Here is a 72,089-nt window from a genome sequence, read left to right as displayed (position 1 = left end):
CTGATTGGATGAGGTCATCAGATCCGAAACTTATCATTTGAAACAATTAGATGGAATCCCACTCAGCGATCATGAAATTCAAACAATCTATGGATGTACTACCAATGAATGTAAATAAATATTTTTTAAAAAATTCTTTTTATCTAATCCATAAGTCTTGCAGATAATTAAAGACTTCACCTAAGCCACGAAGTCCTTCGAAGGCGTCTTATTTTCGAATGAGAATAGCCATGAAAAAGGCACTTTATTTTTGAATGAGAATAGTCATGAAATCTCTTGAAGGCATCTCATTTCTGAACAAGAATAGTCATGAGAAAGGTGCCTCATTCTCGAATGAGAATAGCCATGAAATCCTTAAAGGTGCCATATTTCTGAATGAAAATAGCCACGAGAAGGGCACCTTATTTCTGAATAAGAATAGTCATGAAGTCCCTTGAAGGTGCCTCATTTCTGAATGAAAATAGTCACAAGAAGGGCGCTTTGTTTCCATACAAGAATAGCCATGAAGTCTCTCAAAGGTGCCTGATTTTTGAATAAAACTAACGATGAGAAGGGTGCTTCATTTCTGAATGAGAATAGTTACAAGAAGGATGTCTCATTTCCGAGCAAGAGTTAACCTAAGAAATCTTCAATGGCTTCATGATCCTAAACAAGCTAAATATTGGGCGTCCAAAATGCAACAAAAGACTCTTGGGGTCTCAGAACCATGCCCAACTCGAAGGGAGGCCTAAGCTATTCGAGGAATGAGGTTTTCATTAATGCATTCCTAACATCAATTCGATGACTATCCTATCGAGATGGGGTCATAAAGTCAACCATAAATGCATAAGGCAATTTAAAATTAGATATAGAAATAGAAGACCTTGAAGTCAGAGTAAATAGGAATATAATAATATTTTATTAATTTTCAAAAATCAGGATAATGGATTACAATATCTATAAGCCAAATTGGCAGACAAAAATATAAATGATGGCTGACACTAGATCTCAAAAAAAGGATCGCCCCAAATTTGGGATGGTCCCTCATTGTCTCCATCCACTATGTTGACGACCACAGGAAGGTTTGAGTCATTGGGAGGCATCACCTCAAGGAGATTGGCATCAATCCCTAGAAAAAATTGCTTATTCAAAGACTTGCACATTCTGAAGCCAACCTGGTAGGCCATCAAGGATGCCTTTAGTACCTAATGGATGAGTCTAACCTGATTCACAGCAAGCTTTGCCTCCATCTGCTTGACTTTATCTTTAGTAAAGTTGGCCATCGTCTTGCTCACCGCCAGTCCCAATCGAAGCTCCGCTACAGTTGATCTCTTTCTGAAGATCGAACATTCCAGAGTGGCAATTCTCTTCTATACCATGTGGAACTCATTCCGAAGTTAAACAATCTTCTCAGTGGTGCCCCATCTCGCTTCTTCAGCTACCTTATTCAAATTCATAAGGTATTCTAGGATGGCAATCTTTTCTCAAGCCAAGCAAAGTTCATTATGGAATCATGTGGTTCTCTCAGCGGCACCCCATTTCGCTATCTTGATAGCTTTATTCGACCTTATGCAAGCTTCAGCTAATCGATTCTTCTTCGAGGCATACGTTTTGTCTGTTCGCCTAATGTTCTCTTTTAAGTGCTTCACTTTTGTAAAAGCCTCGGTGCGTCTTTTCTCTCTCTCCGAAGCCCTTCGACTTGCCTTAAAAGCTCTCTTTATAGCCCCACATGTCTCTTTTTTAAGAACCTCGATTTGGGCTCTGAAAGGGAAAGCCATGGCCCTTGGTAAGGGCTCAACATGATAACAAATGATCATACATCCACAAAGCCTACACTGGCTAGACTGCAAAGAGATGGACATGATAAATATCAGAAAAAAATCTCAAAAGTAAAGAAAAAATTTTTTTATTAAAAAAAATTACAAGACATGATAGGCGAAATAAGAAGATAAAAGATTACAAAATCGAAGCCTAAACAGAGGCATTAACAACCTCGGGCTGTGGAACTCCTGAGGAGTTCATGGAAACTTTCGTTGCTAGTCCGAGGCTTCTTTGACGACTATGGGCTCCGATTGAGATAACATCTCGACAATCATGGGCTCTGGCTGAGGCTGCCCCTCGATCACCAGCTTGGTCGAGGGCTGGTCTTCACCAGCCTCATCTTCATCCAAGAAGGATAAGTCCAGCTCGGAAAGCATGTGGCTATTTTTTGGCAGAGCATACATTATGAGATGAAGAAAGCCTCCTCAGTGAACTCGATCTTCTCCTTAGTAAATTCCTAAGAGGCAAAAAATGCCTCAACTTCCTGTTGACCGGCCTCGATGACCCAGCATTCCATTTTCTTCTCGACCTCAGCAACTTTCTCTTATGCTGCCTGATGCCTTTTTTTCTCCAGAAGTTTGGCTTCAGCCTTCTTCTATGTTGCCTCAGCCATTGCCCATGTCGCTTCAGTCGCTGCCTGAGTAGACTTATCTTTTTTTAGTACCTCTCTAAGGTTCTTCACTTCGGCTTCAGCTTTATCAACCTTTGTTCAAAGGGTTTTAATCTTAAAATGAGCATCGATGACCTCTAATCATGCCACCTTTATGGAGTTGAAAAATGATGATATAATAACGAATTAGTGGAAGTAAGCAAGTCAATTACTGAAAATATACAAAAGAAAAAAGTAGGGTCAAGAATCTTACTTGGATGATAGAATCAATGGCATCTCTTTGTTGGATGCCTAAACTTTGGCCCTCCAATCCTTCGGCATCTGTTGGAAGGAGCATACCTTAAAGCAAGTCACGTGCCATACAGTGGTCTTCCAAAGTGGAGCTTGTTGGTGAGATCGAAGAGGTCCTCAATCCCCAATCAATGGAGGGAGCAAGTGACGCCAAGCCGACCTTCTCGGCTCAAGAAGAAGGTGGAACTAAAGCCTAGGGGTTAGGAGACAAAGCTAGGGGTGGCGGGCAAGCCCCCGGTGCCCGAGCTTGGGTTGGGGAAGCTAGCACCACCCCGACCGAACCAGATGAAACCCCTTTGGTTGGCTATTTTGTTTGGATGATAGCAATCTGGTGCTACTTCTTTGGGTCGGTTGCACCAGAGGTCAAGGTCAAAGCCTCCCTCTTCTTCAAATTCAATTTCTTCAATTCATCAAGCTCTTCAAATCTCATTTCCATACCAAACTGAAGCAAGTTAAAAAAAAAAAAAGAAGAAAAGAGAAAAGAGGAAAGAAAGGCAGAAAAGAGAAATGAGTTAGTCAAGCCGATGCTCACCTTAGGGGTTTGTTGGCCTGAGACCAATATTGTAGAGTGTCTGTTCCAATAGCAGCTATGACAGTGATAGAATCTTGTACTCATGTAAGGCATTAAAGCACCATGTGTCCATATCCCTCAGTGCAAGAGCCCAAAGGGCAAACTCCTTAGGTCAGCCCCAACAAGCAAGTTTCCAATTCTCAATAGCAGAACAAGAAACATATAGAAAGTTTTTCTTTCAACCATGAATAGAAGAAGGAGCACCTCAGATCAAAGAAGAGATCCCCTTTTGGGGGAACATACCATCTGTTGGGTATAAAATACCCCCCAACCGAGGTTCGTGGCAGGAGCGACCACTCGAGGATTCTACCAGCGTCCGACTAGCAGGGCGACTTCGACCGCAGGTAAACTCCGTCCGGATTCCTACGGGAGCCGAACCCCATCCCCTACTTCAACTGCAGGTAGACTCCGTCTGGACTCCCACGGGAGCCGGACCTCATCCTCGACTTCAACAGCAGGGCGACTTCGACTGCAGGTAAACTCCGTCTGAACTCCCACGGGAGCCGAACCTCGTCCTCAACTTCGACTGCAGGTAGACTCCGTCCGGACTCCCACGGGAGCCGGACCTCGTCCTCAACTTCGACCGCAGATAGACTCCGTCCGGACTCCCACGGGAGTCGGACCTCGTCCTCGACTTCAACAGCAGGGCGACTTCGACCGCAGGTAAACTCCGTCCGGACTCCCACGGGAGCCGGACCTCATCCTCAACTTCGACTGCAGCTAGACTCCGTCCGGACTTGTCCTCAACTTCGACTGCAGGTAGACTCCGTCCGGACTCTCACGGGAGCCGGACCTCATCCTCGACTTCAACAGCAGGGCGACTTCGACCGCAGATAAACTCCGTCCGGACTCTCATGGGAGCTGGACCTCGTCCTCAACTTCGACTGCAGGTAGACTCCGTCCGGACTCCCACGGGAGCCAGACCTCGTCCCCAACTTCGACTGCAGGTAGACTCCATCCGGACTCCTACGAGAGCCGAACCCCATCTCCTACTTCAACAGCAGGTAGACTCCATCCAGACTCCCATGGGAGCCGGACCTCATCCTTGACTTCAACAGCAGGGCGACTTCGACCGCAGGTAAACTCCGTCCGGACTCCCACGGGAGCCGGACCTCGTCCTCTACTTCAACTGCAGGTAGACTCCGTCCGGACTCCGACGGGACCCGGACCTCATCCTCGACTTCAACAATAGGGCGACTTCGACCGCAGGTAAACTCCATCCAGACTCCCACGGGAGCCGGACCTCGTCCTCAACTTCGACTACAGGTAGACTCCGTCCGGACTCCCACGGGAGCCGGACCTCGTCCTCAACTTCGATCGCAGATAGACTCCGTCCGGACTCCCACGGGAGCCGGACCTCGTCCTCGACTTCAATAGCAGGGCGACTTCGACTGCAGGTAAACTCTGTCCGGACTCCCACGGGAGCCGGACCTCGTCCTCAACTTCGACTGCAGGTAGACTCCATCCAGACTCCCACGGGAGCCAGACCTCATCCTCAACTTTGACAGCAGGTGGACTCTGTCCGGACTCCTACGAGAGCCGGATCCCATCCCCTACTTCAACTGTAGGTAGGCTCCGTCTGGACTCCTACATGAGTCAGACTTCGTCCCTGACTTCAACTACAGCTAGACTTCGTTCGGGCTCCTATGGGAGCCGAACTACGAGCTTCTACGGCCAGCGGTCCTCGCTTGCCACCTTAACGCCCAAGGCACTCAACGGGATTTACAGCATCCGAGCTCCTCTCAAATGGGCAGCTAGTCACCTTTCTCCGCCAGACACCTCAACTGAACCTCGGCCAACACGCCTGGATACCCTGGCAGGCCGCAGTAACGGCCATGCCTCTGCTCCACCTCCTGCGGCAGATTCCGCGCGGCTCCATCACTCTCTGGCAGGCCGCAGTAATGGCAACGCCCCTGCTCCACCTCCTGCGGCAGATTCCGTGCGGTTCCATCACTCCCTGGCAGGCTGCAGTAACCGCCACGACTCTGCTCCACTTCCTGCGACAGATATCGTGCAGTCTCTCCACCCTCTGGCAAGTGGCGACAACGGACGCCGCTCCACTACCCACAACAGGCTCCACGTGGCAGGCCATAGTAATGGCCGCGATCCCGCTCCACTACTCCTCGTAACAGACCCCTCCTGGCTCCGAACGGTGCACTGACAGGCGGTTACAAATGTCGCCATCAATCCGTTGCCCCCTCCGCCTATAAAAGGGAGACCCCAGATACGTTATTTTTTAAGCTCTCATATCTTACCTAGAAACTCTGCTAAAATTTTCGTTCGAACACTCCATTCTTGTTGAGGCAGAGAACTGACTTGAGCGTCGGAGGGTCTTGCCGGAGCAACCTCACCTCCGGTTTAGACTTCTTTTGCAGGTCCTGGCGGTGACCGCAACTCCCTCGACTCCAGCTTATCCGACGCAGGTGGATTTTTGTACCAACAGGATAGGCGCTAGAGGAAGGGGGCTATGCCTTCACAGTACCCTTGTTCTTAAAGGAGCGCTCAACGGGACCATCTCCGGTCACCTTCCCCGACATCCTCTTCTCCTTCCTCTGCAAGATTTTCGCCCGATGCCGTCCCGCAGAGCGTCCACACGGCGATCTACGGCCTCCGCGGCCAGATCTCAGGCTCCGGCCTCACCTCCAGTTTTCCAGCCTTCTCTCCCTCCTCCGGCAATGCCGGTAGGTACGGAGCAATTCGACCTACTGGTGCAGCAGGTCAGAGGCCTCACTGAGGCTATGCAGGCCATGCAACAGCAGCGCAGCCGCAGGCATCAGCGCGACTGGAGAGAGCATCGCCAGAACCCCAGCGTCCGGTGGTAGGGCGGGCTACTTGGGCCAGCCACCCCGTCTTCCCCGAAAAGACGAATTCGAGGGTAGAAAGCCCTCAGTCGGATCACGATTCCACCCCCGGGAGATCCCTACCTCTATTCTGCCAGAGGACCCTCGAGACCCATAGTCGAGAGGATTCCTTGGACCGGAGGCTTCAGGAGATGAACCGGTGGATCGAAGAACTTCGCCACGCTCCCCCCGCTCATGGTGAGGACATTTGTACTGACCCTCCCTTTTCTCAAATGATCATGCAGGAACCGATTCCGCCAAACTTCAAGCTCCCCCAATTCGAAAGCTACGACGGGACATCGGATCCGGTTGACCACCTGGAGGCCTTCCGGACAATGATGCTGCTTCACGGTGCGCCCGACGCCATCTTGTGTCGGGCTTTCCCATCCACCCTAAAGGGAGCGACGAGAAACTGGTACTCGATGCTGAAGCCGGGTACCATTTTTTTCTTTGATCAGATGAGCCACCAGTTTGTGCTCATTTTGTTAGCAGCCGACGTCCCCGGAAGGGTTCAAAGTCCCTCATCAACATCAAGCAGAGGGAGGGGGAGTCCATTCGGGCCTACATCAACCGTTTAAATATCGCTGCGCTAGAGGTCCGGAATCTGGACCAGTCAGTAGCTATGGCCGTCATGAAAGGCGGCCTTCAGAAGAACGACCTTCTATTCTCCCTGGAAAAGAAGTACCCCAGGGATTTTGCTGATCTGTTGGCTCGGGCCGAAGGGTACGCCCGAGCGGAGGAAGCCTTCAAAATGAAGGATGAGGAGACCGCGAGAGAGCGGCAGGCGGGGGACTCGAGCAAGCCCGCAATCGAAAAAGGACCGAGGGAATCTCGGCCCTGATCCCGAACTCCTCTCGGGCACAAGCACGCCCGGACTCCTCCCCAGGCACGTAGGCAGGGAAGCCCGGAGCGCCGGATTCGACGGAGCTCTCCTCCAAGAAGATTCCGCAGCTACGCCCCCCTCAACGCATCGAAGGCCCAGGTACTGATGAAAATCAGAGAGCAGCTCCCAAGGCCCGAAAGGATGCGCACGCACCCCGGGAGGCGCAATCCTAATAAATTCTGTCTCTACCATCGTGACCACGGCCACGACACAGAGGAATGTATTCAGCTTCGAGACGAGATCGAGGAGCTCATCCACCGAGGCTGGCTCGATAGGTTTATTCGACACCGGCCTGAGGGTAGAGAGGACCGACCGAGGGCCCTGCCGCAGCCTGAGCCGCCAAGGAGGGAAGAGCAGTCCAGAGATCGGCCCCCAATTGGGATCATCAACTTCGTCTCTGGAGGACCTTGACAGGAGGTAGACCTTCCACGGCCCTAGGGTTTGAAAATTTGTAAATATATTGAACGCTTTAAATCAAGATTTCCTTCAAACATGCACATCTTTCCCTTTTTGCATGAACTTGAAATGACAGGGGATGACCCCTTCAGATAGCGAAAACGAACCCCAATATGGCGGTTAACCGCAAGGTCGAAGGCCCGGTTCTCCTTAGATCGGATGGGGGGAGAGGCCCTGCAACGTCCATATGTGCCCCCACGGCCCTGTTAGGGACAGGAGGAGAACCTCGCCCTAACTTGAGCGAGGTCGAAGGTCCGGTTCTCCTTAGATCGGATGGGGGGAGAGGCCCTGCAATGCCCATATGTGCCCCCACGGCCCCGTTAGGGACAGAAGGAGAACCTCACCCTAACTTGAGTAAGGTCGAAGGTCTGGTTCTCCTTAGATCAGATGGGGGGAGAGGTCCTGCAACGCCCATATGTGCCCCCACGGCCCTGTTAGGGACAGGAGGAGGACCTCGTCCTAACTTGAGCAAAGTCGAAGGCCCGGTTCTCCTTAGATCGGATGGAGGGAGAGGCCCTACAACGTCCATATGTGCCCCCACGATCCTGTTAGGGACAGGAGGAGGACCTCGCCCTAACTTGAGCAAAATCGAAGGCCCGGTTATTTGTAGACTGGATGGGGGGAGAGGCCATGCAGCACCCATATGCACCCCCACAACCATGTCAGGGACAGGAGGAGAATCTCGTCCTAACATGAGCAAGGTCGAAGGCTCGATTATTTGTAGACCAGATGGAGGGAGAGGCCATACAGTGCCCATGCGAGCCCCGCAGCCCGGTTAGGAACAGAAGGAGGACCTTGTCCTAACCCGAACCGAAACCGATCACATCAGAGATAGGGGAAGAACCTCGTCTCGACACCAATTGGGGTCCGGCCATTCGAGACCCGACAAAAAGAAAAAAAGAGAGAGGAAAATGTGAAGGAACAATGGCGGGCTACCCCAACGAAAAATGAAGGCCGAACTACACCAAAAGCACAAAGGACCTCGTCTCTATGAAGAGGAAGGTAGAGAAAGTAAGATCTATAGTCGCAGACAAAAGGCAAATCGACACGGCGGTGACTAGGAATCCCCAAGCGACGTCGACGCCGAACTAATCAAAAGCACAAGAAACTCGGCAACGACGACCTAATGCAAGTATGAACAAAGAACCTTCGAACAACATCTACAGCGCACGGGACAAAAATGAAAGAAGCTCGACGCACGGCAATTCGACATGATGTACGAGTAAGATAATAAAGACCTTTTCATTTCATTAGCAAAATGTGCATTACAGAGCTTGAAAGATCAAAAAAAGAAAAAAAGAAGAAGAGAGAAGAAGACAAAAATAAAAACAACGATGACAACGACAACAGCAATGGCGACGACAGACAGGCAAGCGGCAAAGGAAGGCACTTAGAGGGACGAAGGGCAAAAGGCGCTCTAAGGGGGCCCGGCTTCCTCCGACTTTGAACTCTCGGCTTCGGCCCTCATCAGAGAGTACCTTAAGCTCTCGACTTCTCTTTCCAACTCTCTCTCTCTCATTAATATCTCCATGTACCTCTGATGAAATCGCTGGCTTTCGTTCTTCGCTTCTCGATGCCTCTTCCTCAGGACCTCAAATTTTGCCTCCGCGTCCTTCACTGCCTGCTGCTCGTACACCAATTGGATCTTCAGTTGCTGTACTTCGACCTTCCCCTCCTTAAGGGCGACAGATAGCTCCTCTGCGGTTCTCCTCAGGGATTGGAGTTCGTCGGAATCCCGAGCGGTAGCAAACTGAGCCCCTTCAGCTAGCTGTCTTTGGAGGCGGGCAACCTCGTCAGTCGTCATCCTGAGCTGCCCCCTGTATTCGTCCACCTTCCTACACCAGCTGGTCTGGTACGCATCGTAGTTCGCCTCGGCATCCCAGAGCTGTTGCTGAAGGTCAGAGAGCTTCTTCGACCATTCCTGGTTGCAATCGGCCCGTGTCAAAAGCAGGGATGAGCTCCCTTCCAACTGACTGATCCTCTCCTGCGCAGCCGACAGCTCCACTCTGAGAGAGCTGATCTTGGCAGCTTGAGCCCAAGATCGGTCGCTGGCACGCTTCTTGTGTTCTTCGAGCTCCTTCTCAAAGTTTGCCTTCCGTCGATTGTACTCCATGATCCCTTTCACGTGGAGGTTCCGAAAGTGGGTGGTCTCCGCGGTGGCTTCAGAGTAGCTCTTCCTCAGCCTGTGAAGCTCGCCGTCCATCTCCTTCGACTTTTTTGTTAAATGATGGACTTCCTTCTTCAGACGTTGGATTGTGGACTTCAGTGGAATCCCTTGTGGCAGGGGGAGCGCTTCGACAGGACGCTTCCATCGGGAGATAAAGACGTCAAGGTGCATCTCATTGCATAAAACAAGACAAAAATGAGGGGAGCAGAGTGGAGAAGCCCTCCAAAAGGAGAGACCCAATTTTATTAATTGAATATTTCTTGAGGAAGGAGGAAAAAAAATTGCAATGAAAGAAAAATACAAGGTCAGAGGTCTTAGACCTCTGGGATAGGAGTTGGGGAGCTCGGTGTTCCCGGAGGAGGGGCGGCGGTAGCAGTAGCAGTGGGAGAGAGACCGGCTTCATCTTCAGACGCCTCGTCCAAGAAGCCGAGGTCGAGCTCAGGGAATTGCTTGGCCACATTCTCCTGGCAGAGCTCGAATCCCTTGACGAATGCCTCCTGGCCGAACTTGACGTTTAGGTCTCTCATCTCCGCAGAAGCTTTGAACTCCTCCACCGCTAGAACCCTGGCCTCTGAGACCAGGACCGGGATCTGCTCCGCCAAATTTGCGACCTCGGCCTCCATCTTCCTCGCCGTCTCCTCCAGGATCTGCTTTTCTTTCTCCAGGGCTTATTTTTCTCTCTCCAGGGCCTCATGGAGGGTGGCCATCTCGGCTGTCTTCTCTTTGAGGTGAGCAACTTCGGCCCGTCGACCCTCCTCCACCTGAATGGCGTCCCTCCTCGCCCGGTTCGTCTCTTCGATATTGGCAAGGAGCTGGTGCCCGATCTACAAGGGCGGCTGGGAGGTTAGAACGAAAGTGAAAGATTGATAAAATGAAGGAGCAAGGAGGGGGGAAGGTGAATCTGTTTACCTTGAGAAAGGACCCTAGGGAGTCCCAGACCCGCTGTTCGGGATCGATGTGATCAATCCTTCGGACGACTTTGGGCAGGATGCAGCCGTCGATCAATCGCTTGATTAAGTCCCTGTCATTAAAGGGATAGTCCCCCGACTCTTCTTCAGAACCGAGGGACTCTTCGATGGTGGCTCGGCGGTGACTCACCCTACGGACCATCGATTTCCTTCTCCTCCCCCTCTCAACCCCCGGTGCCTCCTCGGGGCGGACCCCAGAAGCGGGAGCCTCAGCAGGGGGACTCCTTGAAGAAGCCCGGGGAGCCGGAGGTTCGGCGTCTGAGGGGACGTCGACTGTGAGGGCCACCTGGGCAGGCATGGCCGAGCTCGTCTCTTCCGTTCTGACCTTCTTGACCGATCCAGAGGCTGCGGCGCCTTTCCTTTTGTGGGCCTTGAGGCTCCTGGTGAGCATCCGTGCTGCTTCGGCGTCCATTCCTGTAGATAAAAAAAGAGAGAGGAAAAGAGATCAGTAAAAAAAAAAGAGAGAAGAAAAAAAAAGGAAGAAAGAAGAAAAAAGAAGAAAAGAGAGAGGGAGAGGAAGAGAGGGAGAAAAGAAAAAGAAGAGAAAGATGGGATACTCGCAGGGTCCAGGGGGCTCAGGCCGACGTTGAACAAAAATTGCTCCCTCAGAAGATTGGGGAGAGAAGGAGTTGGGTAACTAAGAAGTTTTCGGATGGCCTAAAGGTCGTCCTCTCCCAAGCTAGGAGCCCTGCGGGCAGAGTCCCTTAAGGATCCCCAAGGGGGGAATCCTAGCCTAAAGGTCGGGCATCGGACGAAGAGGTACTTCCCCTTCCAGTTGTGGATTGAAGAGGGAGCACCTTTCAGCAACCCCTTCTTGCCAAACTGGTGGGAGAAATACCACCAGTCCTTCATCGAGGGGTGGTGCTTGAAGGTGTAGAAGTACCTAAACAAGGAAAGAGAGGGCTGAACTTCGACTACGTGGCAGAGGGAGAGGAACCCTATAAAAAATCTAAAGGAATTCGGCGCAACCGAAACTAAAGAAATGTCCAAAAAATGGAAAAGGGCAATGACGAAGGGCGGAAGCGGAAGTCGGAGTCTGGCACGGAAGGCCTCCTGATACAGGCAAAAATGGCCAGGCGGGGGAGTGCTAGCTCGGTCGGTGGGATCAGGAAGCTCCAGATCGTACTCCGGAGGAACTCCATACTGGATCCTTATCAGTAGAAGTTCATCCGGAGTCAGGGAACAGAGGATAGCCCCCGACGCAAAAATTGGAAGAGGCCCAGCCCTAGACATGGGTTCATCTACAGTGTAGGGATTCTGGGGGGCTGAGGAGGACGAACTCCTGGAGACAGAGATGCTGGAGGACATCTCGAATGAAAACCCTTAAGATCCTAGAGAAATCAGGCGGGACAAGAGGCGAAAAGTTTGCAGGGGACCAAGCCAGAGGGATGCGGTAGAGGAAAAATGAAGGAGAAAGGGCACCTAGATGGCGAGAACAGAAGTGAAGGTTTCGGGACTAACCTAGATCACTCCGATGGATGCAGAAGGGCGAGGACAGGGATGACTCGAAGAACACCTAGGGCCAAGGAGGACGCCAAAGAGGGTCAGGGTTCTCGAAGAGGAAGCAGACACCAACAGAACTCTCAAGCAGAATGAGACTTCTGAAGGCGGAAAGGCGGGTTTAAATAGACTCTGGGATCTGACGCAATAATGATCGCGGATCACCCCAGGCCGACCCGCGCTCGCCGTGTGTCCCACTCACAACTGCAGGCGACTAAAAGTGGCTGACAGCTGACAGGGCCATTACTGCATCGTACTTGGGCCAGCGCACCAGCAGAGATTCTGAAAGGCTCCTTCGAATCGCCCTGATTCAAAAAGACTCCAGCACGCGTGCAATAAATACCAAAATATCTGAGGGCGATCGCGCACAGGATTCAAGAAAATGGCTTCGACTGTGAAAATCTTTCTGTACTTCCTTCGTTCGAAATTCGAACTTGAAAGTAGGAGACTGGTGTTGGGTATAAAATACCCTCCAACCGAGGTTCGTGTCAGGAGCGACCTCTCAGGGATTCTACCGACGTCCGACCAGCAGGGCGACTTTGACCGCAGGTAAACTCCGTCCGGACTCCTACGGGAGCCGAACCCCATCCCCTACTTCAACTGCAGGTAGACTCCGTCCGGACTCCCACGGGAGCCAGACCTCATCCTCGACTTCAACAGCAGGATGACTTCGACCACAGGTAAACTCCGTCCGGACTCCCATGGGAGCCGGACCTCGTCCTCAACTTCGACTGCAGGTAGACTTCGTCCAGACTCCCACGGGAGTCGGACCTCGTCCTCAACTTCGACCGTAGATAGACTCCGTCCGGACTCCCACGGGAGCCGGACCTCATCCTCGACTTCAACAGCAGGGCGACATCGACCGCAGGTAAACTCCGACCGGACTCCCATGGGAGCCGGACCTCGTCCTCAACTTCGACTGCAGGTAGACTCCGTCTGGACTCCCACGGGAGCCGGACCTCATCCTCAACTTCGACTGTAGGTAGACTCCGTCCGGACTCCCACGAGAGCCGGACCTCGTCCTCGACTTCAATAGCAGGGCGACTTCGACCGCAGGTAAACTCCGTCCGGACTCCCACGGGAGCCGAACCTCATCCTCAACTTTGACTGCAGGTAGACTCCGTCCGGACTCCCACGGGAGTCGGACCTCGTCCCCAACTTCGACTGCAGGTAGACTCCATCCGGACTCCTACGGGAGCCGAACCCCGTCCCCTACTTCAACTGCAGGTAGACTCTGTCCGGACTCCCACGGGAGTCGGACCTCATCCTCGACTTCAACAGCAGGGCGACTTCGATCGCAGGTAAACTCCATCCGGACTCCCACGGGAGCCAGACCTCGTCCTCTACTTCAACTGCAGGTAGACTCCGTCCGGACTCCCACGGGAGCCGGACCTCGTCCTCGACTTCAACAGTAGGGCGACTTCGACCGCAGGTAAACTCCGTCCGGACTCCCACGAGAGCCGGACCTCGTCCTCAACTTCGACTGCAGGTAGACTCCGTCCGGACTCCCACAGGAGTCGGACCTTATCCTCAACTTCGACCGCAGATAGACTCCGTCCGGACTCCCACGGGAGCCGGACCTCATCCTCGACTTCAACAGCAGGGCGACTTCGACCGCAGGTAAACTCCGTCCGGACTCCCACGGGAGCCGGATCTCATCCTCAACTTCGACTGCAGGTAGACTCCGTCCGGACTCCCACGGGAGCCGGACCTCGTCCTCAATTTCGACAGCAGGTAGACTCCGTTCGGACTCCTACGGGAGCTGGATCCCGTCCCCTACTTCAACTGCAGGTAGGTTCCATCCGGACTTCTACAGGAGCCGGACTTCGTCCCCGACTTCAACTACAGGTAGACTTCGTCCGGGCTCTTACGGGAGCCGAACTCCGAGCTTCTACGGCCAGTGGTCCTCGCTTGCCACCTTGACGCCCAAGGCACTCAACGGGATTTACAGCATCCGAGCTCCTCTCAAATGGGCAGCTAGTCACCTTTCTCTGCAAGACACCTCAATCGAACCTCGGCCAACATGCCTGGACATCCTGACAGGCTGCAGTAACGGCCACTCCCCTGCTCCACCTCCTGCGGTGGATTCTGCGCGGCTCCATCACTCCCTGGCAGGCCGCAGTAACGGCCACGCCCCTGCTCCACCTCCTGCGGTGGATTTCGTGCAGCTCCATCACTCCCTGGCAGGCTGCAGTAACCGCCACGACTCTACTCCACTTCCTACGATGGATACCGCGCAGTCTCTCCACCCTCTGGCAAGTGGCGACAATGGACGCCACTCCACTACCCACAACAGGCTCCACGTGGCAGGCCATAGTAATGTCCGCGATCTCGCTCCACTACTCCTCGTAACAGACCCCTCCTGGCTCTGAATGGTGCACTGACAAGCGGTTACAAACGTCGTCATCAATCCGTTACCCCCTCCACCTATAAAAGGGGGATCCCAGATACGTTATTTTTTAAGCTCTCATTTCTTACCTAGAAACTCTGCTAAAATTTTCGTTCGAGCACTCCATTCTTGTTGAGGCAGAGAACTAACTTGAGCGTCGGAGGGTCTTGCCGGAGCAACCCCACCTTCGGTTTAGACTTCTTTTGCAGGTCCTGGCGGCGACCGCGACTCCCTCGACTCCAGCTTCTCCGACGCAGGCGGATTTTTGCACCAACACCATCAATTATTGGTGTAAGGATACCTCTTGAAGGTAAAGAAGGCTTAGGAAAGAGATATAGATAGCTGAATTTCAGCCAAAAAGTAAGTAACTAGAAGGCCGAAGATGAAGCACCAAGAGTTCCAAACTATGAAACTTAAGGCCATGTCAAAAAACTTGAAGAAATAGATAATAAAAGGGTAGAGAGAAAATCCAAGTCCAGTCTTAATGATTTCTCATATAGAGCAAGCCGACTTGGGGGAGGGTTGCAAACCTGACTACTCGGATATGAGAGTTCCAACACATATTTAGAGGGAATCCCAAACTAGGTCTGAAGCAAACTAAGGCCGTCCGGATCCAATATCGAGTGGTGCTATATGGGCACAAAATTCTCAACCCCATGCCTAGCTTCCGACTTCCTGGGGTCACCTCCCAAAGAAGGATCAGGAGATCGATCTCCCACCATGTTTTCGATCCTCCCATTCTAATATTAAAAGACAAAACCATCCTTGAGAAGGAAGCAAGGGAAGAAAGGCGAAAACAAAAGAGCAATGAGCAGATGCACGAAAGAGAAGCAAGGACCAGCTGGAAGATAGCTGGAGAGGAGCTCCAAAAATCAACCTACTCATCAGAAAATTATTCTATCGAAGAGACAGCCAGAGGATTGCTAATGGGACTTTGGATCTTTCTGGAGGAGCACCGCCATCACAGAGAAGAAGGAAGCCATGAAAGAGGAAGCAATATAAAAGAAAGGAATGGAGAAAGAAAATGGTGTCCTTATTTATAAAAACTTTAAACAGCCCTGATCCTATATTGATTCATTTGAGATCGTCGGATGGCCACCATGTGGCATTACTTGATGGACCGAAATCATATCTCTAGAGGGCACATTTATGCACATGTCTCAAGTGGTGTGCAGGGTGCTTTTTTGAATCTGGCACCCCTTTAATGATTGCTCTTGATTAGTCTTAATGATGCGACATTTGTACTTGGCCAAATGGCATAGACGTGTCATTCTAACCAAAGGACTAGGTCAGTGATACATGTCTTTGGTAGATGTGATTTATTATACTCCCTTTGTTCGATCCTATTCTGACTCAGACTTGAGAGTAGAGGGCATACATTATGGATAGAAAATTTTTAGTGCTTGAATCGAAGACACTGACTAACCTTGATTGCAATCGACCTAAGGGTCGATCGCTGACCCATGCATCGGCCAACGATCTGTGCATCGGCCAACGATCTGTGCATCGACCATTGACCCCTATCTCCTTTAACCACCATGCTTCAGCCGACCTCTACTTTGATTGAAAAATTTGAAAGGGTTGATTAGGAGATCCCATATATACCTTCAAACTACGTGACTGTTGGGAACAGATGGCCATGAGCCAGATAAGGCAATCACAATCACCAAATTCTGAAAAATCAGGTCAGAAATTTTAGAATGATGCATCCGAAGAAGTCGAGATAACCTCCCACAACTCTTTTCTCTTATAGTTCTTACCTCGCTCTATAAATAGAGATAATCAGGAGACCCCAAGATATGTAATTTCTCTCTCATATGCTCCTTCTCATCTATTCTACGAGTATCTAACTTGATCATCAGAGGATCCCCATCGAAGCCAACCCCAGCTAGAAACTTGTTTTGCAGGTTCAATTGCCATTGCCTTGCTGCTCATTGTCCAACTCCAGCCAATCAACCCAAGCTAGAAATCTACAACAACAGTAGGGATTCCAATTTTCTAGTGGTAGTCGTCCTTCGTAAAAGATTTTTATTACTGGAATAGTAAAATAGTTTAAAAGGTGTCGACATCTGGTCCATACTTTTCTTTTTTATATATAAAAGGCTCACAGACAATAAACTACATAATAGAGGTATCCTTCCATCGAATACCCCTATAACTCTCAAACCTTCATCAAGGTGGTAATTCCATCCTAGATCACTTAGTTATTCAACCTTTACCTCATTCATAGTGAAGGTTGTTTTATATAGATTCTTTTGGGAAGCTTGGAATAGATACCAACAAATTAGGCCTAGCTTGTCGAGTCTGATATTGATCTAGCATGGATTGAAATTTTTGGCAAGTCATGTTTAGCCAAACCTTTAAATTGATGCTTGATTAAGAATTAGATTTGGTTTGAGCTAGAGGAAGTGTTCCCAACCAAACCTCCATGGCCCAGGACAATATAAGCATGTATAAAATATCATTATTATATTTTTTAGAGAAAGATTAATTTCTACATAGTAAACCCCATTAAGATTTCAGGATGAAATTAGGGAACAAAAGCAAAAGATGCACAAAACCATTAAAGAGAAAGTTATGAAAGTGAAGCTCCAAAAATAAAGATCGAGAAGGAAACTTTTAAATCACAAAACAAAGCCCTCCTCCCATATAGATATGATTTCCAAAATTAATACAGGCAAACTTTAGCAAATATGTTGAATATCCTAGAGTTCCACAATTTCCAAAATGTAGCTACCAGAAATATATCCAAGAAGCTATAAATTTCTTATAAATTTGTTTACATCTACAAGGACCTCAAAAAGCAATGAAGGATCACAACTTTCATTTGTTTCTATCCTCAAAGAATTTCCAAATATGCAAACAATAAGAACATGATAACAAACAAAAGGTGAGAAATAATTTCATCCTTGGAAAGGCAGAGAACACAAGCTAGGGGATAATGTTAAGATTTTTTGGAAAGATTATCGGCACTCAAAATGTGACCTTTGGAGAACAAAAATCTTTTTTTTTTGATAACAGGAAACAAAAATTCTTTGATGACTATATCATAGCCCCAACTTGAGATCATAAGCTGAGGGTCGCGGCAACTGCCATATATCTAGGAAAAATTCTCTCCATGAGCATTCAAGACATTCCATCATGATATCAAATGCATCACAATAGAAATAATTTAAATAAGTAAAATTTAATTTTATTTAATTAATAAATCTAATTGATAAATGAAATTTAAAAATCTTACATCAAATAAATTTCAAGTAATAATCCTACAAGACATAATAATAAATCTAAATTTAATTATATTGATATTGTTAAATCTTACTTTTAATCTCACTTCTAAAGTAGTATCCACATCCACAACTAAGTATTTGAATCTAAAAATAAAGAAGAGACAATATGCTCGATAGTCCAGTAAGTAATAAATATCTTAATAGATATATATTTCATATATTATTATAAGATATAATATTCAAATATAAATACTATAATTAAATATAAAAATATAATTAATTTATTTTATGAAAATATAAATTCAGTAAATCATATTCTTTTGAATGTATATATATATATATTCAATAATCAGATTTAAAATAAATTTCATTCAACTCATCAGTCTTTAACTTTAATAAAAGCTTAAATGGTATGGATATGTTGCTCGACCAATAAGATAGTTCAAAGCTTCTCTACTAGGGTAAACTCAGATTTCAAATAATAGGGCTCAAGACCCTTCACTAGATTTATAGATTAAGTACTAGAAAGAGAATGATAAAGAGAAAGAGAAAGAAACTAATAGAGAGAATAAGGTTGATCAAGCGACAATGCCAATGTGCAAGTCAGTCCAATCAAAGTAATTTTATCTGATCAAAGTCTAAGCTACAGTTTATCTGACTTAATAACAATTGAGAACAATTAAATCTAACAATTTCACAAGAGCTAAGGTGGAGGTCCACATACCACCTGGCTACCAAGAGTCAGGATCATGAAGAGGAGCTCTTGCTCGATCCAACAATCTTACATAGCGTAGAGAGAGAAAATTAATGTAAAGAGAAAAAAAAGAGAGAAAAGTGGGGGAAGAGAGAGACATATGTGGCCCATTTTCTCTTCTCTCTCTCTCTCTTCTTTTTCTTTTTTTGGTAAAATAGGGGAAGGATAATGGCCTCTTTCTAGAAAAGGACAAAGGAATAGCAGGTGGAATTGACTATTGGTAATGGCAAGCAATGGATTTGGTGGCAAATGGTGGAACTGGCGGTTGGTTGGACGATGCTCTAAAAGGAAGAAAAATAGAAGAAAAGTAAAGAAATAAAACTTAGCCACCAAATCTAGCCTCATTGTCAATCTCTGGTGGCTAGGCCTCCAACACTAACTGTAAGATGTCAAAAAGGGATGGCCGAAGAGGATCGGTGACATCCAACTTCAAAAAAAATAGGAAATAAGCCAGCATATTGAGAAAAGGGGATTGAGATTTTCAACAAAATATCTGGTGGTTCTCAATAGAATCCAATGAATGGTAGTTCAACAGAAAAGAGAGAAGGCCAAGCAACGGAAGGCAAGGGATGGATCGGCTCAATACCTCATCTCCGACGGCCAGGTTGTGGCCATGATTCCGATGGACATAGTATAGTGGGATATGGTCAGCACTTAAAACCTAACCAAGAGAGTGATCCTTTAACCTCGATATCGAAACTTAGGTGGGGGAATTGAAGGAAAGTCAGGAGATCAATTTTATAGGATGGTTGGCATCGAGATCTCTTGGAGTGCCACACTCTTAGTAGGAATCAAGGAAGAAGATGATTTTCATCGAGAGTTCACTTCCTTGCAGTGCTTGTACTTTTTTCTTTTAGGCTTAAATTCTATTTCATGGCAAATCAAATGGACCAAGCCTAATTCTTTTTGGGTGGGGTATTATAGATCGTATGAAGTAGTCTTTCTTTATTGGCATGTATCCTATTGTATCCATCATAAAGTAGAAACTAAAGAGTCAAAATAGTATAGAACTTTTCGTGCCAACGGAGTTCATCAATCATCCGATTTAGGAAAAAGGAAATACATGAAGCACTATCCATGAGGTCCTCCACCCATATTACTTTCTTTTTTCTCATCTAGCTATTCTTATGTCTCCATCCCTTCATGAGTTCCTCCTCCTTGCCGAATATCTTTCTCCTCTTTCAAAATATAGTCCCTTCCTCTTTGTGGCCATGGGCTGTGTTCACCAGTATATAGTATATAGATAGACGATACACATCTAGTAAATTAATAATTCAACGATCCGTATCTACCTCTAGATAAATTGATATGTAATTTTCAAAACATCATGTTTAGTGGTAGATACCCAATAACAATTCATTATACACTTAAGGCAAATCAATATATATCCAAGCAAATTGATATATAATTTTTAATACCATACTCAGTAATACACAAGAGATATCTTGATGATATACATTAAATAGATTATATATATATATTTTAAGCTTCTTTGATACGTACATGATAGTGACCCAATACATATATCCAAATAAATTGATATACATCTAGGCAAATTAATAAATAATTTCTAAAATATCATATGTACTATTCTATAGTAGATATGCAAGGGATGTACACTTGATGGATTTCTAATAAATGATACATACTCAGTAGTGACCAATACATATCTCCATGCAAATTGATATGCATCCAAAAAAATTGATATATAATTTTCAAGTTATTGTATAGATCGACATACAGTTTATGTCTAGGTGATATACACTTGATGGATATCTAATACATACTTTAAGCTGGTTTGATACATATCTAAGAACGATATAATATATACCTCCAGATATATAGTTTTTACTAATATATAGTCCATGACCATGTGACATGTACTTAAGACATATGCCTTCACAAGAAAGAAGATTCGAAGGAGGATGAAAGGACTTGAGGAGGAGGACATTCTCATGGATCGTTAAAGAAGGAAAGATGGCTTGATGAGAAAAAAGATAGAGATACGAGCAGACAACCTCATGAATGATGCTTCATATATTTTCAAAATTTTTTTTGAAGTCAGGGGATGAACGAACTCTATTAGTAGGAGAAGCTCACCCCACTTTAATTTTTTGATTTTCAGTTTAAGATGGATGCGATAGGATATATGGCAAACAAGGAAGATCGCTCCATACAATCTCCTTTAGTGTATACACCAAATGATTTTTGTTCACCTCTAGCTACTAGCTATAAAATGATTTATTTTTCAAATATCAAATCTTTCCAAATATGGTAAAGGTTAACCTCACTAAGTTTGGAACAAATTATGGAGAATCTAATAGGTTGAACTAATACTTTATGACTTTCCAATTGGGAACACTTGATGGTCTTTATTCTTTTTTCAGTAAGTTGGATAAATTAATTAATATGAGTATAGATACATCTGTGGGAGTCAAAAAATAAAATATTCAAAAATTAAGAAGAAAGTTTTATGGAAGAATCCCATAATGTAGTCCTAGTATGATGGTCCACATAGCTCACCATCCAATTAGCAAGCCACACATTGGGCTTGTTTGATTTTACTAAAAAAAAAAAAAAAAGGGGTAACTTCTGATTTTTTTTCTGAAAAAAAAATATAAAATTGACAAAAAAGTGTTATTTGATTTTAGTGGAAAAAAAATCACTTTTTTCGCCAAGGCAAAAATTAGAGAAAAAAAGAAGAAGCATCCGAATTTCTTTTTTCTAAAAACTACGGGCTGGGACATGCTCAAAATTATTCCAAAATTTAATGAAACTTTTCTTCCTACTCTACCCTCACTAACATCTCAAAATTACTCCATATAAGGCTTTTCTTTCTCGAGAGAAATCCAGAACTCTGAACATAGACCTTGACTGAACCCAAATCTGAGAGTAGGAGATCTCTAGTCGTCGCCTCACCCTCACCGTTGCCATCGTCTATAGGTTAGATTTCTTCTTCTGGCCTTCTTCTGTGCGATTTTGTGGACTTCTTCTCGACTTCTTCTGCGCATTCTCTCTCTCTTTGTGAGATTAAAAATAGATGAAAGTTTTGATTTTTGTCCAAGCTCATGTCATCATTAATTAGTTTAATTGGAGAAGGCCAATTTGTTCACGAGATTTTAATGAAAAGGTCGTACGTTTTCAACTTTTTCTTTGTACTCATACATGCTTCTCACTTGTTCGGTCAAATGTGTACAAGAAACAAATGTAAGAAGTTGCATGATTAACTGATTAATGATATGAAAGACTATGTCCTAGATAACATTTAATTATAGTGAGGCTTTTATCCATTCTTTCTTGTCTGTTGGGAGAGCACTATTTTACTGTATATGCATAAGTGATAAACCTGTTTTATACTTAAGATTATTGTAGCATGATCAAGAGCACATTATCTGTTTTTCTGTCGGTTTATTCTCTGGCACTTTTTTTTTCTTTTCTGCCTGTTTCTTCTCTGCCACTATTTTTTTTCATTTATGCCTATTTCTTTTCTGCCACTTTTTTTTTCTTTCGCTATTGAAAACTAAAATCACACGCACACACATACATTTACTGCTGGTATGTTTCAGTATGTCAACTCATTGGGATCCAAATACAACAAAAATCTTTCTTGATCTTTGTATTGGTGAAGCAAAGAAAGGATATAGGCCTAGTACTTATTTGAATGCTGATGGTTGGAAGAATGTAGCCTCAAAGTTTAAGAAAATAATCGATGAAGAGTATATAAACAAATAATTTAGAAATCATTGGGATTCACTAAAAATTGACTGGAAAATTTATCAAAATTTGAAAAGACTGCAATCAGAAGTTGGTTGGCATGAGGAGAATGGCACCATCACTGCATTAGATGAATGGTGGCATGACAAGATTATGGTAAGTTGCTAATATGTTTAAGTTTTGCATTATTACTTGTACTTTTTTGTACTATCTGATTGTTGGTTTCTAACATATGTAGATGAATAAAGATTTTGCAAAGTTTAGAGGAAAGCCTTTGCAAAACTATGGGTTGATGGAGAAGCTATTCAGTGATATTTTAGCTACTGGAGTATACACCTACACCCCTAATTTTAGCCATGTTCATCAAAGTATGGATCCTAATACTCAAGAAGAAGATGTGGTTGAGCTTGGCTAGGACTCTGCTAATATTGAACCTAAAGATAAGGGTTCAACTTTACACTCTTTGAAAAAGAAAAGAAATAGATTTGTACAGCAGGCTGAGTCAAGCATAAGTAATAGCAATTTCGAGAGATTGGTGACTGCATTTGAGACTAGTTTGGGCACTTCACGCATTGAAAAGTCTAGGAATGAAATTAAAGAGGCTATCTCACACTTGAAAGAATTACCTGGACTTGACATTGAAGGGTCGATGGTGATATTTGAGGCGCGAAAGATGGTAAATGATCGGTGGAGGCAACACTTGATGGCGTTAAAAGATCCAAGCCTCCAATTGAGGTTCATGCAAGCCGAATGGGAACAAAGGCCAAATGCTTGTTAAATAATTTATTATTTGTTTGTGAAAACTTCACTCTGCTCGTTGAACTTCATAGATTATTTGCTTGTTAGTAGATGTGAATGTTGTTTGAACTTCATGGATTATTTGCTTGTTGGTAGATGTGAATATTTTTTGAGAAAATAAATATATATTTTTTATTTCAAATGTGCTTTATAATTTTTTTTCTCAAATTTGACAGATCATGGAAGATGATGAGAATTATGTGGAGGATGACATTTATGAAGATGATGAGAATGATCTGGAGGATGACATTAATAAAGAGGATGATGAGATTGAGAACATGTATGAGGACATTCAGAATAATCATAGAAAATTGATGCTAGCTGAAGCCTATGTTTGTGTTGTGAATTATTATAACAGTCATGTACAAACTTATATTGAATGACGACCATGTAGAACATCTGCATTGAAGGGTTGGCCATGGATCTTGGAGCTTTTGAATGATCAATCAAAAATAGATAGATGCTACGAAAGTTTTCGCATGAAGGCCATGTTATTTGGAAGGTTGTGTCAATTGCTTGGTGATACCTATAGCTTATCTCGTGGTTATACTATTAGAGTTGAAGAGTAAGTTAGGATGTTCTTGGGCATTGTTGGTCAAAATTTTAGCAATAGAGTAGCTCAAGAGAGATTTCAACAGGACAAACTGTGAGCCAATATTTTCATATAATACTGGATGCTCTTGTTAGATTATCAATGGACAATATTGTGCAGACACCTGTGACAACAATTAATTCATCCTTATATGCTGAGTAATCCTAGATATTATCCACATTTTCAGGTAATAAAATGTTCATTCTATTAAATTCGAGAATTGCAATATTTTTATCTAAATTTTCTTATTCTTTTGATGTATAGCATTGCATTGGTGTAATAGATGGGATACATATCAATGTTGTTTTATCAGCAGACAAGAGAAAACTATTTTATGGTTGCGAGGGATACACTACTCAAAATGTTATGGCTGCTTGTGATTTCAATTTGTGTTTCACATATTGCATTGGTGGGTGGGAAGGATTTGCACATGATACCCATGTTTTTCTTGATACCATCCGTGATGAGAGTAAGAATTTCAAACGCCCATCCATGATGAGAGTAAGAATTTCAAACACCCAGGTTAGTTTTTGCTTATGAATTAATTTCAATACAAAAATTATTATGATAACATGCATGTCATATCTTCATTTTATATGATTGTAAAATAATTTTATTTGGTGGACGCAGATTATCCGAATATGAAAGGATTTCTTGCTCCATATAGGAACGTACAGTATCATTTGCAATCTTATGATATTGAGAGATCAAGAAATCCAAAGGAACTGTTTAATTATTGTCATGCTTCGTTGAGGACGACAATAGAGTGGACATTTGGAGTATGGAAAAATCGATTTGCTCTATTGAAGAAAATGCATCATAGGTATGACTGGGATACACAAGTGAAATTGGTGATGGCTATTGTCGCTATTCATAACTTTATTCGTCAACAAAATATAAATGATTCAGTTTTTGAAAATATCACCACTCAAGGTGATAATAAAGTTGAAAGAACAATTATAGTTATTACAAGTAGGGGTGGTAATCGGATCGGATCAAATCATAAATAGGTCGGGTTAGATACGGATCGGATCAGAAAATATCAAATCTGAACCCGACCTGTTTATTAAACAGATCAGATTTTTAAATCTGAATCTGACCCATTTAATAAACAGATCACCCAACCTAATCCGTTTAATCTATTTATTAAACAGTTAATCTATTTAACCGATCTGACCCAATTCGTTTATTATTTAACCTGTTTATTAAACAGCTAACTGATTTAACCGACCTGACCCAACTCATTTAACCTGTTTAATAGATGAACAACCGATTTAACCGACTCGACCCAACCTGTTTAACCTATTTTTAAATAAGACAAACATCACAATTCACAAATAGCCAGCATGTTTAATTTAAGACAAAATATATCATTTCAAATTAAAACATATTATCCTTAAAGGAAAACAAATGCTACCACTGTTTAACATATGATCACTTTAAATAATATAAAGCATGAGAAGAAATTTTGCTAAAGAATTAAACAAAAAAGCTTGCCAAATAAATAAGTAATCACGATATTTTTAAGTTCAATCTCATATCATGCATGAAAGTATGAAACCTGCAATATCCTATTGTAGAATATAAAATATATATATCAAAATATTAAGTTAACATGTTACTGTAAATAACATCAGAATTCAAAATATATTTCTAAATTACAACCCAATGATGACAAAGAAGATAGCAATACTGCAATAGTAATTAATCGGAGATGCTCGGGGCTCATGTTGCCCATCATCATAGTTCATAGAAGCTCAGAGCTGATTTCTTAGAAGGAACTCATCTTGGTTTCTGCATGAAAAATTTGTATTTTAGCAATGTTTAATTGAGTACAAAATATTGATAGAGAAAAAATGAAGAATACAAACATATAGTACAATTTCAAACACATGGATCTGCTAATCCAGATTCTCATCCATCTCAAGAATGATAATAAGATTGCTGCATCTGAAAAATATCATAATAGTAAAGAATGAAAAAAAAAAATCCATGCATATCCAGAAAAAGAAGACGAGATTCAAATCTGATAAAGTGATAATTAATCCACAGCTAAATCAAAACAACTATAATTGTTTGCTTATAGAAGAAGACCATCCAAGATTGTTGTCGCTAGAAATAATTGAGTCATCAAACATATATTCAAAAATCATCATAGCCTCTACAATATATATACATGTCCAAAAACATGAACAATGCAATCCAAAAAAGAATGCATAATTATGAAACAACCTGTTTAACCGATCCAACTTAACCCGTTTAACTTATTTTTAAATAAGATAAACATCATAATTCATAAACAGCCAGCATGTTCAATTCAAGACAAAATATACTATTTCAAACTGAAAGTCTAAAAACACATTATCCTTAAAGGAGAACAAATATTACCACTGTTTAACATATGATCACTTTAAATAACATAAAGCATGAGGAGAAAACCTGCTTAATAAAAAAAAAAAAAAGCTTACCAGCCAGGCAAGTAATCACAGTATTTTTAAATCCAATCTCATATCATGCATGAAAGTATGAAACCTGTAATATCATATTATAGAATATAAAATACATATATCAAAATATTAAGTTAACATATTACTATAAATAACATCAGAATTCAAAATATATTTCCAAATTATAATCCAGTGATGACAAAGAAGATAGCAATGCTACAATAGTAACACATATAGAAGATTAAATAAGATACAATATTAACTCTAAGCCAAAACCCATCATCAATAATATGTTCAAATTAAACAGATAGTAGCAGCCTAAAAGCCAAGATTTTATGAGTTTCAACAATTAACTGGAGAGGCTCAGATCTGATAATTAATCTATAGCTAAATCAAAACGACTACAATTAGTTGCCTATATAAGAAGACCATCTAAGATTGTTGCTATTAGAATTAGTTGAGTCATCAAATATATACCCAAAAATCATCATAGCCTCCACATACAAACTTTAAAACAATATTAAAATTGCTTAAAACTCAAATAAGTACCTAAAATTTCAAATAAAGACAGCATAACAACATCCATTATTTTTAGTCAAACAAAAATAAAAAAGAAGTTCCAAACAAAACACAACATAACAAGATAATATGTTCGAAAAATATGAACAACACAATCCAAAAAAGAATGCATAACCATGATTTATCTCATTATGGGTTGGGATCAATATTGGCTGAGCCTTGAGTTGATTGGGCTTTATTGATGGAATTGGAGTTCATGACATCTTTTACAATCTCATCTAACTCGAGTTCCAAAACATTTATATTGAAAGATTACAATAGTTAATAATAAACTTATTCAAAAAATATAATAACAATACAATGATTAAATATTTAAATTATATACCTTTCTTTCCAAATATTCAATCTTGAGTGCAAATTATGGCCTCAGCAACATCTGGTTTAAATGAACTACGATACTTATCAAGTATCCACCCACCAATACTAAAAGTAAATTTAGAGGTAACTGTAGATATTGAAATAGTTAAAATATCACATGTCATAAGAAAAAGATGAGGATATAAAAAATAATTGACTTTTCAAAATTCAAAGATGTCTACATTAGACTTCCTACCAACTCTTGGCTGATCTAAATATAATTCCAATTCAGACTTCTGTGCAGTAGTCACAAATTTAAAGCTTTCAAATGTATCAAAATTCTACATCATTATAAAAATAAAATAAATTATTTATTAAAACTAGTATCATGTATAAGATAATACATTTATTTTGATAAATAAAAATTTATATTACCTTAAAAATATCTGCTTTTCTACATGGCTCAGAAGTCTTACAAAAAGTATCACTATCAATGTCTGCATCAGTTGATGTACCAATAACTAAAATTTTAGAAGAAAAAACTATATACTGATTGAAGAGAGAAAATATACAATCACAGATGCAGACGATCTCGATACAGTCATATCCATACAATTTTTTGTAACAATACTCTATAAATTAAAATTTATATTGAGGATCCAAAATAACTGCCATGGCTAAGATTAGACAATGATCTGATTAATATTTTTTAAATTTTCCAATACATTTATCCTGTCATTCATTGCATGAAAGCATCTACACTCTCCATCTCTTGTCTTAAAGTGAGCTTAATCAAAAAAATATGAGGAAAGTATTGATTTGCTGTAGTATACTTAACTCCAAAAAATACAAGAGTAGCATCATAGAATAAACTCAACAACTTGTTAATCTTCATAATTTTGTCCCACTTTTTTTCAGATGGATAATGCTTGTAATTGGAGTCACTTAATTTCAAATGAAAAAAAGCATGTCGATAAGCAAGAGCACTGTCTAGCATCAAATAAGTTAAATTTCATCTTGTGAGAATATCTTACCTTAAACCTTTTCTACTTTCCAAAGATATTTGTCTAACATATTCTAAGAATTTTTATTTCCAAACTTGTGAACCTCTCACATATTTAACACTTTCACGAACCTTGTAAATAGATTCATTTATCTCTTTTAATCCCTCTTGTATAATTAAATTAATAATATAAGCACAACATCGAACATGAAAGAACTCACCATTTGAGTAAAGTGTATTTTTCAAATTAAGTTAGATCTTTAACATATCAATAAAAATATCATTTACTGATGCATTATCCAACGACATACAAAATAACTATTTTTCAATCTTCCAATCAATTAACAAATCGTAGATCATTTCACACAAAGATATGCCATTGTGTGGAGGAGGCATGAAACGAAAGTTAAGAACTTTCTTTTGCAACACCCATTCTTCATCAATAAAATGGGTGGTTAAACATAAATATCTATCAGTGGTAATAGAGGTCCACAAATCTAAAGTCATACTTATCCTAGTAGAAATTGAGTGTAGCCATAATAATAACTTTTCTTTTTCTTTTTTATACAATCTCAGCACATCTGCCTTAACAGTATTCTTTGATACTAATTTGACATCCTCACAAACATAAGCAAATAAGGATCTAATACCTTCATACTCAACAAATTGAAATGGTTGATCATGCTTGATAATTGCATATGTCAACAATTTATGAAATTTTTCTGAATTAAATTTACTAGACTGCATTGATATGAATCCTTGAGACTGTGATAAAATTATTTGCCCCACATCATGATTCTTCTTACAATTCTCTATATATCGTTTCAAATTTTCAGTCCCAACTTTACCACCAAAATGATATTCCATGCCACACTTGATGCATTTATTTTTTTTTGTTGCTTCATTTATTTGAAAAAATTGATAAACTGGTGAAGTTAACTTTCTTTTATATTTACCAGTGGAATCACTAATTGTATTTGTATTTGAAGCCACAGGTGCCGATTCATTGGCACCATCATCATCACTTTCCAGATCTAAATTGACAACAGGCTCTTTATCCATCTATATCATATAATGAATGCTTATATTAATCACAAAAAAATTAAAAACAGTTAGAATATTAAAGAAAAGAAGAGAAAGAGGAGGCTCAGATTTAGTATTTCATCTACAACTAAATCAAAATAACAATCGGTGGCCTACAGAAGAAGGCCATCTAAGATTATTGCTATTAAAAATAGTTGAATCAACAAAAAGAAATTTCAAAATCAACATAGCCTCTCTATATAAACCTTAAAATAAATCTCTACACATAGGCCATACTGCACACTTTGACATTCAACATAAAAAATAGAAATAAAAAAATCTTCAAAATATCAAAAAATTAGCACCTTATACACTGAATTACAGCATCAGAAAATAAAGTAGCAAAGCTTTAAATATGCACTAAGATAAATTTTAGAATATACTAGCAAATCGATATATAAATGAGACAATATATAAATGAGACATACAAGATAATATTTATTTAATAAATCATAAGAGAACAATGATCGTCTAAGAGTCAGATCGAACAGCCATATCCAAATGCCATTGAACCCATAAAGTGAAGCAAAATCAAGAAAGAAAAAAAAATGACCACTAAAAAGGACTAAAACTCCTAATTTAAATTAGTCGAACAAAGAGAATTCTAAATAATAGACCAGATTGCTATGAGATCCCAGAAACCTTAATATAAATCTAAGAAAAAATCAGCAAATCGATATATAAATGAGACAATATATAAATGAGACATGCAAGATAATATTTATTAAATAAATCACAGAAGAACAATGATCGTCTGAGAGCCAGATCGAATAGCAATATCCAAATATCATTGAACCCATAAATCGGAGCAAAATCAAGAAACAAAAAAGAAATGACTACTAAAAAGAACTAAAATCTCTAATTTAAACCAGCCGAACAAAGAGAATACCAAATAATAGATCAAATCACTATGAGATCCTAAAAATTCTAACGTAAATCTAAGAAAAAAAAATCAAATCTAAGAACAATCATCGGATCTAGATCGAACACCAATCCCCAATATCGAAGAAAAATACCTAAGCTTCGGACCAGCAGAATCTCATGATTCCTTCGAGTTTGTCATTGTCGTGATGTCACGCATCACGAAGGCTAAAGATGGAAGCCAAGTCCCGACCGGTGCTCCCGTGAGGGGAGATCGAGGAGGAGCAGTGTTTAAGGAAGGAGGTTGAGGAGGAAGAGGAGGGAAATACCTAAGCATCGGACCAGCGAAATCTCACGATTCCTCTAAGTTTCCTTCAGCACGGTCGCGAACGAAGAGGAACTAGTAGTAGACGGCCACCTATTGTCAACGGTGGGGAAGATGGTGAGGGATCCTCGGGTGAGAGGAGGGATGGGATACGAAACCCTAGAGGAGGGAAGGCAAATAGCTGTAGAAGCAGAATCAGCCGAACAGTGAATGAGTGGATGATCGAAGAGGCAAAGAGTAAAAACTAAAATATTTATTCAGTTTACCCTAAGGCCTGAGGAGTAAAGGGTAAAGAAAAAAAATATAACGGGTTAAACAGGTTATAACCCGATCCAATCCGACTCGACCTGACCTATTTATTAAAGGGGTTAAACAGATCAGTTGTCTAAAATCTAAATTCGATTTGATTATTAAATGGGTTAAATAGGTCGATCCGTTTACGATCTGAACTCATTTAATTCAAATCCAAACCTATTTAAGATGGATCGAATGTGGATCGGGTTGACAGGTCAGATCGACTTTTGCCATCCCTAATTATAAGTCCTAGTGGTAGTAGTACCAATGAGAGAGAGATAGATGCTGTTCGTGATGGAATATATGATGAAATATGGGCAAGAAGAGCTTTTATCATGTAATAGTTATGGTTTTATTTTGGATGCATTATAAATAATATTTGGACCTTTATAAATACTATTTGTTGGAACCTTGATAGACTATTTCATTTATCATTTGTTGAAAAAAAATCTCCTTCCTTGATTTATGAGCACCAGCTCAACAAAAAAAAAAGTCAGGGTGATATTTTTGTAAATATTTGTTCATGCACTAAAGGGTATTTTAGTTTATTTCATACTTTGAGAAAGTAAAAATAAAAAATATTTTTTTACTTTTTTACTTTTCAAGATACTACTACAATAACGATCTATGGCAGCGATTACTATAGCAGCAGTTTTGAAAATCGTTGCTATAGAACCAATAGCAGTGGTTGGTATAACTGTTGCCGTAGGTCCGACCTACGATAATGGTTGATGTAACCGCTGCCGTAATTCGACCTACAACAACGAATAACCACTGTTGTAGATCGGATCTATGGTAGCGGTTCGAAATAACCACTGTTGTAAGTCAAACCTACGGCAATGATTGGTCATAACCACTACCGTAGATCGTCTACGGCAGCGATTCGCAATAATCGCTGCCATTGGTAGAATATAAATTTTTTTTTCTGAATATGATATAATTTTAGAATTTAAAATTCATCTTCATCATTCATTATCTAAATAATTATCATTAGAGTATCATCATAAAAGATCGTCTCGATCCGATAGCCCTAGCTATGTCGATCATTAAAATTCAATTTCAATGGTTACGAACGACCGCGTGATGATCTGATAGATAGAGACTATTGATGGGTGCAAAAATTTTCAACGATAATTTTGATAATATTTTTAGTATACTGTCCAAATTTTACTTCAATTAGATATCATTTTCATGGTCAATTTAGTATGGGATAATTTTAGCCATTAAATGAAAAATGGGTGATCAAAAGGCCAAACAGTGTCTGATTGATGTGATTTCTTTTATAAATCATATTTATTAGTACTTTAACTATTTGTAAGGTGGTGATTGTAAAATTTAAAATGTGCGTATATGATTGTCTCGACTTAAGCACATCTAACAAAAACACAAGTATAATTACTTAACGGTTTTAAGAATGAGTACGAAGAGACATATAGTTTTAGATTGTTCATATAAGTATGGTTTGAGTTTTATGATCATCACCATACAAATAATTAAAGTACTAACAAAGATCATTTATAAAAAAAATCATCTCGATTGGATACTGTTTTGCTTTTTGATCACTCATTTTTTATTTAACAGTCAAAATTATTTCATGCTAAATTAACCATAATAATGATGTCCGATTGAAGTAAAATTTTGATAGTATACTACAAATATCATTGAAATCATTATTGCAAGTATTCAGACCCATCGATGGTCTTTATCTATCAGATCATCATGCGATTGTTAGTGACCATCGAAATTGAATTTTATTGATCGACATATCTAGGGCTATCGGATCGAGGCAGTCTTTGTGAGGATACTCTAACGATAATTATTTAGAAAATGAACGGTAAAGATGGATTTTAAATTCTAAAATTATATCATATTCAGAAATAAAATTTATATTCTACCAAAGGCAGCAGTTATTGCGAACCGCTGCCGTAGGTCCGACCTACCGCAGCGGCCAAGGGCAACCGCTGCCGTAGGTCCAATCTATGGTTTGTGATAGTCCCATGTCGGTTGTGAAAATAATGAATGAAGGGTATATAAAGGATTGCTAAAAGATTTTGTTTAAGCCTTTTGCCACGAGCCCCGTCCCCCCTGCCACCGCGGCAGTCTGGCCCCATCCCCACCGCTCACTGTCGCTGCCGCTGTCTGATAGTCCGACCCCGCCGCCGCCCGAGCCCCCCACCACTGCTTGGTCGGGGCATGGCCCAACTGCCACCGACCCCCGCCCGCCGCTGCCCCCTAGCCCCACCCTAGCTGGCCGTCGGCCGCCGTTGGCCACCACCCGCCACCGTCGACTGTCGCCCACCTCCTCCCCCGCTGCCACGGGTGGCGGCTCACGGTGGCGGCGGGCGGTGCTGCCGGCCGGCAGGCAACCTGCTGCTAGCTGGCCATTTTGATTGGTCAAAGGCTGTGACAGTGGTTTGGCAACTGCTACCATGGGTTATTTATGGCAGCGGTTGACATAATCGCTGCCATAGCTTGTTATTGCAGCGGTTTGGCAACCACTGCCGTAGCTTAAAAAAACACTGCCATAGGTGATCTATGGTAGTAATTGATATAACTGCTGCCATAGCTCAGAAAATCGCTGCCGTAGCCCACGGTGACAGCAACAATGGTAGCGATTTTTTGAGCTACGATAGTGATTTTAAACCATTGTCGTAGGTCTTTTTGATAGTTGTGAGAAGTAAGAATCAAATACCCCTTTACTTCAAAAAAAAAAAAAAAAAATTCTTCTTGTTGGAAAGAAGTTACTTCATACTTTGGAGAAGCAGAATCAAATGAGCCCATTATCCTCTACCAATCATATAGAAATGGATGAATTTTGGCATTAATAAGAGGTGGATCTGAAGGCTATCTAATAACTATTAAGGAATCTATCTCTAAGTAAATATGAGAAGATCTCAATCTTTATACAGCAAAAGTCAATCCTTTCCATGCAGTTTGTAATTCTATCATTTCTACAGTGGTATCAAAAATCTCGACTCCTCCGATAGCTAATAGCATTCCATTAGCACTACTTATAGCAAAGCCTACATCACCAAAAGCATCTTTTTCTTGTACACTACTATTAAAATTGACCTTGAGAAAGTAATGATGCGGTGGCTCCCAAGAAAAATAACATACTTATGAGGATGCAAAAACTGTATGAGTAGAACTATTAATTTTTCCTACTATCTGATGTCCCTTTGAATCTGGCACCCGGGCAAATTCTTAAGCATAAGTAAATGCTTTTACCAAAATCAACTCAGCACTCAATCTCATATCTTGGATAATGCAATCCTTTCTACATGGCCACATCTGATAGGCAATATAGTATGTCAAAATTGCTCCATATCTTTTATCTTTACTAGAGAACTTCTCTCTAATAACTTGAATAAACTCATCAGGAGAAATAGTTGGAAAAATGGAAGAATCCTGAAGTGGGTAGATCTCCACTTGGTTCACCAATCTGCACTAAATTAGAATATTAGTTATACGTTCTTCAATATTTAAGCATAAATGATAATAGCTTGGTATGTCAAAGCATCTCTGATGTAGGATATCCAAACCCTATCAACGCCATAATATGGTTGGTATTTGGCTAAAAAAAAATTATAAAAATCGGTTGTCTTAATTGTCAAGCCAGAATATGGACCTCATCCTAATCTATGAGAGCTATCTTCACCTGGTATTGGGATAGAAAAAAATTCTACTTGCTTACCCCATGAAAATCTAAGGGATAAAGAATTCTATCTCCTTTCTCCCTTGACAAACAGATCCTTTGCCAAAAGCCCTTGTAATGAAATAGTATCTACATGAGTAGGCCACCAAGCTAAAAAGATATAGAAGATAACCAAAGATCTTGAAGCACATTAATAAATTCACCATTACCAATAGTCCATCTAAAATTAGAAAAAAAATTTTGAATTATATGAACATATCTTCTAATTCCCTTGAGGAGCCATTAGGAGGACAAGTTCGGTAAGACATAAAATACCAAGATCCATATTTTTCTCTCATTAGAATCTTTTATGTTGTAGGCATGCATACACTAGAGAGAGAGAGAGAGAGGTGACTACTTGTCATAGCAAAACTCAAGCTTGAGGCTCAAAGTCCGATCCCAAGAAAAATTGATAGATTTTAATATAAGAAACGAAGGACAAGTCCATTGTCCCTAAAGAAGATAAATAATACCTCTCTTTCAATTTAGACACAAGTTTATTTTATTTTTAACAATGTACCTTATCAAATATTTTGATCCTCTTAACATGGCGAGGATGCTAGTAACAAAGTTGCCCAACTTCTGGTAGGATAGAGGACTGACATGGAAGAAAGAACCACAAATGTCCCCATTGCTTGCCCTTCCCTCCCTCCCTCTTCTACACGCTATGTTTCATCATTTCATGACATTCTATAGGGCTTTCCTCTTTACCCTATTAGAAATCTTTTTTTCCTTTACCGACATCATTATATCACAAGGACATATGATTGCTTGAATACTTCAAAATGCTAGGCTAATTGTTACACCTTTTTTCCCTTTCTTGGTGTGGAAGTATCAAGGTAAGCAACCATGCTCAAGGCTGCAAATGTTCAAAAAATGATAATGATATCCATATCCATTGCAGCATCCTAGTTCAATCCATCTACAAATATCCATAAAAAATATTGGCTGGTAAGTATGTATATTATTATTATTATTATTTTCAATTAAGTTTAATCCATCACACACTGTTGGCTGCAATCCCTCATTTGGGTTAAATTAAGGATGGTGGCTAATCATGAGTTGTCCTTACAGAGGTTAATTTTGTCCATGTAATTTTAAATATAACGTTTGAGAAGATCAAACCATCATGACTAAAAGCTTTTCAGGAGGCCAATGATGTTTTGGGCTTATGCATAAACTTTTTCTATGAAACCGGAGTTATTCTGGGAGAAGGGGACTAGACTTGGTGTGCCTAATAGATCGAGCGTAAATGGACAAACCGGCACATCATTTTGAGACAGCATGCAAGGGTATCTACATCCCCACTAGGTTATGTTTGTTTGGGTGCTATTAAGCTGGGATCTTGCTATTAGCCTATGAAAGAGTTCTTTTGGCTTGCTCCGGTTTAAGCTTGTTTTTTTTTTCGAGATAAGATAGCACCAATTGTGCTGGATTGACTAGTCATATATGTTCTTAAACCATGAAAGTTTACGATCATCTATTTCTTTCTATAATGTAAATGAAAATGATATGGTTCAAATCTTTGACCAAGCAGCTTATTAGCTAGCTATACTATGACTTGGTGATGTGCGATGCGCATGCAATATCAGTGGTTAAAAAGCCCTCATTTGGCATAAAATTTTCGTAACTATATGTAATCGTGAAAAAAAAAAAAAAAAAATTCCATGGACCTTGGGCATTTATACTATTTCATTCACAATAATAAATAAAGAAAAATAAATAGAGCACGTTGCAATATCATTTTATATTAGGAGTAAATTATATGGAAAATCTGATTTATTTTTTTAAAATTTATTTTTATCCATTATTTTAAGTTATAATTTAATAAAATATTAGTTGAACTGTTAATTTTAAATAAGATTCAAATGATACATCACAAAAAATAAAAAAAAAAATGAAGCATGGTTATTTTTTTTTAATACCAAAAAAAATGTGCATACAGACGCAGCCACACGGCTACGTGCCAGCGGCATCAGCGGACGGATACCAAACTATTCCTCAGTTACACCGCACAAAACCTACGTGCGGGAACCACACTGGTCCGTCTCTTTCTCCGTTGACGGGTTTGATGGGCCCACATAACCAGTCGCAAGGCAAACGCGATCATCCCGCCGCATTGACCAAAAACGCATTCCTGGAAGCAAAAAAAATACTCCAACCGTGACACGTTTCTAGTCGTCCTCGAACCATCATGATTCATGAAGCATGATAGACGGATGGACGGCTGGTGATGTGGATGTCCTGTACATCAGTATATAACCCAGAAAGACAAAAGCTACTTTGTAAAACGGTTACGCTTCTCAAGGTGAATCGGCTGGTTGGGTCAAACCCAGCAACACCTGTTGTTGCGCTCCGTGTGACACGTACCAAGAATTTGATTTCCGGCAAAATTGTTGGAGAAAACAACCCGGCTCAACCCAATTACCCAACAAAACACGATCTCCTACGTGGCTCCCAAAGAATGGCCCAACCGTTCGCATTCAGGTGGTGTCTACGCATGGCTTGGGTCGCGTAGTAGAATTAATGCTCTAAATCTCTGGCTCCCCTGGTTCTCGTTACGTGTCCAGGCTCCGTCTTGCCCTCCCATCTGTTGCCCTCCATCCTTTCCCAGCTCTCTCTGCGTTTATAATGGCTAATGTGTACGTCCAATCATAACAGGGACACGCGTTCCTACCACAAAGATTTAAAAATAAAAACAAAGAAAGAGGCGAGCAGCGCTGTTTCGGGAAAGATAAAAACCATAACAATCTCCGTTTCTTCTTCCCATTCCCAGGTCCCAATACCCTTTCTTCTCCGTCTTGTTCCATCCTTCCCATTGGATAGCGGCATTGCCTTCCGTCTCCATGGATTCTCTCCGGCGATCCTTGAAATCGCACGGCTCCCACAAGTACTCCTCCTCCCGGACTTTGCCGTCCTCCATCCACGAGGAGCAGCCCATCCTCTTGGAGGAGCCGCCCGACGACGGCGATCGCCGTGAGGTCGTTGTCAAGATCGATGGCACCAGCCGCGACGTCTTCGACCACCCCTCCATCCCCTCCTCCATCCACATTACGGACAATAATCACAATAATAATAACGGCAAGGTCTGGAGGGAATCCAGCTACGAATTCTGGAAGGAACCCGGCGCCGGACCAAGAGAAGGATCGCGAGACGACGGCGGCAGCGGCAGCGGATTCAGCTTCCAAAACCAGCAGCCGCGGCCGATGCCGGAGATCGGGGAGGACCCGCCGTCGCGGCTGATCGGCTCGTTCCTCCAGAAACAGCGGACCTCCGGTGCCGACATGGCCCTCGACATGGACCTCGAGATGGAGGAGCTTAAGAAGCCCTCCTCGAATGTCTCCAAGGAGCTCCGAGTTTCCTTCCAGAATCCCTCCGCCGAGAACCCCTCCTCCCGCCTCTCCTACTGCTCCCCCTCCTCATCCGATGACGACGAAGGTGATCACGACTCCCGCCGATTCAAGACCTGCCCCAGCTCCACCGCCCGCGACCCCGCCGGCGGCGAGGTCCTCCGCTGCACCTCCAACGCCTCCTTCACCGCCCCCTCCACCATTCTCCGCGCCAAGACCCGCTCCCGCCTCATGGACCCGCCACCCCCGTCCGCCATCGCCTTCGCCGCTGACGACGACAAGAAATCCGAGCGGTTCCCCCGCTCCGGCGTGCTCAGGTCCGGCATCCTCAAGTCCGGCATCCTGGGCAAGTCCCAGCCCGCCTACGACGAGGACGACGAGGACCCCTTCGTGGACGAGGACATCCCCGACGAATTCAAGCGCGCAAAAGTCGATTTCCTCACCATCCTCCAGTGGGTGAGCCTCATCCTCATCGTCGCCGCCCTCGCCTGCAGCCTCTCCATCCCCGTCCTCGAGCGGCAGACCGTGTGGAGCCTCCATCTCTGGAAGTGGGAGCTGCTTGTTTTCGTGCTCATCTGCGGCCGCCTCGTCTCCGGCTGGTTCATTCGCATCGTCGTCTTCTTCATAGAGCGCAACTTCACCCTCCGCAAGCGCGTGCTTTACTTCGTCTACGGCGTCCGGAAGGCGGTGCAGAATTGCCTCTGGCTCGGCCTTGTCCTCATCTCCTGGCACTACATGTTCGACAAGAATGTCGAGCGGGAGACCAAGAGCAAGACGCTCCCTTATGTCACCAAGGTGTTCTTCTGCCTCCTGGTGGCCTGCGTCTTTCGCCTTATCAAGACTCTGCTCGTCAAGGTCCTCGCATCGTCCTTCCATGTGAGCACCTACTTCGACCGCATCCAAGAATCCGTTTTCAATCAGTACGTCATCGAGACGCTCTCCGGGCCGCCCTTGGTGGAGCTCCAGAATGCCCAGTACGAGGAGGACCGGATGATGGCCGAGGTCCAGAAGCTCCAGAATGCGGGCGTCACCATCCCGAGCGACCTCCAGGCAGCTGCGCTGCCGAGCAAGAGCGGCCGTGGGTTGATGCAGAGGAGCATGCAGATGGGGAAGAGCATCAAGCTCTCGCGGCCGGTTTCCAGGAAGGATGCCGTCCGGCAGCAGGAGGAGGAGGGCTTCAAGATTGACCAGCTCCACAAGCTCAACCAGAAGAACGTTTCGGCTTGGAAAATGAAGAGGTTGATGAGGATCGTGAGGCGTGGGACGCTGACGACGCTCGATGAGCAGGCAGCACGGGAGAGGGGGATGGACGAAGCAGCGATGCAGATACGGAGTGAGTACGAGGCAAAGGCCGCTGCCAAGAACATCTTCACTAATGTGGCCAGGCCTGGTGCCAAGTAAGTTATTTCCTTGTTAATTTTGGTTGTCTTTTTATCGAGCATCTTTGGTGCGGGTTGCCGTTACGCTGTCCTTTTCCATTTGCTTACCCTGCTCATTCATGAATGATTAAAATGAGTTGTGCTAGTAAAATGTTTCTGCAGTCTATGAAACAAAAATTGGTCTTTTCTAGCTTCTAGAAACTTGGTAAGGGAATCATGAAATCCATCATCATGCATTGCGTCTGATGTGTTCTGCCTTGTTCCCAACAATTTCACAGTTCACCAGTGTTTCTATAGCTATCAAGATATAGAGGCCATATTGTGAGAATCTGTCTTCACAAGCTTCAATGGGAAAATAATATCACCATAATAAGCTTCAACATGGTAATTTCCTGAGTTATTAATTAAATGTTTGTGGCTTTCCTTTATGCTCTTTTATTATTTATTTATTTAATAGAGGATGCAACCAAAGCAATGGACCAAAAGAGACAACTCTTTTTTATATATGTGAGCGTGGATTAATTTTTCCTACTTGGCATTGTTTCATGTCAATGGTAATCTTCTCTGCATGCTAACCTCTCTGTTATGACATTTTATCCTGATTTAAGACCTTTCTTTCTGGTCCCATCTTTGGTGTATACAGCAAGCTATCATATTAGACCAAACAATTTCCTTTTGCTCTGATATTTATTGGTGCTACACTGAGGCTTGCTCTGTACTGTATTTCTCTTGTTTAGTTAATTCTTAGTTTTACTAAATACGCACCTTATTGTTTTGTTCGTTTCCCTTCCTATGATTTCCAAAATTCATGATTTTTGCATGCGTTTGTGACACTGCCTTGGAAGCTATGCGCTGGTGGCTTATGCACATTGATTTCTCGTCGGGGGAAAATGGTGTTTACACACCTTTAAGGTCAATTCCAAGCACTTGACCTGAAACCGGTGCCCCGCAGTGTCGAGCACTTTAATCCTTGCTCTAAATAGATTGTTAAGGTTTAATGCCTTATGTAAATGATTAGGCTGAAATTATAATAGGGAATGAGTTGTTGCTCCCTCCCTCTAGGAAACTGATAGTTTAATTTGTGATATTTGAGCACGTCGTGGGAATATATTTGGATGCTGCGGTAAAGGCCTTGAATTGGGCTTCCTCGAGACGTTGGCTTTGTTTGGTATTATTTTTTAAAAAAAAAAATAAAATTATAAAATTCAATGTAGAAAACATGTTTGATTATCTTATTTTTATTTCTATTTCTTAAAATTTTTATTATTTTTAAAATTTTTCACTTTTACTTTTTTAAAAAAAAAAAAAAAAGAGTTTTCACCCTTCTCCTTTTAACCCCTCTTCTTTTATCCAAACTCACTCTCAATTTTATCGTCTCGTTCAACCACAACATCTCCTTGGGCCTTGTCAGCTATCTCTCTGTTCGATACCAAACTATGTCTCATCCCCAGATGCGCTGCTGACTTCATTCCCACTTTCTTTCACTCTGTCACTCTCTCAACTGTCTTTTTGTGTGATGTGGAACTTTGTCTTGTCCTCGACCATATCGCCGGCTCTCGTTATAAATTAAAAAAAAGATCAAACATATTTTTTTGTTGTCAGAAATCTAAAAAAACAAATAAAACTTCTGTTTTCATATATATATATATATATATATATATATATATATATATATATATATATATATAAAAGGATAACAGTGCCAAAGGCAACCTTAGTATTTAATTTTTCTTGCAGATTTTAGTTTCTTTTAATGAAATCATAAATGTTCTGCTACTTGCTGAAGATTCCAAAAGCTGGAAATGAGTCTGTGTTCCACACGTGCTGAACCTGGCCCACGGGTTAATCAAATCTTGCATAAAATGTAAAAAACAGGAAACAGTGAAAGGTAGAAAAGGAAAAACATTTTTATTAAATTTCTTAAATTTCTGCCCGTCTGAATTTTAGAAAACACTTGTCAAAACTAGAACCTGTGAACATTGTGGACTTGATCAACAGTCAAGATTAAAAGAAAGGGCTTGGTGAGAACAAACTTCGAGTAGGAAAGGGGGTGAATGACTGGTTAAAGTACATGCCCCTCTTTCCTGGTTTTCTTTTGGGCTTGTTTTTCTGTATTTTCCTATTCTTTCGTTTTTGGTCTCTCTTCTCTTGTTTTCATCTTTTTAGATGCCTAAAGAGAGGAATAATTCTCCATCTCTTGGATGTGATGGCGGTGGGTCTATATTGTCCCTCTCTTTCTTAACAGTTGGTTGGGTCGTCAACTTACTCTAGCTGGCCAGTGGCTACACAGATTGCTGACATTTACAAGCAGATGCTAACTAGGAGATTTTATGGATGAGAAAAAGGTATGATGTATATTCTCAGCCTTTTGAGCAAAGAGAGCCTAAGAACTTATATACATAAATTCTTAGTAACTCCAAACTATTATAGAAGGACCCTGAAAACTTCCAAAATAACTCATAAAACAATAAAGGTGAAATTAGAGCCTATAATGCCCATGTTGCCCTGCTTTACATCTAGTAGCTGGATCTTCTAATTGGAATGCATCATAAAATAACGATAAAAATCTCATGACGATCAAAGAGATGGAATCAAGAGAGAGAGAGAAAGATGTAAGAAAATCATGTCCTTGGAGGCAATTTGTTGTTGTTTTCCATGAATTCATTCTTTATCTGATAAAGTTAGATTGTTAAAAATGATATTTTAAGATCCAAGGTCTATTTAAGAAAGGGCACATTATCAGTGGTGTCCCAGTGGAGCTGACACTTAAGAGGATCACCCATGGTTTCTTTCCATATATTAAACAATATCTTGCCTTCTAGCATCTTTCAACTAGTGATCTTGCAATGTTGTCTCGTTCAGTAATTGCTATTGCTAGCTGAAATCTTTGTCATCAGATAAAATTGTCAACCTTTGCTTTCCTAAATAACATTCACCATTGGCTTTTTTGGTCCATGGGTGTCATTGCCATGGTTGCTATTGCAATGATGATCTCAGCCATCAGAACTGTAGTGTGAGGTTTCTTGTTTTAGTCAGAACCTACTGTATGTTGCTTTCGTAGTCATGAATGTGAACATTTTTTTGGGAAAAATTGTTGTGGTTATTTAAAATTTATTTATAGTTACATGCATTTGAAAGGCCTTGACTTGTAGATGGCGCCTCATGTATTGGTTTATTGAATAATAACTAATAACAAGAATCTGAGTGCATAGGGAAAAATAGAAAAAGACCAATGAGAAAAATATAACTCTGAGATGCATTTTGATATATCTTGAGCGTGGGTTTAAATAATTTACATATTAAAAATAATTATGATTCATAAAAAAATTCCGATATTAGAGATAGATGGAGATAAATTAGGAATAGACAATGAAAAAGAAATATTGTTGAGATTATTTTTCACTATGTATTGATCGAGAACTTCATATTGGTATTATGTGAGGTACCAATCCCATATGCTTGTAGGAATTAATAATATTTAAGAAAACTTAATGAGTGACTGTCAACCTGTAAAAATCACAGTCCGATATTGGTTCACATGGAAAAGGCATATCATCTAGGATTGGTATGGCAATGAATAAGTAGCATGTTATAGATACTGATCGACTTATAACTCTTTAGTGCCATTCTACTTGTCTCAGCTTTATCACATGTTTCTTTTCACTGAAACATACATTGCCAGACTGAATGCATGGCTCCAAGTGTTTATGGCCATCTTTGAGCCATGCTTCCTCAAGCAATTTGCCAGCTGACCTTTCTGACTTTGCACTTGGCGCATCTATTATGGCTCATACTGATTATTATGCTACCTTTTTTTCATAATTACTTCAATGTCACCGGATTAGTTGGTGTTTTAATTATCTTTTTATAAGTTCCTTTGGGGTGTCTAAGTGATGTCAATGTTAGAGATAGTGCAGTACCTGTATTATGTAGGGATAAAAGTGGTTGAAGTTGGTATGTTGGATCAGTGTGGCTAGTTGGTGTTTAGGTTAGAATTTGTCCTGTCAACATGGTTTTGCTGCATAATACTGGTCCAAAGATCTTTTGGACCAGGCCAGGTCAAAAATCAACTTGATTCTAATTTGATCTGGCTTTTTATAGGTTTCCTTTGGTGTTGTTATTTAAATCTCCATTTTCTGTTTATTAGGGAACAAACAGACCACCCTTCTCCCCTTGTTAGAAATTAAGAAACAAGTGGTGAAAGCAGGTAGTGGTAGTGGAGGCCTATTGACATTGGCAAGATTAACAGACATGGATGACCTATGACAGATGACTCTTCCAGAGGCTGCATGGAGAGACAGTGCTGCTAGCAACGAGTTCTTGAGCTGGGTACCACAGAATCTATTTTTCCCTTCCTTTCCCTCTATCTTGATCTGTCCTTCTCTCCTTCCAAGAGAATGGATGGCATCAACTTGTGTCAGGATCTGGCATAATTAAATCAAGATCAATGTGATTTCTGCTGTTGTTAAGATTTGTGTCCTAGATTCGGGAAGATCTTGACATAGCCCTCACTTGGCACATTTGCATTCCCATTATTATGCTCATATACTATGGTTTAGTAAGCTTTGCATAATGTATTCTATTTATTTGCTCATTTATGAGTTTGTAGATATAGCATATTGTGGTTGAGCTAAGGTCCTTGATGAAGTTTAAGAAGCTTTTTCTAAGTTGACTCACGCCAACCCATTACGTGAAATCAGGTATATACAAGTCACAATATGTTTTGAATGATGAATATCTATTAATTTAATCATTGCATAAATTGGTAAGAATATTGTATGTAGAGTCCACAACGTGAATGTAACGACTCTCATTATTACGTAGTGAATGCAAACCTTTTCGATTACTCTTGTGCAAAGTTTACTGTATTGGTCGGTATCGGTGCATAGCAATGGTTCTGTATCGCACTAGAGCCGAACTGGTGTGTGGTACAGGGAGCGTACCATTACTCAGTATGCTGAATCGGATATCGTACCATTACTCATACCGTACCATACATTGGAATAGGATGATATTGGTACAGGATTTGATACCGAGATGGCGAACCTTGCTCTTGTATGCGTGTGTGTGTGTTTGGGGGCCAGAATGGGGTGTTGGGTTGATGCCTTTGGAGACGAGAATAAATCCATACATTTGTTCCACAAATTTCATCACCTCTGCCAACATGGTCTAAAATTTGGTAGTGAGTTGAAGATATTCTTTATTTTCAAGAATTCTTGGGATTAAGTTTTGCCATCTCGATACTGGATCTTATACCGATACCATCCTATTACACTATCAACATGCGGTATGGTATGAGACGGCATAACGAGTGTTGGTATGGTATGAGACTACATAACGGTTTAGTACTGGTACAATATGGTATGGTACCGACTAGTATGATAGGCCTTGTTTGGGATATTTAAATTCTCATAAAATTTTTTGCTTGCTTTCTGTAATTTTAAAAATGGAAGAAACCATAGGTTCACCAGAATCTTTTCCAAATATAGTTTATTCCCTTTCCTATCTGGTTGTCGATTGTTTTTTCATCAATGACATGGTTGAGGTGTACTTTTCAGGTATATCTACTTGGAGGACCTTATGCGATTCATGAGAGAAGATGAAGCTCTGAAGACAATGAGCTTCTTTGAAGGAGCTCAAGAAAAACAAAGGGTTAGCAGAAAGGCTCTCAAGAATTGGGTGGTAATCATATCTTCATTCTGTTCTTTACAAGATCTCATTGCATTAATTTTTTCTTAAGACCAAGCATAGATGCTATAAAATTTTGTTGCCTGGTGTGCAGATTAATGCATTCAGAGAGCGCAGAGCCCTTTCTTTGACACTGAATGACACAAAAACTGCAGTGAACAAACTCCACCAAATGGCAAATGTTGTTGTGGGCATCATTGTATTTGCTCTCTGGCTAATTATTCTGGGTGTTGCGACTACCCATTTCTTTTATCTCATTAGTTCTCAGGTTTTAGTGGCGGTATTTATTTTTGGTAATACTTTGAAGATGGTCTTTGAAGCTATTATTTTCTTGTTTGTGATGCATCCGTTTGATGTTGGTGATCGCTGTGAAATAGAAGATGTTCAGGTAAAAAGGCACCAATTTAATCATGTTCACTAGTGGCTTTGTTTCAATTCTCATACATGAGTTACTAAAATTTATTTTCTAATTTTCAGATGGTTGTTGAGGAGATGAATATATTGACAACAGTTTTTTTGAGGTATGACAACCAGAAAATAATCTATCCAAACAGTGTATTAGCTACCAAATACATTGGCAACTTCTATCGAAGCCCAGATATGGGAGACTCAATTGACTTCTGTGTTCATGTTGCAACTCCAGTGGAGAAACTCGCCAAAATGAGGGAAAGGATAATAGGGTAAGAATAAGAGTTAATTCTTTTCTGACCTAAAATATTTAGGTGACTGCTGTGCGTTACTAGTATTCATTAGATTTAGTACATCCTTTGTCACTTTTATTCTTTGTATAGATTAGAAGTAGAAAGGAGTTTTCAATCTAGAAAATGTATCACTTTGTTGTCTCTGCATCCTTGCTCCAGTTAGTTAAACCTTCAAACCTGAAACTGTGGTTCAAATAACATAATATTTTGGATGTGTACAATGTCATCATGCTATTTTGTTAGAGAACTTACACTAAGAAGTTGAGTAAATGGAAAAATCTGAACTTATTAAGCAGCCTTTTACATAAATAAAAGCCTTATGTCCAAATCTTTTCACTGCTGATCATGACTTATGAACCGAAAACATCAATTACAGTCGTTGATTAAATTTCTAATAATGCCAACCACATTCCTTCTTGGCTTGTTTTCTACTCTTATTTATACTGTACAAGTTCATGTATTCCATACTTGATGTAGTAAATTACTCCACGTTGCCCTTTCAATGCATGAATAAGAAAAAGAAGATTATACTCAAAGCAGTAGAACTCCATGCTTTAGTAAAATATGATGCAGCAAGCACCAAGCTCTGATGCTAATGGTGCAATGAATCTCCAAAAGATTTTAATTAGAAACAACGTTGAGGAGAGGACAGGAAAACAGAAGAGGAATAAAAATATGGAAAACTCTGTAACAGATAACACATCTGGAGCTTAAAACAATGAAATTGATATTCAAATTGACATTCTTATTCATTTGAATAACAATTTCATGTTCAACTTTGACTGTTGTTGCCCTATAGCAGGCCCCATATATGATGGGAAAGGAATTAGGTGGTTGTGGTGATGATTTAAATGATGATAATGATTGAAATGCTGATTCAAATGTTAACATTATTTTATTATGCTTACAAATATATCCATGATAGTTGTACATTGATCTTACATCTAAGAAATTGAAACCCTAGAAGTATTTTAGACCACTATATCAGTAGATACAATCTTAACCTTTTCTTATTTGAAAACAACCCTTGCTAATAGTAGTCACCCAAGGCAAACTAGTGAAACTAAATTGGTTCCTCTTTTGTCCAAAAGTTGGCTTTTGACATCTTTTTTCTTTTTCTCTCTCAAACTCAACTGTAATATTTTTCAAGCTCTTTCCAAAGCACTAGTTGTCACTTGTCATCTTTTTCAAGCTATCAATATGTGGTCTCATTGATTACATGCTTTCTTTGATTTATATAATTCTGAGTATATTCTGTCCAATGTCGTAAAGTTTTCTTTAACACTTGCCACATTTGGTTTTTGGTTAATTTCAGTTGGGCTGAATGAATAAAAATATGAATCATACTGAAAGGAATGAAAAGATGTTCCAAAAAATGACTAAAAACCAAAATAATAACTAAATACCATCAATGATTTCTTTTGGTCAGTTTTGGCTGAAACCAGTCAATATGGGCCAAAACTGACTTAAAACTGCTGAAGTCCGAAATTAGAGACCAAATTCGGCTAGAATTCAGTGAAGAATTCAAGGACTAGATGCCAAATATTATAGAATTCAGTAAAGAATTTGAGAGGATGAGTCCAACTCATTTCCCACAGTTGTAGTAGATGAATAGTGTCAGTTGCCTGTTGTTCATTCATGTTATGATGCCTCTAAAATAGTTTATTTGACTGAAGTGTGTCCTCTAAATATTCATGAGCTTAAAGAAACCAAGAAAGATGAATAATGATCAATTGAACCAAAGGTTGAGGTCTGGGATGAAAGTCTCGTTGAGATGGTCAATTTTGTGCAACTAGATGCCATTCAAAAGAGAATGATGCAGCCCTAGATTGCCTGATGGTCATATTTGGTAGCCACCATGATGATATACAACAAAAGCCAACTTAACTTTTTAATTTCTACTTGGCTTTCATCATCTTTTTCTTACGTCTTATTTTAGACCTCTCAATTCATCCCTAACCCAGTCCCAGCCACCTGTAATATCCATTAAACCTGAGCTTAGTTTTTTAATCATGAAGCTTTCAATAATACCTGATCAAACCCTTGAAATCTACTAGTTGTACTGATGTAGGACAACTAGAGGATGACCTGCTTATGCATAGATGGGCTTAAGAGGTGAGAGAAATTGGGGAACAGGTAATTGGTTGTGTTACTGTCTTGTCAAATAAAACAGGACAGAAGGGAACAATTTAGCAGATTAGAGGTAAGAGGCAGGCTTTCTAGGTTAGTGTTAAGAAGAGGGTCTCTTGGGGCTTTGAGGTTAAAAGTATGAGCTTAATATTGACCTAACATCAAACTTCAGGTCACACTACAGATTTCTGCAGGTTAAACAAAGAATTTGATGAAAAAAGAAGACAAAGTAAAGGAGATAGATAAAAAGAGATGGTAGAGAAGAAGTTAGTAGAGAGAGAGGGGGTGGGGGGTGAAGAAAGAGAGAACACTTTCTTGACACTATTCCATGCACTTGGACTACATGACTTCGGCCTTAAGTAGGCAAATTTTTTTTTTTTTTCAAAAAAAAAAGCTTCTCCTCAAGTAACTTAGACATGAATTTTCTGGGCAGTCAAGCCTTTAAGTTACCTGATCTCCAAGTTGCCTTTTTCCTGTTTTATTTAACTGCCTAATCCCTAAATCAAGATATGCTACAAGTATGATGTATGGAATAGCTAAGTGTGGGATAGATTCGAATCTTGCAAGGTTGTTTAGGGCGTCCGGTGCCCTCAAGGTGCTAGACCCTATCTAGCGCTTGAGACGCTAAGCGTCGAAAAAGCGAGTGCTTGATTGAAGTCAGGCATCATTTTTTTTAGGAAAAAAAAAGAAAATAAATATAGTCTATTCTAAAACTAAAAGTTTTCATTATAGCCTATTGTTCTAATGATCTAATCCAAAATTAAAAGTCCTCATTAGATTTTTTGTCTAAACACCACACCCAAAAGACTAAATTTTTTTTGAGCTTTTTGTTTTCTCCATTGTTTACACAAGGCAGGCTATTGTTCTATTCTAAAAGTCTAAACCTAATAGTCTTCATTATATTCTATGCCTAAGTTGTCATAATGATCATCTCCTCCATTATCAAATAGGTCATTCTCTATGTTCTTTTCAATCTCTTCTTCTCCTCATTGTAAAACCAGTGCACTGCTGACCTGGTTTGTGAACTATTTTATTGAAGACAAATACAAACATGCTCTATTTTATTGAATAAAAAATAGAGATAAACAGAGAAAGAGAAGGAGAGGAGATTAAGAGAAGGAGAAGAGAAAATAAATTGTGAAAAGAGGGTGAGAAAGAGAACAAAATTCATATCTTTTTTTTTTTTTTGTTTGGATGCTGTCAACTTCAATGGAGGGAAGGAAATTGCTCCAGCCATCCAAAGTCTAGGGAAGTTGAAGGGGTACAATCGTATAGGGTGCATGTAGTTATGATTCTTTAATCTCTTTTTTAAAACCTATGTCTCTTAATTTCTTTTAATAAATTACTTAAGTACCCTTCTTTTTTGTTCTTTTGAAGCATTTATCAATTACCCATAGCTGTAATTTCAAATTGAAGTGAATTACAACTATTAAATTGGAAGCCGAACAGCCAAAAGAATACAAGTAGTTTTAATTGGGCGTCAAAGGTGAGTGCCTAGGTGGCAAAGGCGCTCACCTGGCTAAAGGCGCCTCGCCTGGAGGAGGCTGAGGCACTTTCAGCCAAGGGCACTTCGCCTGAGTGCTTAGGCGAGCACCTTAATAATGTTGGAATCTTGTATTGTGAGTTTGTTGTGAGGAAAAAAAAATTCTTCTCTTATCCTCTCTCTCCCCAATTCCTCTCTCATCTCCCTCTTATACTTTCTTTCTCCACTCTTTTATTTTCTCTACTCTTTTCTACGATTCATTTACTCTATTTCCATGATTTTCTTCATGTCAGGCCCGTTGATGCACAAGCAGGTCATCCCTTAAGTTGTCTTGCATCATGTACCAACTCTTGATCTTTGATCACCTATACAATGTGGTGCATATGTTGTGCATATACATTACAATTTGGATGCATATGCATATCTTTCATTAATGTAATCTTAAGTGTTCTTATGAGTATGTTGATTGTGTGCACTACATAAGTCATATGCACTCCTATTTTGTTGGAGTCATTTGGGTGAATCTTGTAATTGTATACGTCTAGTATATCGGGCTCATGGGAGGGTATTTTCATGCATAACTTGCTTTTGAAGTTCCAATATCAATAGCATTTATTAATATCACTATTGTTATTGTCATTATCAAGCAAGGATAAAAAAGATTTTGATCAATATGTGGAAGCAAGTGTTACCTACCTAAAGTTGCAGTAAAATAATGCACTAAACCACCAAATCTGGCAATCGATATCCAAGCATTCCACCATAATTGAATTTCTATGATACATGAGTCTTGAATTTCAAATCATGGAGAGTCACTAACCATGGTTTATTTCCTTTATAGCATATTGGAACTAGCATTGCCCTTCTACATGAACATGACTGGAGAAGTCATAGTAGGATGTATATTAGGAAGAAAAAGAAAGAGCATAACAAATTAGAATATATGTTTAAAAAAGGAAAAAGAGACAACTAAGTTTCTTAAGAAAAAGGCCATAGAGTTCATGAAAATTATATTATCTAGGCTCTTGCATTAGGTTAAAACATTTCCATGAGTCAGATATGCTTTAGACTTTTATATAGTTACAACCCTTTTTCTAATTTGCAAATTTTAAAGATCGATAAAGGATTTGCCTTTTCTAGCCTTTAGTTTATGTTGGGGCAAACTCATAAACACATACAGAGCAAACAAAGGAGGAGAAACTACAAGCCTTTTATTAATTTTGGCCACTGTTGACTATGGCTTGAGTTTACAAGTTCTAGAAGATCGAAACTAAATCAACTTTGGATATCAGGTCTGTTGAGAAAAATACCTCGAGATTCGATCCACAATAAGCCTAGACCGAGGTTCAGGATGACGAACATAGTCCAATGAGTCTAAGAACAGTCCAAACAAAATTCAGATGGAGAAACTGCGTGCGAAAGAAGGTCAGGAGGTGGGCTGGTATGGCCCACTGGTTGTCGGAGGCGGGCGGCGGAGCAGTTGGTGGCCCGACGATGGAGCAGACGCGTGGCCCAGCATGTGGGTGCGTGCGGGCTGGCCCAACGGATGTGAGAGCGTGCACGTGCAGCCCACATGCGAACGCAGCCCAGGCTGCACGATGTACCGCAGTCCACGGGTTGGGGGGTCCATGCGAGAGCACATGGACCAGTATGGCATTTCCCGCCCAATTTCTTGCGGTCCACTGTGGACCAGCACTGGTTCCCACTGGTTTCTCATGGCTCACGGGTGTTTTCGTGGATCGGCTCGCGATCAGATGGCTTTAGAGGCTCGTGGGCGTGATTAGGTCCTGATTTGATGGTCGAAAAGCAAGCGGGCATGATCTGAGGCTTTGTTTGCGCAATCCGACGGTTGAAGATGCGAGCGGTGAAGATCCGATGGCTGGAAGGTTTTTTGAGGTTTTATCGGAGTGCATCTCTGATCAGGGCTCGGATTCAGGTCTTTAAAAGGCCTATGGACAGATCGAGAGGTACCTGTGTGGTGTGTTCGGCAGAACCTGAGAGACACCAGCAGTAGCTGAGAGAGGGAGTTCGGTAGCAGACCTTGGAGAGGTGTTGATAGAGAGCAGAAGTAGAGGCTTCGAGCAGACTGTCAGGTAGGATCTCTTTGGGTTATGGTGAGAGTTTTATAAAGATAGCTTTTAGTCGAAAGATATTGTGTATAAGGATTGAGAGTGTGAGGATCTCCTCTTGTACTTGTTCTTTTTCATAGTGAAGCTTTGTATGCCTTGTGGAGGCTAGCCTTTTAGTTGATCCACGTACTTGATTGTTTTTTCTTGTCTTATATTTTTTTTTCTTTCTCTTGCGGTATCTACACATAATCGAGTGCAATACGAGTGGTATCGAAAAAGGTCCTGTAGTGGTGGTGTCCTGGTCAGACATCCCCAAAAATTTGTATCAGTGCTTAGACGGTACCAGTGCACAAGGTTGTCTAGATCGTGATGATGTTGATCGAGATTGAAGAAAATGGAGAAGATAAGCTCAATCAAGGTGGAGATCAGTCGGTTTGATGGAAAGAGCAATTTCTCCCTCTGATAGTTGAGGATGAAGGACATGCTCATCCAGCAGGGATTGATCGATGCTCTCTTGTGTGAGGAGATATCAATTATCATGGAGGTGATGGTTTGGAAGTGGCTTCAGATGCAGGCGGTGAGCATAATCTGCTTATACTTAGTGGATGATGTGGTGATCCATGTGCTGGATGAAGCTTCTCCGACAGCGATGTGGTCGAAGCTTGAGGAGTTGTACATGATGAAGTCTCTTACCAATATTTTCTTCCTCTGGAGGCAGTTCTACCAGCTGCAGATGATCGAAGGACAGAGCGTGCAGGAGCATTTAAGTAACTTTTAGAAGATCCTCACCGACTTCAATATTAGTGAAAAAGTTGAGGAGAAGATCAGGATTTTGGTCTTGCTATCATCACTTCTTCTTTCGAGTCCTTGGTGATTGATATTCTAGTAGGAAAAAGCACTATCAAAATGGAAGAGGTAACTTCTACATTTCTCCAAAATGAAATTTTTAGACGGAAGAATCGGATTTCGAGTTTAAGCGATGACTCAGCTCTGACGGTGACTGGAAGACGTGGCGGCGAAAGACGAAGCGACAAGAGATCGCGAAGTGGGCGGTCCAAGTCTAGGATGAGGGACTATAGCAAGATCAGTTGCTACTGATGTGACGAGTTGGGATATCATGTCAGAGATTATTCTCAACTCAAGGATCGGACAATGACTACTATGGCGGCGGCTAGTAGCGACATTGAGATCGTTGATGCGCTTATGATCTCAGATGAGGTATCTACTCCTTTCTAGCAATAAATTTTAAATTCTGTTTGTTCCCATCATGTCTGTTGTAGAGAGGAGCTATTTGAGTCCCGAGAGAGCAGTGAAGGCACTGTTTGCTTGTTGGATGGATCGAGTTATGCGATCAAAGGCATCGAGATGGTCAGCGTGGAGACACATGATGGAGCAGTGAGGAAGTTGCGTGAGGCCCGATATATATCCAGCTTCAAGAGAAATCTAATTTTTCTCGACAGACTGGATTCGATCGGCTATAGATGGAGAGCTGATGGAGGAATCCTGAAGATTTTGCATGACAATAGGATCGTGATGAAGGGGAAGCAGTATGGAGGATACTATCTTTTGGTAGGGAGCCTAGTGCGAGGTGGAGCTCCAAAAGCAAGTGGATCGGACATAAGACAGGAGACTCGGGAGGATGACAGGCAATATCGTAAGGTAAAATTCTTATTGCCGTAGAAGACTACCCCGAGCAGGTCTCAGGTCAGAGTGGACACAGCCCATGATGGAGATAGGATTGAGCGGTCTGGCTCGACTTTCATATTTGCCCATCTATGGGCAGTAGGCATTTGCCTCAGGATATGGGGGTGAGAGATGAGCTCTCAGAGTTATTGTGGAGGCCGAATATCGAATCAAGATGGAGATTATTGAGAAAAATATCTCGAGATTCGATCCATAAGAAGCCCAGAATGAGGTCCAGGATGACGAACAGTCCAACGAGTCTAAGAACAGTCCAAATGGAGTTCAGATGGAGAAACTGCTTGTGAAAGAAGGTCAAGAGGTGGGCTGGTACAGCCCATGGGCCATTGGAGGGGCCCATAGGCAGTGCAGGCCGGTGGCGGAGCGGTTGGCAGCCCAACGGTGGAGCAAAAGCATGGCCCAGCATGCGGGTGAATGCGAGCCAGCCCAGCGGATGCAAGAGCCTGCACACAGCCCATGCATGAGTGCGGCCCAGACCGCGTGGCGTACCACAGTCCATGGGTTGGGTGGTCCATGCGGGAGCGCATGGACCAGCAAGGCGTTTCCCACCCAGTTTCTCACAGTCCACCATGGACCGATGCTGGTTTCCTACTAGTTCTCGTGGCTCACGAGTGTTTTCGTGGATCAGCTCGTGATCGAACGGCTTCAGAGGCTCGCGGGCGTGATCTGGGTCTTGATTTGATGACTGGGAAGCAAACGGGCATGATCTAAGGCTTTGTTTGCATGATCCAACGGTTGGAGACGTAGTGGTGAAGATTCGATGGCTAGGAGATTTTTTGAGGTTTAATTGGAGTGCATCTCCGATCAGAGCTTGGATTCATGTCTTTAAAAGGCCTGTGGACAGATTGAGAGGTATCTGTATAGTGTGTTCGGCAGAATCTGAGAGACGCCAGCAGCAGCTAAGAGAGGGAGTTTGGCAGCAGACCTTGGAGGGGCACCGACAGAGAGCAGAAGTAGAGACTTCGGACAGACTGTCAGGTAGGATTTCTTTGGATTTTAGTGAGAGCTTTGTAAGGATAGCTTCTAGTTAAAAGATATTGTGTATAAAGGTTGAGAGTGTGAGGATCTCCTCTTGTACTTATTTTTTTTTCATAGTGAAGCTTTGCATGCCCCATGGATGCGAGTCTTTTGGCTAATCCATGTACTTGATTGTTTTTTCTTATCTTGTATTTTTCTCTTTTTTCTTTTTTTTGCGGTATCTACATGTGATCGAGTGCAACGCGAGTGTATCGAAAAAGGTTCTGTGGTGGTGGTGTCCTGGCTAGACATCCCCAACAAAATCAAGTCTAAATCAATTTACTTTATTTTATATATTGGCCTAGCTTGATTGTTGTAGGAATACCAGTTGTTGTCTAAGTTGACTTACTCTATTATATATATCCCTTGAAGATTGAACATATTAGGGGCTAAGGTTTGTAAGGAGATCTTATTAGGGGCTAAGGTTTGTAAGGAGATCTTATACTCTGTAATCTCCATTTTTTTAATAGTGAAGCTTTTGCATTATCTCTGCTTGTAGACATAAGTCAATAGACCGAACCACATAAATATTGTTTTATTCTTCTCTTCTTCTTGTCTCTTTTTCTTATTTCGTTCTTGCTTCATTATTCTCCTTCCTTGTTGCAACAGCCACACAGGTACAATGAGAACCAACATGAATTTATAACATTTGTTTTACAAGTGATGAGATCAACTGAAAGATAAACATCTAATCCAAAGATAAAGATAGACCTCATCAACTAGATAAAAGTAGACCCCATCAACTAGATAAAGATAAAGACAAGCTTGAAGAACCTAGGAATCTAGAGTATCTTCAATAGTTTAATGTATGAAAAATAAATAGGGTTTGTTTCTTTGTTTTTTTTTTTTTATAGATCTAGAATGGGCATGTAAGCATTAAAATAACATTTTGAAATATCCTCTCGTGTATTCTTTTAGCTAATTTTGAAGTTTGGATGAGAAAGATGCATATTGCATTGTGTCCAAATCCAACTTTCACATCTTTGTCCATGCAATACTGCATCAAACTAGAGGTGTGCAAGGAAACCGATCAAACCGCAAAACTGACCTGAACCATTAATTTTGGTTTGGTTTGGATCGGTTTTTTTTCAAATTTGGTTCGGTTTCAATCTAAAAATTTTAGAAACAGAAAAAATTGGTTTGGTTTCGGTTTTGGTTTAGAAAAAACTGATTTAAACCAAACCAACCCATGCGTACACGCGCACACACACACGCACACAAGCATATATATATATATATATATATAAAATATAATATAATATAATATAATATTAAACATGAACTGCCACCGATTCACTTATATTTTGCCCTAGCTCCACCGGTTTATTGCTTCTATATTTAGCCCATCCCATAAGCTACCTATTTGACATTAGCACAATAGCCCATAGCCCGATTAACCGAACTGATTTTTTTGGTTTGGTTTAAACCAGTTTTTCTATGTGGTCGGTTCGGTTTCAGTTTTGATTTAGAAAATCAATGCAAATCGGTTCGGTTTGAAAATTGACCGTGAACCGAGCCATGTACACCCCCACATCAAACCATAAAGCTAACATAATGGTTTATTTTGCCCAAAAATCCTTTAGTAACGAACTGCTATTATTGGTGAATATGGCCCCACCGTCGTATGTTGTTTAGAAGTTTGTAATGTTATCTTGCCTATGGATGCTTCATGCTTGCAATCTTAACTTGGTGCTTCAATCCTGATATTGTTAAATGACATCATTTTTTCATCCTGTCAGTTACTAATTTGTGCTACTTTTAACCACTTCAAAAATTTGTCATACTATTTTTGCATGTAATGTACCACCCACATTTAATAGTATTTTAGGATAATTAACTATTTTGATTGGTGTGTCATAAGACTTCTTAATTGAATGCAATATCTCTTAGCAGTAGTTACCATATAGATATCAGATAAGCCATGACCATCTGATGATGGTTTTATAAAATTTCAGTCATAACACCATGAAAGTCCACATCGAGGATTGCCATACTGGTCGATACCGTATTGTACCAGGCATACAATATCAATACCAAACTAGTACGCAGTCTCCTATGGTATTGATACTCGGTATGTCTCGCTGTCTTATACCATACTGTATGCTGATATTGTAATAAGGTAGGACCGCTATAGGGTCCGATACTGACATGGCGAGTCTTGGTCCATCTCATGTTAGATCTAACTTGTTGGACAACCGAATCATAATTCACTTCAGTGTCTAGCTTGTTACTGTGCCTTGCTCTAATTTTTCTTTGAAACTTTGTCCTACGGCTCCTACCATACCTGATGTCAACATCCATTCTATTATCAGAACAAGAATTGGCATTATCTGTGAGAGGTCCAATTTTGTCGAACACCTGGTTCTTTGAACAAATTCTCATGTTCATACAAAAACAAATGCCATGTCTAAATATTCTTATAAGCATGATTTCTACTTTTTCACTGAAACCTTGTCTTACTATATCTGATGTCAACATCCATTATATTATCACAACCAAAATTGTAATTATCTGGTAAGAGGTTCAGTTTTGTCAGACACAAATTGCTGGTTTCTTATAATGAATTTTCTTAATGTTCCATCATAAGAAATCTCATGTCAAAATATGTTCGTAAGTATGAACTTTGAATGTCACTTCATGCAATTTGGGTCTCTTTGATTATTGTGAATTAATACAGAGTTTTTAACAATTGTTATCACTGATCATCTTTAGTTCATCTGCTCTAAACGTATGATGTAAATCTGGTTTCAACTAAGAGCAGTACATGATACCATTATTTGCCACACACACACACACACACACACACAGGGAGAGAGGCCATTTATATCTGAGTTATCTTCACTCGTAATCATGAAGCATGATTTTCTGTAGAACAGGTTTTGTCAAAGAAAAAAGGGAAGACCTGTTTTGCATAAAATCTCTATTTTAAGTTTTATGACTTGCAGTTTATACAAAATCAATTCTATGTAAAGTGATCAATCAAGTCTTTCCATAAACTTCTTATTTTAGGTTTTATGTAAACTCGTTTTGATAAAACCTGACAATTTAGCAGCCTCAGAAATTGCCTGTTCTTGATCTTGTTGCTCTAGCCTGAGTTTTTTCTCAGTCAAGCCTCTTGTTTCTTATGGTTAAAAAATATAAATTTTAGTTACCAAGTTGAGCGATGTTTCTACTTGAACCATTGCAGATACATGGAGAATAAGAAGGAACACTGGTACCCTGGTCCTGCAGTTGTTCTCAGAGATGTGGATGACATGAACAGATTGAAAATATCAATCTGGATGAGACAACGCATCAATTTTCAAAATATGGGGCTCCGGTTTACAAGGAGAGAGCTTGTGCTTGAGGAGACGATCAGAATCTTGAGAGATCTTGACATCGAGTACCGGATGTTGCCTCTTGATGTGAATATCCGAGACATGCCTGCTGTTACCTCCACACGTGTACCATCCAGTTGGTCAATTTTCAATTGATACTATGCACTTGGTCATACTTCCTATCCGCCGCTGAAGTTGATCTCTAACTTTGATGTGATCCAAACTATGGAACCGGGGAAGGATTACAGAACCATAAGAGGGGCTTGGGTATGTGATTTTGTTTCTCCTATCCATTTTAAGGTTTTGTTTCTTGCATTTTTTTCGCCCTTGAATTCTGTAGTATGTTTAATTATCACTAGTTAATTGTGTGGATCAGCCTATTTACACAGAGAGCCATTGTATATGATGAGCTTGTTTTTTGTAATTGTAGTTCGAGCTGCAACATTAAGTGTTAATATGTCATTTGACATTTTTGGTACTTTTGTTATGGTAGTGTTTTCGGTAACAAATACAAAATCTGAGGTGCTCTATTTTTGGGTAGAAAAAAAAAAAAAAAAAAAAAAAAAATCTTCAGTACATTTGTTTGGTGCTTTTTAGCTTTGCTCATTATACATCTAGTTTCTTGGGTGTTTGTAGCTTTGGAAAATATTTTCCAACAGTTTTTCCTCCCTTTCTTGTTACGTCATTATGTCAAAGGCAAAAAGAAAGGCTTTAAAAAGTCTATACATAACAATCAAACATCAGTGAAGAGATATTTGCAGCTGGAACCGAGAAAATGAAGAAAATAAAGGGAATATCTGTATTATTTTCTTTGTCAAGGCGGCTGGGCATCAAAATCACCTCTATGCATGTTACTTCTAGCACCTCACTAACTTTGCGTTCTTGTTATTTCTCATCACTGCCGCTATTTCCGCACCCATGTTGACAGAGAAAAGGAGAGTTCAATATGTATTTAAAGAGATTTGTTTATCTATATGCCAAGGATTCCTTGGTTAGAGGATATCCAAAAATAAAAGAAATACAATTATATGAAGGATTCCTTATAACTAGGTAACTTTTTTAAATATATAAAAGAAATATATGAACTATTTACAATAAAATACAAGTCAAAAAATATGAGTTGACTCCATTCAAAACATTGATCTCCTGTAGCTAAAAATGATACTGATTTGTAGTCACATAGGCTCACATTTCCTTTCAGAGTCGCATGCCCTTTCAAGCCCACCCTTTATTTCATCATGTATCTAATTTCTGCACTAGCCTTTGGAGCTTCTCTCTTAGGCACGCCTCTTATTTTCCCTTTAAAGTGCATCCTTTCCTAGAAAATATACGCTTTCCAATTCATTTTGAATTAATAATAAATAAGAAGGAATATGCATTAGATTGGATGTGGATACCATTATCAAACACACCAAAAAAAATTCTTAATTAATGAGATTGCAACCTCGTATCAAATGCTCCCTTAAGTTAGTACCACATCAAATATAATCGAATTCATGGACTGATCAGAAAGTGGAACGATACCATGCTTCACTATGCTTAGTTTGAAGGGATGCTTTCACCGTCACTGCCAATGGGAGTGTTGTTGAAGTTGGCCTGTTGGAGACCAAGAGCTTCTATGACCCAAGAAGGGACACCACGGAGCATATCTTTGATGTGTACAGAGACAACACCATGATCACCGTAAAGATCTGAGTCTCTGAATGTGAGATTAAGGAGATCATTCGTTTCCATTGGAGCATGTCGATCAGGTCATAGAACCAACACCTCTTGTTTTTCCTCTATTCTTAATTTTCTTTTTCATGTGTTTCATGCAGTGTATACGGAAGTCAAATTACAATCTCCAAAAGATTTTAGTTAGAAACAACTTTGAGGAGAGGACAGGAGAAAAGAAGAGCAATAAAAATATGGAAATCTCTATAGTATATAACATATCTAGAGCTTAAAATGATGAAATCATTATTCAAACTAACATTCTTATTCATGTGAATAACATTTTCATTTTCAACTTTGACTGTTGCTCTCTAGGAGGCCCCATATTTGATGGGAAAGAAATTAGATGGTTGTGGTGCTGATTTAAATGATGATAATGATTCAAATATTAACATTATTTTATTATGCTTGCAGATATATCCATGATAGTTGTACAGAGATCTTACATCTAACAAACTGGAACCCTGGAAGTAATTTAGACCACTGCATCGGTAGATAGAATCTTGACCTTTTCTTATTTGCAAACAACCATTGCTAATAGTAGTCACCCAAGGCAAACTAGTGAAACTAGATCAGCTCCTCTTATGGCCAAAAATTGGCTTTTGACATCTTTTGTTTCTGTTTCCTCTCTCAAACTCAACTGGAATATATTGTTTAACCTCTTTCACTTGTCAGCTTTCTCAAGTTGTCAACATGTAGTCTTATTGATTACTTGCTTTCTTTGATTTAGATAATTCTGAGTATATTCTATCTGATTTTATAAAGTTTTATTTAACACTTGCCACATTAGGTTCTTGGTTAATGGGGCTGGAACTGGACCGGGCCAGACCTCAATCTGAAATTTTTTACCGAACTTCGGGCCGGGCTTAGGTCCGAAAATGTTTAAAAGATCCAGGCCTGAGCCCGGCCCGAACAAATTGGGCCAGCCCACCAACATCAGCACCGAGATTTGCTTCACCAGCGCGTCCGCCGCTTTGAGGTTCTCCTCCTGCACCGTCTCTGCGCAGGCCATCAGCGTGTGGACTAGCCGGATCCCGGCTTCTTGCGAGTCTATAACCACCACCGGCAGCGCCCCTGCTGCCGGCTCCACAACCATCGACGACACCTCCGTCGCAGAAGGCATCGACGATCCCATCCCTCCTACTCCTACTACTCCGATACTTCCTGCACGAGACATAGACGAGGAAGAGGATGAGGTCCTCATCCGCTTGCGATCCCGTGCATTCAGCTCCATCGGTGGCTCTGGTCCGTACACGATGCGGTCGGAGGTGGCGGTGACGACGGAGGGGATGGGCTTGAGATCGTAATCTGACAGGTGCCGTGGGGTTGGCAAGTCGATGGTGGTCATAGTAGAGCACTCCGTCGGATCGAGAATGGAGGCCGGAGCTACAGCGACGGGGACCGGTGGCAGATCGAGCTGGTTACTTTGGTGGTTTGGAATCAAGGCGGAGGGGAGGGGAGGAGGCGGGGTGTTGAGCTCAGAGAGCATGCTCTCGAGCTAGGCGAAGAGGTCGGAAGGATTATAGTGGACGGTGTCGGAGGCGAGGTGGGAGAGGAAGGCATCGTCTTGGGCGGCGCTACTGCCCATGGCCATCTCGAGCTGCTTGAGCTTCAGGGTGACGTCTGCCATGTCTGAGGACCGGACCTTGTACCCGAGCACGGCGAAGAGCTCATCCACTCCACCGTCCTGCTCCTCCATTGCCGTCGTCTTACCCTTGCCACTCGATAGCATCTCTGCTGCCGGATACCCTCCAACTCCCCCGCCGCTCTCCTGATGCTCTCTCTTCATCGTCCCCCTGTTCTGGCTTCCAATCGAAATCTATGGTTTATGGATCTCGAGGGCAAGGGGGGATCTGGGATTAATGGAGGAGAGGGGGAGATCGACGATGGAGATCGATGACCGGTTGGAGAGCAGAGAGGATCGGGAGTGAGGACGGTAATGATCGACAGACGGGGCTGAGCTTATGATCGGGCTCAGGCCCGGATCGGATCCGGATCAGATCAAAGATAGGTCCGAGTCCGGTTCGAAAGTAAAATAAACCCTATATTTTGATCCAAACTTGATCTGAATGATTTGGGACTGAGTCCGAAATTCGACCCAAAATCCGTCCAGCTCGATGAGCTTTGAGCCGGTCCGAGCTCATTTCCAATCTTATTGGTTAATCCGGCCCGAGGCCCACTTTCAATCTTATTGGTTAACTCGGCCCGAGGTCCACTCCCAGCCTTATTGATTATCCTCTCTTGGCCTAAAAGAATAAAAATGCTAATCATACTTAAAGGAATGAAGAGACGTTCGAAAAATGACTAAAAGACAAAACAATAACTAAATAGCATCAATGATTTCTTCTGCTTAGTTTTGGCTGAAACCCATCAACTGGGGCCAAAACTGACTTAAAGGTGCTGACAAATTCGGCTAGAATTCAGTGAACAATTTAAGGACTAGGAGCCAAATATTATAGAATTCAGTGAACAATTTGAGAGGATAAATCCAACTCACATCCTACAATTGGAGTAGATGAATAGTATCAGCTGCTGTTCATTCATGTTATGATGCCTCTAAAAATAGTTCATTTGAATAAAGTGGTTCCTCTAAATATTCATGAGCTTAAAGACACCAAGGAAGATGAAAAATGATCAATTGAACCAAAAGTTGAGCTCTTGGATGAAAGCCTCAATGAGATTATCAATTTTATGCAACTACATGCCATTCAAAAGAGAATTATATATGCAGCTCTAGATTGCCTGATGGTCATATTTGGTATATTCACCATGATGATATGCAATAAAAACCAACTTCTTAATTTCTACTTCACTATCGCCATCTTTTCTAGTGTAACATGTTTAATTATCACTAGTTAATTGTGTGGATCAGCCTACTTACACAGCAAGCTATGGTATATGATGAGCTTATTTTTTGTAATTATAGTTCGAGCTACAACATCAAGTGTTGATGTGTCCTTTGATATTTTTGGTACTATTGTTATGGCAGTGTCTTCAGTAACAAACATCAAATCTGAGGTGCTCTTCAGTTTTGCTTATTATACATCTAGTTTTTTTGGGTGTCTATAACTTTGTAAAGCATTTGCTAATAGTTTTTCTTCTCTTTTTTTTTTCTCTCATTATTTCAAAAACAAAAAGTAAGACTAAAATCAGATCGAAGACGGATCAGATATTAGTATATTCATATCCATATTTATTTTATCTGACGAATACAAATATAAATATAGATATCATTTGGATGTAAAATTTATATCTATATTTATTTTAAACTAATATAGATACAATTCAGGCATTGAAAGTATAATATAGTTACAATATAAGTTGAATAATTAAATTTTATAACTATAAATGATAAATCAAATTAATAATATATTTATATGATTGTATATTTTTTAAAAAATTAATAAGTGCTATATAAAATTATATAAAGTTACAGATAGATTCGGATATTCGGATACGGATCAGATAGTTATTAATCCATATTCATATCTATATTTTTTTGACGGATATGAATATAGATATGGATATTAGTCGGATCTTCAAATTTCTATGCATATCTGAATTGATTTAGATATAAAAATGAATCCGGATAGATATTATCTATACTACTCTCACCCCTAGCAAAAAGGTTTTAAAAAATCTATACATAACAATCGAACATCAGAGGAGAGATTGGCAGTTGGAATTGAGAACATGAAGGAAATAAAGTGAATCTCTGTGTTATTTTCTTTGTCAAAGCTCCTGGGCATCAAAATCTCTAACTAATTCACCTCCTTGCATGTGCCTCCTGGCACCTCACTAACTTTGCATTCCCGCTACTTCTCATCACTGGTACTATGTATGCACCCATGTTGATAGAGAAGAGGAAAGTATGATATATATTTATAGAGATGTGTACATCTATATGGCAAAGATTCCTTGATTAGAAATATATATATGAGCTATTTACAATCATATGAAGGATTCCTTATGATTAGGCAACTTTATAAAATATATAAAAGAAATATATGAACTATTTACAATAAAATAGAAGCATATAGTTTATTAGGATAGGGGTGATTTATGATCTTGATGGTCCAGAGAAATTGTTGGCGCTCGAGTGATATAGTTTTTGGTTCGAGAGTAGAGAGAGAGAATCATTTTAGATTCTAGCCAAGAAGACCAGAAAAAGAAGAAGGATGAAGAATGTTATATATCTCAGGAGCTAGATCAATTTTCGATGAACAAGTCAGAATTGCCTCAACAAAAATTGATGGAATTAGACCAAAAAAAAAGAGTTGAGTCTATTCAAAAAATTGGTCTTCTGTATCTAAAAATGATATTAATTTGTAATCACATAGGCTCATATTTCTTTTTAGACTTACATACCCTTTTAAGCCCACTCTTTATTTCACCATCTCTCCTACTATGTATCTAATCTCTATGGACACTTTTAGAGCTTCTCTCTTAGGCATATCTTTTATTTTTCTTTTATGCATCCTTTCCTAGTAAATATACGCTTTTAAATTCATTTTGAATTAATAATAAATAAGAAGAAATGTGCATGAGATTGGATGTGGATGCAATTATCAAATACACCAAAAAGATTTCAATTAATGAGATCACAACCTCATGTCAAATGCTTCCTTAAGTTAGTACCACATATTGTTGGTGGTGTCACGCCCATGTGGTGGGACCCACCAACCAAAAAAAAATATGATAGCAGATGAAAAAAAATGTATGAGAGATATGGGTGTGGCACAGGTGTGCGGCATGCACAAGAGAAAGAAAAAAAGATTTTCAATCTTTTTAGTTCCGATCGAAAGGTGATTTCAAGCTTAATCAAGATGAAATTTTAGTATGTTGTTCAAGGCAGTAAGCTCTATAAACTGAATAGTTCAGATCATTGTAAAACCTTCTCTTGTGTAACTCACATATATATAATTTTGTTGAGATCTGTCTCATTTTCTCCTTATTTTTCTCAGTAGTATTGATGTATTATACTGAGATGAGTATTGTATATTATTTGGAGAGCCTCTCGTATACTAAACAAAAACTTTATTATACCCATTATTTAGTGATAGTGGAGGTTCGATCTGGACTTCAGTCCCATGATTTTTACCTCCAAATTGGAGGATTTTCTCCGTAAATATGATGTTCTTGTATTTGGCTTGATTTATATTTTTACTGAATTTGATATTATTGAGTTATTACCTATTTTACTTAGCATACAAGAAGTAGAATTTATCCTAAGTATAATTATGTTTGTAGCCCTTTCACCCTAACAACTGATATCAGAGCTGTGGTTAGATAGTCAGTGTAGTTTGTGTTAATTAAAATGAAGGATAAATTCAGTATAATTAAATTAACTTTATCGAATTATTCCTTATAGAGGATGATGATGGAAGATTTATTATATTGTCAAGATTTATTTGAGCCGATTGAATTGTAGAAAAACATGTCAGATAATATAAAAGCTGATGAGTGGAAAAAGTTGAACAGAAAAGTCACAGCTACGATTAGATAATGGATTGATATGAGTATGATCCATGATATTGCAATAGAGATAGATGTTTATCAGGTCTAGAAGAAGCTGAAGGATTTGTATTAGCAGAAGAATGCATAGAATAAAGCTTACCTGATCAGAAGACTGGTGAACTTGAAGTATAAGGATGGATAGAATGCTTCAAAGTACTTGAATAACTTTCAGGAGATCCTAAATCAGTTGGCTATAATGAAATTACTTCTTGATGATAAGGTGTAGATATTGATTTTACTGAATTTTTTATCAGATAGTTGGAAGACATTGATGGTGATGCTGAATAATTTCACTGTGAGTGACAAACTTATCCTAACTATGGTGAAGGATAGTATATTGAATGAAGTAAACAGATGAAAATAGTAGGATTTGACAGATATAGGTTCTGAGGCACTGATTGTAGAGCAGAGGGGGAGAAGCAAAAATAGACCCTCCTACGACAAAAAGAATGGTGAGTCCCATGATAGAAAAGGCAGGAGAAAATCCAGAGGCTGATCAAGATCCAAGAAGGGTGTCACCTACTACTATAATAAGTCAGGATATTTTCAGAGAGAGTGTAAAAAGTATAAGAGGGATCAAGATAAGAGTGATGGAAAGAAAGAAGAGAAACAGAGTATGACTACAGTTATATTTGATGATGAGATCATGATTGTCTGTGATGATGGGTGTATTAATCTCACATGTCAAGAACTTAATTGGATAATTGATTCAGCTACCTCATACTATATTACATCTTGAATAGGCTTCTTTTTATCCTATTTCAAAAGTGATTTTGGGCATGCTAGGATGAAAAATGATGTAGTAGCTAAAATTATAAGCATGAGAGATATTTTCTTGGAGATCAACACTAGGCGCAGATTGCTGTTGAGAAATGTGAGACTGTTCCAGATATTGGGTTACATTTGATTTCTACCTGTGTCTTAGATAAGGAGGGCTACTCCATTTGATTTGGTGAAGGAAAATAGAAACTTACCAAAGATTTCTTAGTTGTAGCAAAGGCAAAAAAACTAACTTTTTTAGATTACAGGCTAAGGTGTGGAGTAAAGAGGTAAATACAGTTAAGGAGACCTCCACAGACTTGTAGCATCGAAGACTTGACCATCTAAGTGAGAAGAAACTTGATGCTTTATCTAAGTATAACCAGCTTCCTTTAAAAGGTATATATTTAAGACCTTGTATCCACTGTTTACATGGCAAGCAGTATAAGATTTTATTTCATAAGTTTTTCTCATATAGAAGATCATGTGCGTTAGATTTAATTCACACTGATGTATACTTCATGACCACAAAGATACTTGGTGGTGCACTGTATTTTGTTATTTTTATTGATGACTATTCTCAAAAATTATGGACTTTTGCTTTGAGATCTAAAAATCAGATGTTCGATGTCTTTAAAGAATTCTATGCTGGTATTGAAAGGGAGAAGACAAGAAAATTGAGATGCATTCGAGCAAAAAATGATGGTGAATATCGAGATCTATTTGAGAGATACTACAGACAGCATGGCATTAAATTGGAGAAGACCATCCTTAAGATACCTTAGCAGAATGGAGTGGCAAAGAGGATGAACTACACCATTGTTGAAGGAGTTCGATGCATGCTTTCTCAATCGAAGTTGCTTAACTCCTTCTAGAGTGAAGCTATGAGGACTGTAGTTGACTTGATTAATATTTCTCCTTCATTTGCCCTTGATGATGATGTTTCTAAGAAGGTATGGATAGAAAAATTGATTTCTTATGACCATCTCAGAATATTTGGATGTAGGACATTTGTTCATATTTTTAAAGATGAGCGGTCAAAGCTTGACATCAAGTCAAAAGAGTGCATCTTTCTTGGGTATAGATATGAGCAATTTGAATACAGGCTATAGGATCCAGTAGAGAAGAAATTAGTTAGAAGTTGAGATATAGTATTCTTTGAGGATTAGACTATTGAGGATATGAAGAAAATAGATAAGTCAGAGTCTACTACAGAGTTATTTATTGATCCACCTCATATGTCTCAAACCAGAGAGATGTTGATGATGGATAGACTATAGAGGATGGTGATGTGATGAATGATAAGTCTACATATGATAACAGTGTATCAGATGAACAAGCTTCTATACAGCAAATATAGAATAGCAGCTGATAAGATCTATCAGAGAGCATCAGCTTTCTTAAAGATATCCTCCATATGAGTATGTGATAGTGACTGATGGGGGAGAGCCAAAATGCCTTCAAGAGGCTATGTCACATGCATAGAAGAAAAAGTGGTTTGAAGCCATGCAAGAAAAGATAAAATCATTGTATAAGAACCACACTCTTGACTTGGTGGAGCTACCCAAGAAAAATAGAGCACTGAAGAATAAATCGATGTTCAGATTCAAGACAGAAGAACACAGCTCACAATCGAGGTATAAGATGAGATTAGTTATGAAGGGCTTCAATCAGAAGAAAAATATTATTTTTGAGGAGATTTTTTATCCATGGTCAAGATGTCTTCAATCTAATTTTTTTTTGGTTTGGCAGTCAGTCTAAATTTAGAGATTGAGTAGCTTGATGTAAAGACAATATTTCTTCATGATGACCTTGAAGAAGAAATTTATATGAAACAGTCAGAAGGATTCATAGCTAAAGGCAAGGAGAACTTGATATACAGACTGTAGAAAAGCTTGTAGGTTTAAAATAAGTTTCTCGATAGTAGTATAAAAAATTTGATTCCATCATGATAGATTATGGGTACAACAGAACCATTTTTGACTATTGTGTATTTGTGAAGAGGTTTATTAATGATGATTTCATTATTCTCCTATTATATGTTGATGACATACTAGTTGTTGGTCTTGATGCCAAGAAAATTCAGAGCTTAAAAGCTGAATTGAGTAAGTGCTTTGCTATAAAAAATTTAGGATCAGCAAAGCAGATACTTTGTATGAGGATGGCTTGTAATAAGAAGAATAAGAGACTATGGCTATCTCAGAAGAGATATATAGAGAAGGTGATAGAGAGGTTTTAGATGAGCAACATCAAATTAGTTAGCTCTCCACTTGCAGGTCACTTCAGATTGAGCTTAAAATAGTATCCTATTGATAAGGAAGAGAAGGGGGAGATACAGAAGTTTTCTTATGCATTTATAGTTGGCAGTTTGATGTATGCCATGGTGTGTACTAGATCAAATATTGCTCATGCTATTGGTGTTGTCAGTCGATTTTTCTCTAATTTTGGGAAGAAGCATTAGACTACAGTGAAGTAGATTTTTAGGTATCTCAGAGGTACTTCTAGAGTATGTCTTTATTTTGGTACTGATAAATGTACTGATAAACCTATGTTGGATGGATATATAGATGCAGACATGGTAGGTGATTTGATTTCAGAAAATCTACATTAGGATACTTGATGATCTTTTGAAGAGGAGCTGTCTCATGGTAGTCTAGACTGTAAAAATGTGTTGCCTTGTCAATTATAGAGATAGAGTATATTGCAGTAACATAAGCCAACAAGGAGTCATTATGGATGAAGAAGTTTTTTAAGGAACTTGATCTAAGGTAAGAGATATTTGTTCTATATTATGATGTTAGAATAATTCTTCTCAACAAGATTCCAACATTCCATTCGAGGTTGAAGCATATTGATATGAGATATCATTGGATACAGGATGCTTTAGAGATAAAGTTATTATAGCTGGAGAAGATTCACACAGATGATAATTCTTCAGATATGCTGACTAAGATATTATCTATAAAAAATTTTGTAGGCTGCAGAGCTAGTGCTGGTTTGTTAGTCCTCCCCATATAGACATGAGAGAGAGATTTGTTGATGATGTCATACCCACATGGTGGGACCCACAACTATAAAAAGATAGGATAGTGGATGAAAAAAATGCGAGAGAGAGAGGGGTGCGGCGTGGGCGTGCGGTGTGTGTGAGAGAAAGAAAGAAAAGGTTTCAATTTTTTCAACTCCGATCGGAAGGTGATTTCAAGCCTGATCGAAATAAAATTTTAGTATATTGTTCACAGTAGTGAACTCTACAAACTGAACAGTTCAGATCACTGTAAATTTATTTTTTGTGTAACTCGCTTATACCTAATTTTGATGAGATTTATCTCATTTTCTCTTTATATTCCTTAATAATTTTGATGTATTAAATTGAGATAAAAATTGTATGTTGTTTAGAGCACCTCTAGTGTACTAGAGAAAAATTTTGCTGTACCAATTATTTGATGATAGTGGAAGTTTGATCGAAACTTCTCTCCTGTGATTTTTATCTCCACATTGGAGGATTTTTCATGTAAATCTGATGTTCTTATGCTTGGCTTGATTTATATATTTGTTGGATTTGATATTGTTGAGTTATTGTCTGTTTTAATTAGGACACAGAGGGTAGAATTTATTTTGGATATAATTGTATTTATGGCCCTTTCACCCTAACACATATAACATAATCAAATTCAATGCCATTGCTGAATACAAGAATCTTTTGTCTTGTTGATATTATGATTTTTCAATATAGATGCTTCACTAAATCTAGGCATAGGAATCTTTATATGCTCATATAATTTTTGATATTTTGCTTTTCTTCTTTATTTCTGATTACTTGGATTATACAAAGTATCTTAATATAAATTTCAAAATCTAGTTTATCATATTTTAGTCTTCTTACTTCTCAAGCATCATTGTCATTTTTTATTTTTATCTTTTTCATTCATTATTTTTTTTCTAAGAGGTTGTGAGGGCCTACACATGCCTAACAACCCCAAACTAATCTCAGAGCAAGGTAAAAAATTTATTTTACATCTCACATGATTTGCATGTGAGATGGAAGAAGTAGAGTCTGTCTTCTTTTCTGACTTCATCGAGGATGAGTCTAGGACTCACCAAAACCTTAGATCTAGTCAATAAAAAGGCCTCCCCTCTTTCCTCCAAGCATTGCTCTTAATTACCAATCAATTGCCAAAAAATCCATCAAGTTTTCTTTTAATTTGTCTATTGAGATCTCCTTATAAGCCACCATAGATTACCTTGCTCTAGCAAGGTAATCAATTAATCAATCTCCCTTCCACTTCAACGGCCTTCTTGTAGCTCCAAGGACACCATCAATGGCCTAAGTTGAGCTGGCCAATCATCAGATTCATTCAACAAGACCTTTCCCCACTCCGGATCCCTCTTCCTTATTTTTTTTTCCTTTTTCTTCTTGTCTGACCAACCATAGCTACCATTGTTGTGGGTTATCATCGTGAGTGTGATCGGCCTAGAGTCCTCTTTCTTCCTTTCTTCTGAGAAGAGAATAATGATTCTCTCTCTTTCTCTTGCTCTCTCTCCTTTCTCTTTCTCTCTCTTCTTCACTCTCTCTTTACTTTCTCTAGATATCTTATAGACCATTGGAGGGCCTAGACATCTAGATAAAGTCAAATTGACTGGTTGGCCCTTGGAGGGGTCCCAGGCTAGCATTGTGCAATCAGAGGTTCTGTGCCGATATTGTATAACCAGGGATCCCAGGCTAACATTATGTAATCATTTACTCATCATCTATAATATTTTAATATTAATTATGGTTATTTATGATCAATCTAAGGATGAGACTTGATTCTATAGAAAACAACTATTTGGACAAGGTGTGGAATAGGACATTGTTCCTCCAAGGTCGTAAATTGAGAAGTGGATTGGTATTCACTATAATTGAATTGGTTGCTGATCGATAGAGATAAGAATTCATGTACGTAATCACTTATGTGGATAATATGTATTTTATAATATATGCTGATGATTTTTAGGTTTTGCATCATTTGTTGTATTATTGTTGATTGATTTCTGATATGAATATATAAGTATTTTTTTTTATTGTGCAAATATATCAAATATTGATTATTTTGATTTCTAGAAATATGATTTTGGTTGTTTAGAATGTAATATTGGTTATTTTGGCAAAAAGTTTAATATGAAATTATATTCTCTATGGCATGAATGAAATAGAATATTGGATTACTAAGTAAGAAAATTTGGACTAATCATGTTGTGGATTATCAATCATGAGCCAAATTGTGAAACTTTGATTTACTGCAGGGATAAGATGCTGAAGAAAATAAAGATGAGATCTTGAAGCAATGAAGCTTCATTCTAATATATCATTGATGAGTGCTAACACTATGCCTTTGGGACGATAATGAATTTGCATAGGAAACAGAGTTAGCTTCATAGGAAAAGCATATGCTGAATTGTTAATTCTTCCTTACAACATGAGTTCTTCTACCATCATCAATCTTTATCTCCCCCTCTGCAAACCAGAAACAATGAAGATCGAATTCTTAGGAGTGATACTCTGTTCAAAGGAGAAAACGAGATCTTGAAGCAATGAAGCTTCATTCTAACATCCTATTGATGGGTGTAAACACCATGCCTTTAGGATGACAAACCTGCTTAAGGATTAGAGCTAGCATCCTAGGACAAGCACCTGCTGAACTGCTCTCTCTCTCTCTCACATACAAGTTCTTTCATCATCATCAACCACTGTCTTCCGCCCTACAAGCCAAACTAGGATGTTTGTCAGGATCCCTTGCCCGACCAACGATAAAAGTTGGACTAAGGCCAGACCTCAGAAAAGGAGTCAACACCTCCTTGTTCCTTGCTATAGGCCTCAGCTAAAAAATTCAACTTGAAATGCAGTGTTCTCCTATCGCCATTCTATTGCTGCTCGAAGTGTAAAGCCCAACCAATCTTATACCATAGCTCTTCAGTCATGATCCATATTTGTTGTGGAAAGGCAACCTTACCACAAGCTACTCTTCTGTTAGACGAGCACTAGCTAATAAGTGTGGCACCCATCAACTCTTTCCTCCTTAGCACAAGAATCCCTTCCCAACTCTTTGGCTGTCTTTAAAAAAGGGGTATGCTTCTGCCGTAGAGACTCAGACCACTTCAAACTTGATTGTAGAAATCTCCTAAATATTTTCGATGTAAGAAGTTCGGGCACCCCTTCAAGGGTGCAAAGAGACCTTTCCTCTCATTCAGAAGTCTACTGATCATTTAGCTATACCAAAATCTAAATCGATATTTACCAACCTGGCCATGGAAAACCCACAAACCCAACCAAGAGGCCTTACTGCTAAAGCCTTTTTGGCTTTCACTATCAACATGACCAAGACTTCTATCTATCTCAATCGAGCGGCTTTTATTAAAGCCTTTGAAAGACTGATCAAGGTGAATGCTGTATTTCTTATCCTTTCCCACAAAGCAAGAGTGGTAGGTTCTTGGTCAACTAAAAATTACCATGCAAAAATATGTTCTTTGTTGCTTGCCCTTCCTATGAGGTCATTCATAACTTTATGTCTCTGGGTCACATTCATGGTGAGGGATTCACCGTCATTGTTAATCATTAGGACCAGACCATTAATGATATTCATAACAAGCTAAGGTTTAGGGTTTGTTCTAGCCTCTTCAACCTTCCATTGATTTGTTGGAATATCAATGCTGATGTCAGCTTTAGGGTCTTCCTTAGAGCCAGCCACTCTTGCATCAACTTAGATGACCTCACTAGCTTTGATCTTTACTTTCTTTGTGAAAACTTGGAGTCCATACCCAAGACAATCGAAGTCACTGTTGGAGCCTTTTGTTATCAAGTTAAACTTATGATTAATTTCTCTGCTCTGTATAACCCCTTCGTTGATCAAGCTTCTTCACAAAGCAATGAACTTGGTGACTTGGACGATTTGAACTAGGAGTTTTAGTTTGGCTTGGCCTATTATAGTGAGCCTCCCAAGCCTCATCAATGCCAAGGTAGCACCTTTGGGGGTATAGTTCATTGGAAAAGCATAACCCTCATCACCACTCTTAATCCCGACAGAACTACTCTCTCTCCTCCATTATATCGCTAAATCTTTCAATTTCAGAGATCCAACAAAT

At 40.1% G+C, this 72,089-nt stretch overlaps 2 protein-coding genes and 1 pseudogene across 2 annotated transcripts; 2 read left to right on the top strand and 1 right to left on the bottom strand.

The window, feature by feature from the left end:
- Window positions 1-16,108: 16,108 nt before the first annotated feature.
- On the top strand, window positions 16,109-24,208 carry LOC105042617 (uncharacterized). Its single transcript, XM_073256206.1, has 7 exons — window positions 16,109-16,160; window positions 22,262-22,329; window positions 22,412-22,573; window positions 22,667-22,849; window positions 23,148-23,303; window positions 23,828-24,085; window positions 24,194-24,208. Exons 1-7 carry the CDS (start codon window positions 16,109-16,111, stop codon window positions 24,206-24,208), a joined length of 894 nt encoding a protein of 297 aa, XP_073112307.1.
- A 2,722-nt stretch (window positions 24,209-26,930) lies between these two features.
- Window positions 26,931-28,198, bottom strand: LOC140857408 (zinc finger BED domain-containing protein RICESLEEPER 1-like; annotated as a pseudogene).
- Window positions 28,199-36,896: 8,698 nt separating this feature from the next.
- LOC105042575 (mechanosensitive ion channel protein 6-like) lies at window positions 36,897-57,462 on the top strand. Its single transcript, XM_010919860.3, has 5 exons — window positions 36,897-38,893; window positions 44,434-44,557; window positions 44,658-44,951; window positions 45,041-45,243; window positions 56,852-57,462. Exons 1-5 carry the CDS (start codon window positions 36,993-36,995, stop codon window positions 57,135-57,137), a joined length of 2,808 nt encoding a protein of 935 aa, XP_010918162.1. The 5' UTR covers window positions 36,897-36,992; the 3' UTR covers window positions 57,138-57,462.
- The last annotated feature ends 14,627 nt before the right edge of the window (window positions 57,463-72,089 follow it).

The sequence above is a fragment of the Elaeis guineensis genome, chromosome 4 (assembly GCF_000442705.2).
Source record: "Elaeis guineensis isolate ETL-2024a chromosome 4, EG11, whole genome shotgun sequence".
Lineage (NCBI taxonomy): Eukaryota > Viridiplantae > Streptophyta > Magnoliopsida > Arecales > Arecaceae > Elaeis > Elaeis guineensis.
This window is presented reverse-complemented; position numbering and strand designations above follow the sequence as displayed.

Excerpts from the sequence above, each read along its gene's own strand:
- LOC105042575 (XM_010919860.3), top strand. The coding sequence starts at position 36,993 with ATGGATTCTCTCCGGCGATCCTTGAAATCGCACGGCTCCCACAAGTAC. Across the intron at positions 38,894-44,433 it reads GTGGCCAGGCCTGGTGCCAA|GTATATCTACTTGGAGGACC; the intron begins GTAAGTTATTTC and ends TGTACTTTTCAG. Across the intron at positions 44,952-45,040 it reads GTGAAATAGAAGATGTTCAG|ATGGTTGTTGAGGAGATGAA; the intron begins GTAAAAAGGCAC and ends TCTAATTTTCAG.
- LOC105042617 (XM_073256206.1), top strand. The coding sequence starts at position 16,109 with ATGGCCATGAGCCAGATAAGGCAATCACAATCACCAAATTCTGAAAAA. Across the intron at positions 22,574-22,666 it reads ATACTCAAGAAGAAGATGTG|CAGGCTGAGTCAAGCATAAG; the intron begins GTTGAGCTTGGC and ends AGATTTGTACAG. Across the intron at positions 22,850-23,147 it reads TATTTGAGGCGCGAAAGATG|ATCATGGAAGATGATGAGAA; the intron begins GTAAATGATCGG and ends CAAATTTGACAG.